This window comes from Poecilia latipinna, unplaced genomic scaffold (genome assembly GCF_001443285.1).
Source record: "Poecilia latipinna isolate Pla-1442-1.1 unplaced genomic scaffold, P_latipinna-1.0 Scaffold159, whole genome shotgun sequence".
In the NCBI taxonomy this organism is placed as follows: domain Eukaryota; kingdom Metazoa; phylum Chordata; class Actinopteri; order Cyprinodontiformes; family Poeciliidae; genus Poecilia; species Poecilia latipinna.
Window position 1 is genome coordinate 386523 of NW_015112775.1, and position 69936 is coordinate 456458.

General features: G+C 37.7%; 7 protein-coding genes across 10 annotated transcripts in view; 3 read left to right on the top strand and 4 right to left on the bottom strand.

Moving 5' to 3' along the window:
* tm9sf5 (transmembrane 9 superfamily protein member 5) overlaps nt 1–10128 on the bottom strand; it is a 12379-nt gene extending 2251 nt beyond the window's left edge. Inside the window, exons 1-17 of one of the 2 annotated variants that reach the window (XM_015029632.1) lie at nt 9834–10128; nt 9373–9440; nt 9192–9285; nt 8921–9048; nt 8682–8811; nt 7893–8020; nt 7157–7271; nt 6968–7047; nt 6766–6871; nt 4767–4817; nt 4298–4430; nt 3123–3242; nt 2835–2892; nt 2542–2701; nt 2284–2435; nt 2087–2198; nt 1825–1996 (exon numbers count right to left, since the gene is read on the bottom strand). In XM_015029632.1, the coding sequence (XP_014885118.1) occupies nt 1825–1996; nt 2087–2198; nt 2284–2435; nt 2542–2701; nt 2835–2892; nt 3123–3242; nt 4298–4430; nt 4767–4817; nt 6766–6871; nt 6968–7047; nt 7157–7271; nt 7893–8020; nt 8682–8811; nt 8921–9048; nt 9192–9285; nt 9373–9440; nt 9834–9959 (1933 nt within the window). In that variant the 5' untranslated portion in view covers nt 9960–10128. The remainder of the gene's footprint in view (nt 1–1824; nt 1997–2086; nt 2199–2283; nt 2436–2541; nt 2702–2834; nt 2893–3122; nt 3243–4297; nt 4431–4766; nt 4818–6765; nt 6872–6967; nt 7048–7156; nt 7272–7892; nt 8021–8681; nt 8812–8920; nt 9049–9191; nt 9286–9372; nt 9441–9833) is intronic. The other variant, XM_015029633.1, reaches the window with a different exon arrangement.
* A 2018-nt stretch (nt 10129–12146) lies between these two features.
* rbmx (RNA binding motif protein X-linked) lies at nt 12147–18842 on the top strand. 2 transcript variants are annotated; one of them, XM_015029637.1, is made up of 10 exons: nt 12147–12272; nt 12350–12449; nt 12554–12663; nt 14017–14123; nt 14212–14365; nt 14546–14683; nt 14782–14893; nt 15088–15213; nt 15955–16046; nt 16787–17404. In XM_015029637.1, the coding sequence occupies exons 3-10, from the start codon at nt 12555–12557 to the stop codon at nt 17098–17100; spliced, it is 1152 nt and encodes a 383-aa protein (XP_014885123.1). In that variant the 5' UTR covers nt 12147–12272; nt 12350–12449; nt 12554; the 3' UTR covers nt 17101–17404. The 2 variants fall into 2 exon arrangements, 1 of the variants encoding a protein (XP_014885123.1); XR_001424630.1 differs by lacking the exon at nt 16787–17404 and adding exons at nt 18265–18355; nt 18704–18842 and having other exon boundaries at nt 12149–12449.
* A 1222-nt stretch (nt 18843–20064) lies between these two features.
* Nucleotides 20065–60702, top strand: arhgef6 (Rac/Cdc42 guanine nucleotide exchange factor (GEF) 6). Of its 2 annotated transcripts, XM_015029638.1 has the most exons (22): nt 20065–20351; nt 22631–22714; nt 26233–26317; nt 29486–29604; nt 31252–31456; nt 31749–31801; nt 32724–32818; nt 34374–34469; nt 35074–35196; nt 44726–44864; nt 45515–45574; nt 46592–46738; nt 48602–48688; nt 49386–49467; nt 49944–50059; nt 50207–50386; nt 54763–54783; nt 56955–57051; nt 57827–57913; nt 58012–58111; nt 58334–58388; nt 60260–60702. In XM_015029638.1, the coding sequence occupies exons 1-22, from the start codon at nt 20187–20189 to the stop codon at nt 60380–60382; spliced, it is 2319 nt and encodes a 772-aa protein (XP_014885124.1). In that variant the 5' UTR covers nt 20065–20186; the 3' UTR covers nt 60383–60702. The 2 variants fall into 2 exon arrangements, with proteins under 2 accessions (XP_014885124.1, XP_014885126.1); XM_015029640.1 differs by lacking the exon at nt 54763–54783.
* LOC106945745 (sodium/potassium-transporting ATPase subunit beta-233-like) lies at nt 36153–37823 on the top strand. The gene has a single exon (XM_015029643.1). It carries the CDS (start codon nt 36375–36377, stop codon nt 37275–37277), a length of 903 nt encoding a protein of 300 aa, XP_014885129.1. The 5' UTR covers nt 36153–36374; the 3' UTR covers nt 37278–37823.
* On the bottom strand, nt 40893–42661 carry LOC106945744 (sodium/potassium-transporting ATPase subunit beta-1-like). Its single transcript, XM_015029642.1, has one exon. The coding sequence runs from the start codon at nt 42427–42429 to the stop codon at nt 41527–41529; it is 903 nt and encodes a 300-aa protein (XP_014885128.1). The 5' UTR covers nt 42430–42661; the 3' UTR covers nt 40893–41526.
* A 1232-nt stretch (nt 60703–61934) lies between the features above and the next one.
* Nucleotides 61935–65887, bottom strand: cd40lg (CD40 ligand). Its single transcript, XM_015029644.1, has 4 exons — nt 65004–65887; nt 64668–64695; nt 64476–64568; nt 61935–64387 (listed from the first exon to the last, which is right to left on the bottom strand). Exons 1-4 carry the CDS (start codon nt 65223–65225, stop codon nt 64017–64019), a joined length of 714 nt encoding a protein of 237 aa, XP_014885130.1. The 5' UTR covers nt 65226–65887; the 3' UTR covers nt 61935–64016.
* Nucleotides 65888–65973: 86 nt separating this feature from the next.
* tmtops3a (teleost multiple tissue opsin 3a) overlaps nt 65974–69936 on the bottom strand; it is a 16353-nt gene continuing 12390 nt past the window's right edge. The window contains exon 4 of the mRNA XM_015029641.1: nt 65974–68196. Within this exon, the coding sequence (XP_014885127.1) occupies nt 67975–68196 (222 nt within the window). The 3' untranslated portion in view covers nt 65974–67974. The remainder of the gene's footprint in view (nt 68197–69936) is intronic.

Genomic DNA, 69936 nt, shown 5'->3' on the forward strand with positions numbered 1-69936 from the left:
AGGAGTATTTAAATCAAAACCCGCAGAAAGGAGGGAAACTAATCATCTTTTTCCTGAACTGCAGAACTACTTTGGAGCGATAATCTTCCGACATCTTGTCCGCTTGCTACTTATAGCTCTGACCCAAGACAGTGTCAACCAGAACAGGCGTGACGAGCGTTGCTATGGACTAAATTTTCATCTTGCCTAATGACAGAATAATACCAGGACATATGTCATCATCAACATCATGGCGAGCCAAATGATCTTGTGCAACACACAGACTGGGTGGGTATGTGCTCATTATTCCCTACTTTATATTATCCTCCTTCTGCTGACAACCTGAATCTCATTTGAGTCGGCAAGAAAGCTCAACAGCGCCACATAGATCTGCAACTGGAAAAATCTAGACTATTAATGTGGCTTGTAAGAAACAGTCCTGCAGGAAAATTAAATCTAAATTTCAAAGTTTTTCAGCAAAAGGAAGCAGGAAGTGCTCTAAAACTTCCTGGTAGATTGTTTTGTGAACTTTGGACTTGATAAAGACCGGCCTGAGATCTGGGTGTAATGATGGACTCAGACCTGAACCTTAAGAGTCACATAAAGGCAGTTACAAAATCAGCCTTCTATCACCTGAAGAACATTTCTAGGATTAAATAACTAATGTCCTAGCAAGATCTAGAAAAACTCATTCATGTGCTTATTGTTAGTCGCATTGATTACAGCAACAGTGTCTTCTTAGGCCTGATTAAAAAAAAAAATATATATATATATATATATACAAAGAGAGAGCTGCATCTGACCCAGAACACTGCTGCTTGCATCCTCACTAAAATCAGGAAGATAACGTTCATCAACCCAGTTGGAAAAATCCTTATACTGGCTGCCTGTAGCTCAGAGAACAGACATTACAATATTTCTATTAGTTTATAAATCACAGAACGACAAACTTCCAGATCACTCAGGTCTTCTGGTTCTGGTTCTGCTCTGTATCCCCAGAACCAGAACCAAACATGGAGAAGCTGCATTCAGCTGCTATGAACCATAAAATCTATAACAAACTTCCAGAAAACTGCAAAATGGCTGAAACACTGAGTTCATTTAAATCGAGACTAAAACCCCACCTGCTTAGAGCTGCTTTGGATTAACACATACAAATAAACTTGATTGATTGATTGAATCATCTCGGGACTGCCATCATACCAATTGGGTATGATTTTTTTTTTACTACATTATTCTTTCCACTCAACTTTACGTTAAGCCAGCCTCTTTATCAACAGTCTTTGATAAAGACCAGATGAAGACGCTGTCGATGACAACTGTCTGTCAGCAGTCTTCCCCATAATTGTGCAGTCCATAGAATAACATTAAATATGATTTTTAATTGGTCTTAAATTATATTTAAATTTTCTGAACTTAATTTTGGATGGTCATTAGATGTAAGCCATTGTCATCTGAATGAACAGAATCAAACACTTTTGAGTGTAACAACTATTAGCTTAAATTTGGCAACTTAAGTATTGAAATGCATTCCTTTTTCATTGCATTACTTTGTAGGTACTTTTTCTTATCTGTGCAAGTACAAAAGGCCACTAAAATGAGAGCAAACAAATGTTGAGGAATTTCCTCATGTCTATTCTTAGAACAGGATCTTGAATGCTCCTCCTACTGGTAACCTGACTGTCCACTGGATTCAAATTACCTTTGAATAGACAGCACAACCCAAGCTCTTCACTGACCTTAAACTGCCATTGAATTTAATGAGACACGGAACAAAGTCATGTCTGCAATACACACCAACAAGGATAAAACAAAACGATTTTCATTAAAAAGTAAAATTCCTACCTGTAAAGAGGAAGAAGATGAGAACCATAATCATAGTGTATCCAAAGTACAGTATAGTGCTTGCCGCGCCAATTATTTGCAGCTTTGAGAAGAAGTAGTGCACAGCATAGATGAAGAGATAGACTGCTGTGAAGCCGCTGGTCAGGAATGAACGCCACCACCAATGGTAGTCCTGGATGAATCAGACAAAAGATGGCGAGTCAGGGTCCGCTAAAACAATTTAAAAAAAAAAATAAAAAATCTATGCTAAACTTTCAGGTACCTCAGCACACAGGTGGAAGTAGCACAGCAGAATTGTGGCCTCAGAGCAGGTGATCAGGAGAATAATGAAAACCAGGAACAAGAACCCAAACATGTAGTACATCTGATGAGACCTAAATCAAAAATCTTAATTCATTCACCCTGTAAACATGTTTAAGCATCTAATATCAGATCTGAAGATTTGTTTCACATTTGTACCAAATGCTGTTGAGGATGAAGAACAGCTGGATGAAGATGCAACCAAAGGGAAGGATGCCACCCATCACTATCCCAGGGATGGGTTTAGTGAAGAAGGACTGCTCAGGAATTTGACGGGGGATTTGATTTGTCCGCACCGGTTGCTCAATTGCCTGCGCCAAACAGAAAAAAAAAAAAGAAAAAAAAGATGAAGACTTACAAGAAGGCAAAGATAAAAACATTTGTATACGTTTTGTGAACTCTGAAGATCTAACTCACAGGTTTCTTGAATCCAAAGTAGGCACCGATGAAGGTGAGAGGAACAGAGATTCCAAACCACATGGCCAAAATGGCCACCAAAGTACCAAACGGGATTGCAGCTGAGGAACCCTCCACCCAAAGGATCAGGTTCATCAGGAAAAAGTCCGCAAATACAATCCTAAAGAAAAAAATAAACAGCGACTCAATACAAAGGTAAATCATATGCTGGATAACATCAGTATGTAAAGCCTCCAGACCTGCTGAAACAGAAGCACATGAAATATGAGCATTTGCTAAGCTAAATAACGAACCCTGGGCACAGGAGAGCTGTCAGCAACACGTTGGTCTTCCACTTTTCACCTCCAAAAGCTGATAAGAAGAAGAGACAAGAATTAATTATTGTGAAAGGAACAATGAGAAAGAAGTTTGGTTACGAGGAAATTATTATCTAAGTTGGTTTAGCTCTGAGATATCCTACATTATCTAAACTGAGAGGGTGACAATCACAAAACAACTTATTTATTTATTTATTTATTTATTTATTTATTTAAAAAAGCTACTTTGTAAAACTGTAACTTTTATACAAAGTGGAGAATTACTTTTGTAAAGACGTGCAGACACGTAGCCAGCAGGAGTTCCCAGCAGGACCCAGAGAACCACAGCGCAGGTCATCAGAGCCCCTCTGTTGGCAGGAGACAGGAATCCAAGACAGGCCAGGACTAAAGTGGACAGAAAGTCATAAATGCATCATTTCAAACATTATGTGTGTAGAATGTAAAAGACAAAACATTTTAACAGACTGCCTGGCTAACTTAAGAATGTAAAATGTGTATGGTATGTGTTACCATATACTGTAATTTAAGTTGAAAGCTCTGTGCTTAGTACAGATTTGGAATATCTGTTTCCATTTAGCTCCCAAAACAATATTTACGATAAAAGTCATGTGATCAGAATTAGGTGTTAACTTAAAGAAGCTTTCTCATTTTATTTTGAACATGGGGAAAGCAGAGAATCATGCTCCAATGTTACTTGAAACCTTGAACACCCTGTATGGGTTGAATTTATTCACAACCATACAAAATAACCTGGACAATGTGGTTGAAAAACTTATGATACAGGTATTTCATATCAGTCGATAGATAATTATTGATTAGTTTTTTTGTTTTAAATATCTGAAATACTGCCAAACTGGTTGCATCCAGTTTTCACTTCACTGTTCATTTTTAAGCAGTTATGAGAGACCTGAACAACTATGTGATTTATCCACCATGTTACTGCTAGGCAACCAGTGAGTTGCTAGGTAACCAAAGAGTAAGTTAGTTGATGCCACACACCTTGCTCAGCTATCAATGAGAGGTTCGGATCAGAGTTCAATTAATATTCTATGTATTGAATATGCTATCAGATGTGTTATCTACTGACATTGATCACATGTCAATCATTTCATATACTGTTATTGATTTATTGTCCAGCCCTATGATAAGCAGATGCTAAATTAAATAGAGTTTCTTTATTTGAATGTAGTACATAAAGCAGATGCAAATGTAGGCATCAAGTATCCAAATAAACTAACTAAGCATGACTGTAGACATGTCGAGCCCCAAGACAGCAGCAAAGTGATTTTTTAAACCATCCTTTACATGTGGAATAGACATCAACCTAGACCAGAGCAGCTGGAGGAGAGTTTGTGTAAACAACCTACAGGAAATTAAGAGCAAAACATCTGGACAAAAGTGAAGCTCTGTGCGTTTGGCAGAAAGTGAGAAATCCTTACAGAGCGTGATGAAGGTCATGATGAAGATCTGGGTGCCCTGTCCAAGGAACACAGACAGCAGCATCCCCTTCCTGGGAGGACGGAAAACGTCGCCATGCACTTGCTTCCATCCCGACTCCTCCTGTGCGTCCTCCTGGGGGACAAAGGTCAACACAAGGGTAAAAGGAGAGACTCGAATTTAAACAGGTTTAAAGTTTAAAAGGTTGCCAACCACCAGACACTCATTCCTGCTAGACAAACACATATATGTGAAGACAGATTTTAAAAAGGTGTAAAATTTGGTGTGAACAAACTAATTTCAAGGAAGAAATGCATTTTTTCCCCCTTTTTCTGACAAATTTAACTCCTAGTTTAAAGATCCACACCACATTTTACATTCCATGTGTTCTCTGTTTGCCAGAATCATACACACCCAAGCACCAAGCACCTGATTTAGTTCAATCTTTAGAGTGGATTTCATTAAGCTTACATAGGGTAGAGAAGATTTTTCCTTGGCCGGTGTAAGCTTTATCAAGTCTCCCTGTGAAATGTAACAGAATATTTGTAATTTTGGATGCAATGCACTCGTGCTGGGTGGTATTTTACACTGCAGATTTAAAGCATAAGCCACACAAATAAGCACAAGCAGGCCAGTGAATGGCGTTACTAAGAAAATAAACTCCAGTCTCCAATGTGTTAGAATAATTTCTTCAGTTAATCCTTTAAGTTCCTCATGAAAATCCTTATGTAGAGTGATATGGATCCACCTGCCCTGCCTTCATTCACGCATACAAGAGGTTTCTATCTGATTAGTCTCAGCAACAAAAGCATTCAAGAATAGACATATTCAATGAATGAGAATAATATTGACAACTTTATTTCATTCATTCAAAAAGTGGCACTCAATATTTTCTAATTGGTCCGTATTGAAATCTGCACTGCAGAACACAAAATCTTACCAGGTATTCTGGTCTAGTTTCTAGTTCAAGTATGTTAGTACACTTGAAACAAGAAAAACTAACTTACGAATAACTTAAGCAAGATTTAGGAACTTGTTCTAAGTCACTAATACCTTGACATCAACAAGAAAGTACTAGTTTTATGGGCAGATTATTTCACTTGTAACATGGGAAAATGTATTATAAGTGAAATAATCTGCCGATGGAACTAGTTTCTGATTCCCAAAACAAGCTCTTATGTCTTGATTAAAAGTTACTTTTAAGTTAGTTTTGTCTTATTTTAAGTGCACCAAGACATTTACACTAAAACTAAACCAAAATTACTTGGTAAGATTTTGTATTTTTGACCTGTATATAATATCTGTTTCCTTTTTTCAGTTAAATTACTCAAATAAATTCACAAAACTTTTGGATGCTGTTCTAAATCATTTAGATACATCTGTAGATAGTACAAGACGACACTTGGCCCACTGTCCTAAGCATGTAAACATCAGACTACCAATTAGTCAGTAAGAAAACCCATCCTTGTTGAATTAATCATTAATTTTATCAGACAGTAATAACAGTCTGTTTGTAATAATTTCCAGAAAGGAAAATGCTGAAACATTTTTTGGTATGAGTGGCATCTGAAAATAAATGGAGATTACTTCTAATATCCTGGTTTCATAACGCCAACAGGAAGTGGACGGGCTTGTCTTGTGTGAGTAAGTGATAGTAAAAATGATTACGCAATCCTGCACTCAAGAACTCATCACCATAAGAAAGCTAGCTGGAGATCAATGGGCTGAGCCAGTAACACATACAGACCTGTTCTACTGAATAAACACTTAATGATAGTTACTGGGAAGTTGTATAGCTTAAGCAAGTCGATCATATATCAGTGTGGCTAAAGATTTGCTTAAATCAGCATTTCCTTGTTATGACAGCGTTTTTAGTGAGAGTTCCTTGTTAAAACATTCATTTAATCAACAGTGCAACAGCATTTCACACAAAAACCAGCAGCATTTGCATAAGATGACTGAAAAGTGATTGATAAACCACCTCATTTGTTTATTCGCCTCTACACTGGATGTGGTTATTAGGGCAAATTCCTAATGCTGCTTCGTCAGGGTAAACTCAATGTACTCCATTCTCTTGTCTCATGTGATGCTGATGGCCTGACGGTCGTGTCCAAGCCCTCAGGCAAATACATTTTTTGCATTTTCTGTGAATGTTTTACTCAAACTAAAATGTTCACTGTTCATGGAAGAAGAAATCATTTGAAAAATTAGAATATCAAGACCAATTTAAGCTCTTTTAATATCGCATGCATGATTCTGAAAAAATTGAAATGTGGTTAAAAAAAATGATGAATGTAAAAGTATGTTTCTTCATAGAACTAAATCTAAAGGAGCTTGCTTCATAGGAGATTTTCCATCAGAAATGCAGCTGCTTTCATTCACAATGTGCAAACATGATGTCCTGCAATGTATTTGTAGTAGGAATTTTTTGTACACATCAGAACAGGAAAGTCAAACAGCGCGCCTTTACCTGATCCACCTGATTGTATCTGGCGATGTCCTTGTGGAGGGTTCTCAGCATGATCATGGCAACCATGCCAGACAGGAAAAGCACAATGACCAAGGAATTCATGATGCTGTTGAACAAACAAGACACACCTTAATGCAAATACCATGAATAATGAGCTTGTGAATACTAGTGGCAGTTTTCTGAAGTGAAAAAGCATTCGGACCTAAACCACTGGATGTTGGTATGAGGCATCGAGACCAGGATGTAGTCCCACCTAGAGGCCCATTTGATGGTATTATTTTCCTGTAAAATAAATTTTCAAAAATGTAATAATCAGGTAACAGTTTTCTCCTTACAGACCATGAGCAGGTAACACATTACTAAAAAGCATAGTCACACATAAAAGGCTTACCTCAAATGTTACAGCATAGGTGTAAACGATTGTTACATCCTCTTTAAACTCCGCTGGTACTTCCATTGGGTTTCCTGATTCACATTTTGGATCGTTTTCATCTACTTGTTTGATGCTGTTTGCACAAAATACAAAAAGTCAACTTATGTTAAAATGTAATTGTTAAGAACAAAAGCCAATTGTCATTTAGATCATAACCTTAACTACGTGCGGAGCGTCTCAGTGCATGACAACCACTGTATGTTTGAACATGTTTTTGTGTACTTTAGGATAAAAACAGGAAAAACAAGCCAGATTTTAACTGCAGCAAAAATGATAGAACATATGGATATTGACAGTTAATAAAGTCAACTATAGCCATTTATTGTTAATTTCATTTTGATATAGTAACAGTTTCCAAATTGTCAGTATGTCAACCAAGCTCATTATTCCTTACTAGAAAAACTTCCAGTCAAATATATCCAGATTGTAAGCAAAGGAAAACCATAGTAGCCTTCCAACCAGCTGACTGGCAGTGAGCAGCAACAGAGACAGACAGTGGAGCACTTTGTTGCACTCTGGTAGCTCTTTAGTCAGTAAAAAGGGTATGAATAAAAATTTTTGCGGTTTTTAAATCTGAAACTATTGAAAACCTCTGCATACATTCATGCTGAAAGGTGACACATGCCTAAATGAGATGCATAAAAAAAATTTAAATAAATAAATAGCAGCTGATTATCCATCCACGTCCAATCACCTCTTTGGTTCAAGAGTGGCAGCAACCAGGCGAGAGCCTTGCCAACCTTCAGGTTCTCCTTTGTGGTAAGTGATCTTTATATCCACATGGTTGAAAACATAAAATGTGTTTTTCTTGTTGAACTCAGACTGAAAAAAGATGAAAATGTATCTGATTAGTCAACATCCATTCCAGCTTTAACTTCACTTGAACATATTAAACTCATGCTATTCTGTGCAACAGGTGAAAGTCATCAGATTTATTTAGTTCTTTCATCCTACTAATGTCTTTCCTTGGTCCTCCAAAATAAGATTAAAAAAAACATGAAAGCACAAGCAAAATTATAAGTACAATCACCAAAAAAAAAAAAACTAAAGTGTTTTTAGGTAAATTAATCAGATCTGAAGGTTCATTCCTTTATTAAAAAAAATTGTATTTAATAGTTACCAACTAAAACATAAACTAAATGAGAGTGCATTTAAAGACAATAAAATCAGTTAGATAAAAATGCATTCTTTTTTGCTGCTGACGTACACTGTCACACTGCTCCAACAGGTATCACTGGTTGGTAAAGCCAAACTGGTTACATTGAGTGTTAGCATAGCTTAATGAAACCAGTTTTACAGTCACTAATGCTGTTCATACAAATTTACTTTAAATACACAATGTCATCTCTGTTGGTATTCCTTCTGAGGAAAAAAAATTACTTTAAAGAAAATAGTTATTAGCTGCTGTTTATTTAATTAACATTTTTATAATAACACCACTTAAAAATCCAGAAATTTAAAAAAACAAGAAACCACAACTCACATTAATTACACAGGCATCTTTCGCTCGACCATCTGATGTGACAAGGCAGCCAATGGGGAAGCCAGGGTTGCAATACTTTTGACCGTCTTCAACGTCATAGCACCATGTCACTGGCATGTTGTCGATAATCCTTAAAATACATTTACACTTATAAAGGTTTGCTTAAATACTTTCCTTTGTTCATTTATTAAATTTCTCTAAATTAGCACTATTTGTTAAGGAGAAACTCTGCCACTAACCAGTGATGCTGGTAATTCAGCTGCATTCCCATCTTGAGAAAATCCAATTTCGGAGCATCATCTTTGTTCGCTGTCTTGTAAGTCTTGGTGCAAACTCTCTTGCATTTTACATCTTCTTTAAACTTGAACTGCAGAAGAAAAAAAAGAAAAGGCAAAAATGTTTGTTTTTTAGTTGCAACATAGATAAAGATTTGGTCGAATGAATGGTGCATCTCTGCAAACATAGAATGAATGAAACAAAAAACGCATTTGCCATCATTCAGGCTCTCACCTTGTAAGGGGAAGACTCAATTCGCTCACCAAATAGCACCTGTCCCAGGTTCTCAGATGGCCTCTTCTCATGGTCATCTTTGCAGAAGTCAAACCTTTAGCAAATATTTAAATGATCATCCACAGAAAAATGATGATACTGGTCAAGAAATTTAGTTAATCTAAAATATCAAATTACTTACATATCATACTCGTAAGGCAGAACAGACTCCACTGAGTCCAAGCGATTAACAAACAGCTCAACCTGCGTCTGTAAAGAAAATACTTTAAAATTTAACTTTTATAGAACATTTTTAAAAAAAAAAACATAAACTAATGAGCCTGAAATTATCGAGTCCCAAATGGAAAAATAATTATCACGCACAGAAACTTTTTTTAATGGCATTAGAGCCAAAACCACGAGACAATGGCTTTAAATCAATTACTAGAGAGACGAAAACAATACAAAGTGCCTAAACATCATCACGATGTGCCAGTATCCTGTTCCAGAAATTAGCCGGGGCCTAGAGGACAAGTGGCTAGCTACTGCTATTTCTCCCAGTTGGAAAAAAAGATGTCAAAAACACACGGAAAAATATAGAAACTCCTACTGGTGAACATGTACAGAACTTATTAAGAATTGCTCCACTGAAAGAAATCATACCTGGCATTCTTCGGTCTCTTTATCACAAAAACTCACGGGAGCTAAACCCGGAAGATAAAAAGCCGAGCATGAACTGAAATATACGACTAGCAAAAAGACCAATCCAACTGACTGTCGCGTCTTCATTTTAACGCGGGCTAAGCTCTCCAACGCTGCGATATCTTGCTGTTAAAGGCGGCGTATCCCCTAGTTTATAAAGGCCTACTGTTCACCGGGTATCTACAACTGGCTAAAAGCCGTCTTGCTAACTACGGACACCGATCCAGGCTGACAACGTCCCACCTCTGTCAAGCTATGCGGATGTCACGGGGTTTCCCCTTCAAAGTAAAGGTACGAAGGATTCGTTCTGCTCCAAACGTTTGATTTCTGTGTTTTAAGATTATGCAAAACTGCGTGTAATACAATTTGTATTCAAATGTTTTTAATATGTTTTACTTATATTATAATGGAATTACATGGAGGCTTAAAATGAGCAGATATATTTGCTACTTGAATTATTTTGACAGGCATCATATTTTGACACCGTGGAACTTTACGTTGCTTGTCAGCCACCATCAACACCCTTGTTTTCCTCGTTTTTATATCTGAACTGACTTACAGGGAAAACATAAAGTACAATTGTGAAAATGTGCTAGAGAAATCTGAATTTTTGTAGAAGAGAGCAGACATCGTTTTAAAAAAATTGAAGAGGGATATTCATTCGTAAATTTGGGAAATAATGTAAATGAAGGATGACTAGAAAAACCTGAATGATACGTAGCGCTTGTAGAAGGAAACGGAAGTCCACAACTTTGCATGGCCTGTGGTGAAAGTTTTTACTGAAATAACTAAAATTTATTTGCTGGTATTATAGTGCTATTCTGTGTCTAAATAATCTGCCTATCACCTCAAATGATATACATTTTTCAACTTTATTTAGTTAAGCTTTAGTTCTGTATCAACAACTGTAACTCAAAATTTAAGTAAACAAAATGTACTCACAATCTGATCCTGGGATATATTGCAAATATTGATCTTGAGAACTGTTCTTTGTAATTTAGCCTAATTTCTAAGGAGTCATTCATAACATAGATAGATAGATAGATAGATAGATAGATAGATAGATAGATAGATAGATAGATAGATAGATAGATAGATAGATAGATAGATAGATAGATAGATAGATAGATAGATAGCTTTTGTAGTTGGTCAGCAGGAGGCAGTTTTCCATCCTCTAGTTACTGAATCCCCTTGATTGCCAAGTCCTAGTACTCCATTCCATTTCATTCCTGATATACGCTGCAATAGAAATATTAGCAGAGTACTTCTGAATGTGGCAGAACTCAGACCTGTCTGTGGTGTCCAGCATAAATAGGAACGAAACCAGAACTGTTCTGTGAAACTCCAGTGTTGCTCTCCACATCACAGAAACACAGTTTCATCTGGAGATAATATGGAATAACAGCAACATTTCAAAACCTGGACATACAATTCAGTCTTTCTCATTTACTGAAAACTAATAATGAAAGTGGCCAAAATGTAGAAAGTTCCTAATTTAGAAATATTTGTTTTTACCCCCAAACCTTCAGGTTTTTGCTCAAAAAGCAGATTAAGAAGACACATCCCAACTGTAGAAACAATCTCAGTGTAATAGTACATTTAAATCAACAAAAGAAAGGCTTTACCTGAAATTAAATTAAGTTTTGGGTTTCCCAGCCAGAGTCCAACTAAATTTACCCATCACCTCTTTTCAGTGCAATGTTCAGTCCCTTTCAGTGGAAAGTTTTATTTATAACTTTTAACACTGATTCGTGACTCCTCGAGGTTCATAAATTGCACAGATGTCACAAAGTGCTTCACAAAATGAGTCACCCACAAAATCCACAGAAAGCTACAGAGCAGAATAGAGAACACAATGCAATCATAAAGGACTAAATCTAATTAACAGCTTCCTTGAATTAAAGTGTATTTATTTGTCTGTAGCAGTGCGGAATGACCCAGTCAAAATCCAGATCCAAATCCTGTAAGCTGATGTCCACAATCGTTCTCCATTCAGTTTAACAGAGCTTGAGCTACTTAGCAAAGATAGACAATTTTTATAACCTCACACATTGTGAAGTGATGTTCATTCAGTCTCTTAAGAGAGTGAAAAAAATGGTATGAGTGGTTGCATGACTAAAATATCAAGGGATTAAAAAAATAGTATTTCATAAGAACCAATAATGAAAACGATGAAACATTAAACCTAAACAGAAAATGAGTGCGATACTAGAGCGGTTGCAGATGTGCAGTGCCTTGGAGTGCCACTAGGGGGCAGGCATATGTATTTCAGCCGGAAGAAGGTAAACAGAGGAAGAAGAGCAACCGTTGTTCACCATCATTGTATCCTCCTAAAGCCTGATCATTTTCGTAGTTCCTCGTTATATCACGTTGTTAGCCTGCATGCTTTGAGTAGACTAGGTCCGTGTTGTTTTAAATATTTCACACTTGGCGCCTTTGTGCTTTTAAACCGCAGTGTTTAAGTGTTTTTTTTCTAGCTCGTGGGGAAAGTCGTCTAACGTGAATAACTGTTTCGCTGATATTGGTGGCGCGTTTATCGCCATTTTGCGCGTTGAGCGACTCGAAACCAGCAAAAAGGTATTCATTTAGCAAATTATTCGTTTTTAAGAGCGGTTTTATCGTTCGTGTGCAATATTTTCCGTGTGATAGTTGACCCGAACGGCATTTTCTTTGTTTTTTAGAATGGCCGAAGCAGACCGACCGGGGAAGCTCTTCATCGGTGGACTCAACACAGAGACCACCGACAAGGCCTTGGAGCAGTACTTCAGCAAATATGGCAGGATCGTCGAAGGTGGGATTGACCCCTCCACAAGTAGAACTCGATTTTAATTTTCTACTGATTTGGCACCGCGTACAAAGCTTATGTGTTGCTGTAATTAATACACACTTGAAATTTTATATTTTTAGTTGTAATATTACAGTTTAAATTGCATCTTTTTCTTTTAACAGTTTTACCAATATTTAAAATAAATACTGCAGACTTTGTATGAACTCGGATTGTTTCATTTTCACTTTCCATAGATATGAGTGTTTTTTGTTTTTGTTTTGTTTGTTTATTTTCAAAATACTTTGAGGGCCCTTTTGAAAAGCTAAATATACTGCTCAAAAAAATAAAGGGAACATTTCACTTTAATTTTGTGTGTGGCTCCAGATCCAGGCCTCCATTGGTTACTAAATTTGATTTCCATTGATGATTTTTGTGTGACTTTGTTGTCAGCACATTCAACTTTGTACAGAACAAAGTATTCAATGAGAATATTTCATTCATTCAGATCTAGGATGTGTTATTTGAGTGTTCCCTTTATTTTTTTGAGCAGTGTAGTTTATGGATGTATAATTAAATGCTGAAATATTAAACTATTTTATTTCCTTTGCCCAATTACATTAAAGATGAGTAGTGTTGAATGCCCGCTAAGCCCCAAAAGTTGCTTAAAATAGGAGCACAGCATCTAGTTATATCAGTAAATTGTTCAAATAAATGACATAATCCAGGCAAAGGATCACATTTGTCACTACATAATCTTTTCAGAATTAGTCATGGGTTAAATATTCTGGCTTGGTTTAATTGACATAGGATGTTTTTATTTGTATTTTTTTAATAAGAGTTTAATCTTGAGATTAAGTCACAATTTGTCCATTTTTTTCTCCCCAAGAGGCTCTGGACATTGCACATACTAAATCGAGGCTAATTGATCAAATATTTTAATTTATTTTTTTAGTACAGGTACTGGAAAATGGCTGATTTAAAAAAGATAATAATAATAATAAAATCCTAATTCAGCCAAACAAATCAAGGTTTTATCAGACCTAAACATTGATAAGTCCTGACTGTGTGAACACGATACTTGGTATTTGGCAACATATAGATTTTGAATGTTATCAATGGTTTTAGTAAGTCATTTCAGCACAAACTACATCTGCAGAATTCCAGATGGTGACACATCAACTCTCAAATTAGTAGTTTATACTAAACTTTCAATCAAAGTGTTTTATTGTTTTTTTAGTTATTATTGCAATTCACAGGATGCAATAAAATATAAAGTAGTAACAAACTGTTATGCCTTAAATCTGAAAGTATTTAAAAAAATTTTTTTATTTTTTTAAGTCCACTTCTGGTCTCACCTTTTTTGTTTTTATGTTTCAGTACTTCTAATGAAGGACCGTGAAACAAACAAATCAAGGGGCTTTGCTTTTGTAACCTTTGAAAGTCCGGCTGATGCAAAAGATGCCGCCCGGGAAATGAATGGAAAGGTGGGTCTTTGTTTTTCTTCAAGATATTATTTTTTTTATAACATTTTGAAGTTCCGATTGTAATTGTAACTTTTTTTTTTTTAACCAGTCTTTGGATGGGAAGCCTATTAAAGTGGAGCAAGCGACAAAGCCTCAGTTTGAGAGTTCTGGCAGACGAGGGCCGCCTCTGCATTCTCGAAGCCGGGGTCCTCCCAGAGGGCCCCGCGGGTCAAGAGGAGGAATGAGGGGGCCCCCATCCAGAGGTAAGATGTTAATCAGAATAAGACGTTTTTTGGCAAAGTTTGCACACAAACTAGGAATTGGACTTTGGTTTCCTCTCGATAACACAGGCATTTTTAAATATAGATACCTATTGGGGAAATTTAAAAAGGTGGGTTTTTAATTAACTTGGATAAATGCTGAAAATATGTCCATCTTTTAAGACTACTATGATTCAGAAGATGGAGATGGCTACTATAGTCGGATGTCATCCAGAGGTCCGCCAATGAAACGAGGTCCACCAGTTCGCAATGGGGGTCCTCCACCCAAGAGATCGGCTCTATCTGGTCCCATGAGCAGACGTGAGAATTTAAAACAGTCTCAGAATATGCATTTCTTTTTTTTTTTTATTGTCTCCCAACGGTTTGAGGATATAACTGTTAACTTATTGTCATTTCAGCTCCCATGTCCAGAGACAGGGATCCCTATGGCCCTCCACCCCGCAGAGACTCCATGTCCAGGAGAGATGATTATCCATCCCCAAGAGATGACCATTACAACCCTAAAGATGGGTAGGAAATATCAGAACCAGGGTCTATTGTGAATTATTTCTGAGCATAAACAGGAAAATTTACATAAGATTAAAAAAAAGATTTACTAAAATATAATATGTTAAAGTTGTTGAATAAACACTCCATAAACACTTTTATTGTACCTTGTTGTTGTGATGAACCTAAATAGATCGGTCCTGTTTAATGGTTTTTAGATACTCCAGCCGGGATTACAGTTCAAGAGACCGGGACTATGGACCTCCTCCCAGAGATTACTCCTACAGAGAATATTCTAGTTCTGGCTCCAGAGACGACTATGGCTCAATGTCAAGAGGATACAGGTATGCCTGTCACTGTAACATATTTTGCTTGACGATAAATTGCCCAGAAATGATTGTGATGAATAATATTGTATTTTTTTGATAAAATTTGAAAGTAATGTAGTGATAAAGAAGTACATCAAAGCTCAAAACTGTAATTTCTAAGTAACGGTTAACACTGGAACTGAAAGAGATTTTAAACATCCAAAAGAACTAAACAAAACAACCAAAAACACTAAATGAAATTAAAATAAAAACCTATACACATCCGAAACCATAAATAAAATAGATTATGAAGTTTCTGTATGTAAAATTGTCCTTCAAAGATATCGATCAGTCTTTGGTCTCATACCAGGAAAACTTCCAGATAGGACCTTTATAAACAAAAGTGCAAACTAACAACAAAAACACTCCATTTGAATAATTCCACTTGTGTTTTCTGGCTTGTGTCCACAATACCCTGTGCCTGGCAAGCAACTGACACCAGAGTTCACTCCTCCTTCAGCTAAGGCAACAAGAAGAGAGGGGGTCAGTCAGGTCAATGCACTGGAGTGAAGCCTTTTGTTATCCAGTCTGGTAGAAACAGAAACAGGAAGAAAACAAATAAGCAAATTAAAATGATTGGGTTTATTTTAATAATTGATGTGCTTAATATGACAGGCGGAGATACAGGTTTGCTTTAGTTCCTAAGGTTTTAAGACATTCTTAAAATCACACCTGCTTGTCTAAACATAATGGGGTTATGTTATGTTTTTTACTAAGCGACCGTGATGGTTATGGAGGTGGCAGAGAGCCGAGGGGCTACATGGATCGTCCCAGTGGTGGCTCCTACCGAGATTCCTATGATGGTTACGGTAAGATACAGCTCCATGAGCTCAACAAATTATTACCGTCACACAGGGAAAAGCTGCAAAAATAAGTCATGGCACAGGCTGCAACAGAAAGCTCAAGTTCACTACCTCCCAACAGAAGAACGTTCACCCTGAACAAACCTCCAACTCGCACATTTGTATGTAATTCAGACATTGGCTTCTAGGCTAAAAGCAGAAATTTGTCTAAAAGCTCAGTCCACACTGTCCAATTCCTATATTTATCAAAAGTGTGACAATTTCAGGCAAAGACACAATTTGATTTGACTTGACGCAGAGTATGCAACTGTAAGGATCCCTCAGAAACCTTGGAAATGTCCATTAAGTGTTGCCTAGCAAAGCACTCGCTCAAGGATTAAACTTCACAAACCTTCAAGACAAGTCAGAAAACCTCGTCTCTTTTCTTCACCTGGACCTCTTAAAGGAAAAATGGCTTCCCGAGTAAATGGCATGCAGAAATGGAGTAACACTACCCACTTATTCAATGTAGAAGATATTAATTTTATATCAACTGCAACTGCTCATCAACTAAAACATCCACATTAAATGTAGAACTCAAACAAATGGAAGATGAAAACAAAAACAAAACAAACAAAAAAACACACAACCCATGAAATTTGTCACAGGATGAGTTCTATTGGCAGAAAGTGCGCACTTAACGCTGCAAGTAATTTATTGAAGTTGAACCATTACCTGAACCATTACCTGAACCATTGACCCTGCAGGTAACTCTCGCAGCGCCCCACCCTCACGGGGCCCCCCACCATCCTATGGTGGAAGCGGTGGAAGCAGTCGTTACGATGACTATGGCAGCAGCTCCAGGGACGGCTATGGCAGTCGTGACAGTTACCCCAGCAGCCGGAGTGACCCGTACCCTCCGAGCCGTGGAGAGAGAATGGGTAGGCAGGAAAGGGGCCCCGCCCCCCCTGGCGAGAGAGGCTACCCTCCTCGTGACTCGTATGGCTCAAGTCGTGGAGGGCCTCGCGGTGGCCGTGGTGGCGGTCGGCCTGATAGAGGAATGGCTCGCAACAGATACTAAAATGGACTTGGAAGTCTCATTAATGCAAACTTTGATCTTCATACATACTTGACACATGTTTTGGAAGAAATCTGGTGAATACAAACAGACAAAATGTGTCTTAAATCTGTGACTTAGGAAGCTTAGCTTTGTATCTTTTACTTTCCCCGTTTAATGTGTATTTTTTTTCCCTTTTTTAATATATAGTATTTCTTTACCTATGTCACAGTGTAGTTAAGTGTTTTTGTCAGTTCAGTGTGAGTTGAATCTGCAATGCCCTAAATATGGCTTTCATACGCTAATAAAGCTTTTAGTTGAAACTCTACATCTGCTCATCGATTTTTCACCTCAAGATTTCTGACAAATGTGGGGAAAAAGTGACGACACCGTCTCCTTTACAAAGTTCTGTAATCATAGGTGAGTCTGTTCGCACATGTGATGGAGTGGAATGAAATATTAAACAAAATGTGCTTCCAACTGGACACTACTGTTTGCCAGATGGGGAAATGTTACTGTCAAAATGTTCCAATGTAGTTCCCCTTGGAAATGGATCCATCACCCTAGAGCAATTTGATGACATGCAACGACAAAACCAAAGGCAACAAGCAAACACAACTCGACCGATAGTCATCAGCTGGTAAGCAAAGCAAACCTTTGTTTCTCACCTGTAAATGAGTTTCTCATTGTCCTGTATTACAATCTTCACTCCAGACAACTTTTGCCTCAGGAAACGCTGCAATAAGGAGGTCAACTGAAATAAGCGCTTTTAATTGTTTTATTTGGTAATTTTTTTAAGAGCAACAAACCATGAGGATTCCTTCCTTTTGATCAACAAGATTGACAATCTGAGCCCTCGAAACAACTTTTTGCTCAACGAGTTGTGCAGTTTCAAAGAATTGGCATCAGTATTTTTTTTTGACATTAAGCGACATCTAGTGAAAAACGTTTTGTCTTAGTAAAAACCAAGCAGGCATAAATTCTGTTCAGTAACCAAACCTCTTCTACAAGCATGCCCAAAAAAACTGGAGACCCGTGGAGAAACGCCATCAACCCAGCAGCCAAACTGGAAAAAAAAAATCATACGGAGAAACTTGAAGTTGGATTGAGAACTACAATATCTTTATATTTTATTTTTCAATACACACTTAAGACAAGGACAATGTTAATTGTTTTTCTGTGTTGCAGGATGAACATCAAAGCAATGGCTGCTGAAATAAACCAGTTATATCCTCCAGTTGTTGGACTGATTTAACCAGATCATCTTTAATCAACCTAGGTATGTCCAGCACATATGACAACAGCTGCTTTGTCAAATATTACATTAGCATGTAAAATTGAAGCATGTAACATGTGGAATATATATATTGGCCAACATTTTTTGCACCCAGTTCTATGCAATCTCAATGTTGTACACTAATATTGAAACAATATGTTGTGCTGCCTTACTCCCTCTTAAGCACAGACTGTAAAGCCAGACCTAAACTAACAACAAGTCCTCCTTTAACTGAGTATAAACTCATTTATACACATTTTAAATTGTTCCTGATTTGTAAGATGAGCTGAAACTTGCTATCATTCTATAGATCTGTCGGCTTGATTTAATTGTTCGTTCATTGCTTTTCAGGTGCCGTTGCAGCCCACCGTTGCAGGGGTTGACTGAAACCATTCGACTGGAAGAACCTGTTGGAAGTGGGAAGAGTGCAGACTGAGGACTTGGTTAAATTTGATATTTGTTGTGTTTTAAATAAAGTCTTTAAAATCAGTTTTCCCTTTTTGTCTCGATACAACAGTGAAACTGGGAAAGATAATTCAGTAAAGCAGTTGTAATATTTCTAAAAGTAGCAAATCAGAATTTTTCTTCTCCCCAGACTTTTTGCAGCGATGCTAACCTTCGACATAGAAATACTTGATGAGATCGATTTAAATATTAGTCTGTGCTCTAAAAGTTTAACCCAGTTACACCAGTGATACCTTGAAAATGTATTCACACTCAAACTTTTCCCTTTTCTGTCACAAACATTAAAGTGCTTTGAGGCTTTGTGTGTTAGACCAACACAAAGTAACATAATTGTGAAGTTGGCGGAAACGTCACCACAACCATGGCCTGCATTTATGTTCAGGAGTCATTTGGAGAATTATCTATCTTTGCGCTTACTGCTGCAGGTTTTTGGGCCTTGTCTGTACCAGATTGGCATGACTAGACTGAATTTTTTGCCCATCCCTGAATTCCAAAGTCTTGACACAAATTCCAAATAAATTTAGGTCTGGACTTTGACTGGACCATTTTATTTTTACTAAATTACTTTCTCAGTCTGCTGTGTTCTGCAGGAGGCTGCTAATAAATATTTTATATAATTAGGTGAAGCTGTAGTTTAATGTTTTAAAGTTATTTTTTTCTTCCACTTTATTATGTTTTGTTTTGCTCTATTCTTGTACTATACAGCACTTTGGTTAAGCAGAGTTTTAAATGTGTTTTTCAGATAAATTGGATTTGGGAATAAACATCGAAAACATAACTGAGAAATTACATGCAGGTGAGATAAATATACAAGTTAGCTTATTCCTGAAAGCAACTGGACTTTATTTAGGCCCATTAGTGTAAAAATTAATCTTCCAATCCAAACTCAAATGATTAAACTTTAAAGAACAGTGAGAGAATGTGAATTTCACATTTGCAAGTTTCCTAAATCAGTTGCAAAACACCCCGTCAGGCTTGTTGCAGACCTGCTGGTTTTTCCCCTTCATGCAAAAATATGCTGATGCCTCTAAGATATCAGTTACTTTCCTTATTTTCTGAGCCTTGGCTCATTTGTACTTGATGAGACCATCTGCTCTCTCTCACAGCATGTGCTGCTTTGCAGGGGGAAATCCAGCACCCTGTGTATTGTTGAGGTGCCTGTTTGCCAGTAGGGGTGATCATCAGTTTTGCATGTAGTAACTGCGTCGTCCAACCCCCCCTCTCTCGCCGCCTCGTTTTTTTTTTTTTTTTTTTTTTTTTTTTTAACTTCTAGCAGAAGTGCGGATGTGAGTTGCATATTGATACGGAACAGGCCGCCACTTTTCTGTTTTAGCAATGCGGGCTTAGGCGATGATCATTTTGTGGAGCTATGAATCCCGAGGAGCAGACGGTAACGTGGTTGATATCGTTAGGAGTGCTCAGCTCGCCCAAAAAGAACATAGCGGACCCGGAGGAGTTTCTGAAAACATCACTCAAGGATGGGGTCGTTCTGTGCAAGCTCACGGAGAGACTCATACCTGGCTTCACGCCCAAGGTAAGCTGCTGATTTATTAAGTAAACAAATGTCAAACGATCGACTGATCTCGGTGAAAAGAAGGGAGGGGTTTGATGAAAGTGATACCGACAGGAACTTCTGTCTGCAGCCCTGGCCTTGCATTCTCTACCCGTGCTGTAAGTTTTGACAGCTGAACGCTTTTCTGTTACTTCTACAGGGAGTGCTGCGTCGGATTAAAGTAGGTTTTCTGCGAGTTTACAGACTACAGATTTCAATAAGTGATTTCCTGTGGGGGAAAAAAAATGTTCCGCATTCTTGATATGACTGAGTAGGTCAGTGTGAACACCTACTAAAACAAGACTAATTTTGCCATAGGAGTGCACCAAATAGTTCACACTTTCAATAGTTATTCCTGGAGAATTCACCAGAGCAAGAACATCTTGACTTTTTAATGCGATTAAAGTGATTTTGTATGTTAAATGTGGAGGTAACAAAGTTGATCATGATAACAGTTGCAAATTCAGGTCGTCACTTCCTCTTGAGCGGCTGCTCTTCCCGGTGTTGCGTCGAGATGCGTTTCCCCACCACTTCTGCCCTTCTGTCAAGCTATTGCGCGTCTTTACTGGGTTTTATGGTGGAGATTTGGCGCGTTCAAGTACACTTTGCACACTAGATTATCTATGGTGAAGAAACTGTGAAATTAAATCTTCAAATCATATTTAAATGTTTACTAACGCCTCCCCTCTCAACACTTAGCATTTTTAAGAAGTTGTACCTTTAAACAATAATTTCATTAAATTATCTCAATAAAGCTGGACTCCTTTGATCTATTAAATGCAATAAAAACTAAAATTCTAAAATTTTAACATGATCTTGATTAAAAACAAGTAAGTCATTTGTTTAAATTGTTAGAATATTTTAATACAGAATATTTAATTAATATAATCTGTAGGGGAATTTCAGAGTAGATTGGAAAACTGCCTATGCTCATTTTGTACAGTAAGGCTCTGGTTGCCTCACTGTATTTATGTATAAGACTATACCTATAGTAATTTTTTTCAGACGCATGCAGGATGCTGTATAAGCCAGTTGTAGCCCTTGAAGTTTGTTTTGATACTGTAATAAAGCATAAAAATCACTTCTATTTTTTCCACATTATATAGTACCTGGAAAAAAAAATAAAGTTTACAATTAAAAACTACAAATAATTATTTGAAGAATAGCTTCTTTTTCATAAAGCTCATTCATTGGAATATCTGGCTTCAACTGTATTCTTCAGTTGCATCAAAAGACATGAATGTTGAGAGTAAATCAAAGTTATAAAGGCATGACAACATCCTCATCTTGGATTCTTCAAATTGTTTAAACCTGTAGTAATCTTGGTGTATTTTTTTTTATTATACTGGCATTTAGCATCTATATAAAATTTTTCATATTAGACACAGAAATATAGTGTACTTGACCAGAATGAAATACCTAACATGCTAAATATGTGAAAGTCATTTGGTTACTTATGTTATTTTTATTCATTTTTTTTAAATATATTCATATGTCCAATAAATAAGCTAATGACTGAAATCATAATATTCTAAAAATGCCTTTGGAGTTTTACTGAAACTTTCAGAAACTGTGAAACTGTCAAAGACGTTATTTATTAAGTGTTTAATAAAACCACTGTGATATTTGAGCTTTAAATAATCATTATCATTATCAGTACCTACATCTTTTATTGCGGTGTTAATACTGTAGCCGACAACTACACCTGAATGCACCATGTCGGCCGTAAAACGCTATTTAAAAGCGTAGCTGGTGGGGGAGCGCAACTCTACGGCTTGATGAAACACTGCTGCGACCTGCTGTACGAAACAAAATGCAACCGGAAGTTGCAGCTTCTCTTTTCTTCCGAGCTATTTTGGTTTATCTTCATGTTATTACTCCTAGATCCACAGCGTTTACGTAATAAGTATGTTCTAGCATTGGTTAAAAGGTGAAAAGCTATGCCTTTCTTTCATACGTACTTTGTACTCGTTGTTAAGACAGACCTTTATTTTGAAAGTCTTCAAAGTGAGCGGATGTTTTGCTTAAATGTGGCTTCTTTGGCGTTTCTGTGGCTTATGACGGCAAGGAGGAGATTCATTAGCCATTCAGTAATGTTTGAAATTATTAGGCGCAACATTTGATTGGGTTTACAATCTTGTGGGGTTTTGTTCCTTCAAAGTGACACTAAAACTAAAGCTCTGACGGGCCAATGTGTGTCATATGCCTGCTTGGATTACTAAACCGAGGTGTGGGTTGATACATTTATTTTTTGTGCTCAGTATTCCCAGGATCCAAGAACAGACGCTGACTGTATCTCCAACATCAAAGAGTTTTTAAGAGGATGCTCGTCGTTGAAAGTGGAGGTAAGTTGCCTCAGTGTCTTTTTATGATCATTTTCTGTCGGCATAGCTTTATTCTGCTGCAGACCAAAGGGAAAGCTTTGATCACACTCTTTCTTGTGTTGTGATCTGCTCATTAGGTTAGACTTCATGTTTACTATGGACTAGGGAAGATGGGAATTTTTTTTATTATTTTTACTCTCACCACCTGATCCATTTACTTCAAATGGCAATAATTCACTTCCTTCTAAGTTTACTTTCTCTTTTACATTCCTATGTAAATTAACAAATAAAAAAAACTTGTTTAATGTTGTCACAGACATCTATTCCAGGATTTTGTTTTAGAGAAAGGGAAGTAATTATGCTCCGTGGTGTAACCTTGACATTATTATTCCATAAATATGAACAAATATATGACATGACCTAAATGTCATGTCATTTAGGTCATGTGGCAGAAAAAGTAATTTTTACTGCCACTAAAATATTTATATTTATTTACTGATTCTTACAGTCATAACAATATTGTTCTATATCTAAAATTATTTTGGTTTAAACAATTAGTTCAGTGGTATTTTTCAATTACAGAAAGAATAACACAAATAGCACCGGATTGCTATGAGATATGTTAGCCTATGATTACAATCTAACAGTCATATCTACTCCTGCTGAAATTGCGTCACTTACTGATTTATAATTATTGAAACAATGTTAGGGATAATATTTAGTGTTTTTTATTATTATTTTTATTTAAAGAGTTCAGCAAATCCCTTGTCAGTTTAATAGTAATTTAAAATAAACATTCTTGTTACAAAGTTGGCGTATAATATACTTATATTAGGTGATTATGTAGGCATGCTATTTGTCCTGTAGGCCATTTTAATGTACAGCTGTAGACTTTAACAGTGTTAAGTTAATAGATTGATTAGTGGTGCTCCTCCAATCTCCACAAAATCACCATGTTTTTCAGAACCAGAAGTATTTTAAAACTGATTTTATTTTTTGGTAAGCAAATAAAAGCATAGTTGTAGTCTTGTTGACTAGAAGTGCTCAGCAACGGGTGGGGGAGGGGAATGGTGCACTACTCTATGCTCCATACAGCGGGTAGAAAAGGTCTCTGAACCTTTTACTTGCTGGATTTAAATCATAAGACCAGTATGATGGACTTTCTTTTTAATTTTGGAGAATAACTTTTTAAAAAGCTCTAATAAACCTTGATAACAGTAACTCACCCATGCTGAAACAGGAATATAGTATGTTGATATTTGCTTATTTATTTCTTGGTTTGTATGTTCAGTTGTAATATGAACCGTTTCATCTTCATAAGAGTGATTTGTGCTGCTACTTTAGTTTCTGTGATCATGACCTTACCATGTTTTATTACAACTGGAAATGTTTTTTTAACAACAACAACAAAAAAATGCATATCAACAAGTGAGGTAGCATTAAACACCAAGACGTGTGTGATGGTAACTTTTAGAAACTTTATTAGACTTTGATGGGACAACTAAGCACAAACCAGCTGGGAATTTTTCCTTTATGCAAGAGAGTCTTTCTCAATTCCAGCCAGTTCTACACCGTACCAGAACAGCGAACATTAATGTCTCTCCCAGTCTGTTATAAATAATCTGTTGTGGTTTTGAAACACATCACTCGCTCTGTTTAAGCAGCGATTTGAGTCAGCAAGCTTGGCTCACTTTAGTGGTTCAGTAGTCCTGCCCAGCTGGCTTGTTATGTCTGGGAGGTCCTCTTTGCTTTTTATCCACCAACTCTGGTTTAGCCCATAATTAGACGTTCTGCGAGCAGCCACTAGGTCACTGGCAGAAGGTTTCTGAGAGGTGCTGTCAAACGTATCAGCCTGGGGATGACTATGTGGCTACTTCTAACCCTGCCCTTCCCTCAGCGATTATGGTATTTTCTTTTTGCCTTTTGCTCTGATAAATAAATAATGCCTGGCTGTCCAGTGCCTATATGAAGAAAGCTGGGTAACTGCTTTCACTTCTGCTTGCAGATGACAAGGAGGAAGAACCGATTACCGTTCATGGCCTGTGATTTTTTTTTAATCACTGTTGTGAAATGTGAAAGATGCATTTGCCCTTTGTTCATACGTTGCAACTGTCATTTAGTGCAACAACTATTGCAACTCAGGTCAACATCTCATAACTAGCACAGTTAAATCCATGTTAAAAATCTACATGACTGACCCATCTACTGCAATAACTCCATCGTTACCAGAAACAAAGCACACAGCCTCTATTGTTGCTTCTTTTCATTTTATTCAAAACAATCATACACAAGTTTTTCTCTCTGTTGATTTCATACCTGAACACGTCACACACACAAAAACGCAACTAAAACACAACTCCTGAATCTGCTGTTACAGTGCTCAGCCTCTATATTTAAGATGTTTTATTTAAAATGTGAAACTTTATCCACTGGAGGAAAGACGATAGCTGTCTGAGTTGGGCTAACCTGGCACTGTGAGTGCAGGGAAGTGGAAAGAGAATTGCAAATGAGTGTTTCTCTGTTTGTTTTGTTGCAAAAAAGGGGGTCAGGTTCAAAATATCTGTTATCTTTGCCTTATAATCACTTTATGTATGCTGCATCGGTATAGGTCTCCTTCTTTTGTTTGTGTTGCATGGAAGAATAAGAGTCTTGTTAGTGTGAATCACGAAAGCAACAAAACTCACTCTTCCCTGTAAAGGAGCTAATTTTGACCTACTCCTTAGCCATGTTTCTGCCACAGAACCTTTTCCAGGAACCTATGGTTGGCTTTCAGGGCCATAATTATCTACCCTCGGTTTCCACCAGATCTACCAGGGGGGTATTACGCAAAACTGACTTCTTAGCACTTTATACCATGATGCATGTTATTCCCTCATCAAACATACCTGGAGTGTTTGTGGTTTGCATGAAACATTCATGCTTGTTTGACAATCCTTGAATCTCCCGTGGCAACCATTAGGCGTTGGGCGCCATCTTTTGTTTCCAGTTCTAGTTAGCCTTCCAATAGTTGGCTTATTGCTACTAATTTTCCTACTTCCATCTGGAAGACATGACACTGAGATGTGACGCCATATCTGGATCTAAACTCTGATTGCAGAGATAAATCAAATGCACTATAAATCTTAATATTTTAAATTTGAATTAGGCCACAGAGTTATAAGGAAATATAAACTGGGAGATAATTGAAACAAAATGCTGGTATTATTCAACCAGTAGATGACGCTTAGCTCCTCCCACCTGAAAACCTCACCTGTGGTCTGGTGTAGATCCAAAGGCACTAACTCTCTCCCTGTTATGGCTGTTTTCTGGGCTAGAGCTCTATGGTAACGTTACAAATTAAAATTCAACTCGACGGAGTTGAATTTTAACTCGTTGCAACACCGTGTTGTGATCCCAGTTGGTAGTAATCTGGAAGCTATGGGTTAACCTGATTGAAACATGCTTTATGCTGAGGTTTAAATGTTCCCAGTTTGTATGAACAGATGGTTTCAGTTTTATTTTTTGTCTGACTGTGTTTTCTCTGTTTCTTTTCCATCCAGGGGTTTGAACCAGAGTGGTTGTACACTGGAGAGAATTTTGGCAAGGTCCTGAATACGCTGCTGGCATTCAACTTTGCCACGCAAGGTAACAGTTCTCATCTTTTTCTCTGCTGCGGTTCAGTTTGCTTGTCCAAGTGAAAGCTCAACACTCTTAGATTTTTGGCTCTAATGGCAGCAAAAAGAGTAACAAAACATTATGCATAGCGACATTTACTTTGTTTTTATCCAATAGCAAATGATTTATTGGACCTTTACTGCACCCAATTGTTTTAAGGAATGAGAAGCTGTTCACACTATTGAATAGCTTCATGTCAGCTGTTTGAATGGGATTCTTCTGTCTGTAAGAGTAATAAAGTCCCTATGGTATTTTTAGATTTATGCTAAGAAGTCTCCATTTCTCTCCAGGAGTAATAGGCTTCCTAATTTTGTCTGTTTTGTCATTAGAGGTCTAGATCACTTTTATTTAATGCACATAAACAAAACTTATTGATACTAATCCTTTAAGGATTCAACATTGTGATTATGACAGTTATGATAATGTTTATTCAGTATATTTATTGTATTTTTGAGACAATGTATGAAAGTCTAAACATAAACTTTCGCTAAATTTAGTTGTTTTCAAGCGCTTAAGCCACTGTTATAATTTTTTTTCGTTGCTCTCTTTACAGAGTAACATTGTCAGTATACCAAGCTCTTGTTTGTTGGTTAATTAGGTGAGCTGTCAGCTAATTTAGGTAGTCAGTCTGTATCTTGGGGTTTCCCTAATGGGAGTGATGGGTTGTCCATGCAGTTCAAGTCTAGATTTTCAAAAACTGAACTTTTATTTATTTTAAAGGAAAAAAACAACAACAATAGAATCCTTCTTTCAGTAATCTGACTGGGAGTGTGCAGAAACAGGTGTGGGAGGGGCAGCGGTGTTTGACTGTGTGTTTGAAAACGGGTCATTCTGATACAAACTCTTCAACAATCTTTGAAACCGTAAATTTTACATACTTCAGCATACCTTGATGCATTAATTAGCCCATGCTTGACATACGTACAACAAATTAAGGAATTATTATTATTATTATTATTATTATTATTATTATTATGATCTGGAAATTGCGAAATAAGATTTTTTTTTGGTCGATGAGCAAAAAAGAACATTAGTAAATGAGTTGACACTACACTGAGGGTTTTGGCTGCATGTCTCTCTGGGTTACAGATGGGCAGCTTGCATGGCAGTGTGTGCTTGTGTCACGCTGTGTGCCATTTTTATTCATGCTTTAATGCACCTCAGACAGTATCCTGTGACCTCATGTGTGTGTAATATTGTAATAAATGTGGTACGAAGGTGAAAATACTGTTGGAATTTGAAACGCCATACAAATCCTGGACTAGCTGCTTCACTGAGGAGTCTTTGTTTGGAGTCTGTCAGATAAAAGTAATACATTAAAGTGATTCAAACACACCACCAACTGTTTAGGTTGTAGATGTTTAGATATCATCAGTTGTTTTTTTTTTTTTTTTTACAATTCATTTCTTAAAAAACTCCAATCATTTTCATTAAATAAATACATCAACCATCCATACAGCATTTCGATTTTTGTAAAAAGTAACTATAATAAAATAATGATTAAGCTTGTAATAACATATGTGTGCAGTATTTTTTAAAGTTGATTCACATGTTGTTTGCCCTTGATGAATTGATGAATTGAATGAAAAAAATGACTGTGCCGCAATGTGAGGAGCTGAAACTTCATTTTACTCTGATCGCTGGGGAATAAAAAGATTTGCAGTCGATTTGCCAGTGTTTGAAGACGGTTGGTCGGGAGGTTTACCAGTCAGACTTTTTCATGTGATATCGATTATTTTTATATATTTTTTTTTAAGTCTGACCAGTTCTGACCAATTCTGGTCATTGTTTTTTCTAAAAATGAAAAGAAGCGTCTGACCCTTAACTTTTTATGTGATTTTTATTGAACTGAAACAAGTGCATTTGTAGACCAAAAATGTTGGTAGCTATACATTTTGATGCAATTAATCAATTGGGGGAAAATAATCAGATATTAAGTGTTTGTGATTAATTCTGAATCAAATCTATGGCTGACTGATTGGTGCATCTTGTGATTGATCAAATATTAATTATTGCAATCTAATGTGAGATCATTGCTATGTAGTATCCTTACATGTTTCTTGCTTTGTTTGTTTCTTGAATCCTCTGTATGTAAAAAAGTGGTGACCACTAAACAGACGGGGTTGTTGGGCTTCGCTGTGCAGACGGGTTCACATATGGGATTTATGAGTTCCACCTGTCACTGCCTTCAGCGTCTGTTTTTAATGATAACAATCATTTTTAAGTATGATGTATGCCGGCATATGGAAAGCAGAGGCTCTCCTGCTTTTTCCCATCTAAATCATATCAGAGTCTCATGAATTCAAAATGATGTGCTGATGAAACAAGATTACACAAAATATTGCTGTTTTACTGTCGGTAAGAGAAAGTTCCCCTGAGGATTATATCCTCGCACCTTTAATGTTTATTTGATCCAATTTTAGGTTTGAAAGGTTAATTGTGCATCACATTCCTTTCTCATCCTTTGTAATTTGAAAAAGCATCAAACAACAAACTTGGGTGGCTTCCAGTTGGCATGAAATGAGTTTCCTTCTGCGAGTGCTTCTGCTTGCTCGCCTGTGTCTGTTTTATTCCAAATAAAGGAAGGTTACTGCTCAGTGCACTGGCAGAACTGCTCTCATACTGCAGGGCAGCTGATATCTACTGACTTTAAATCAAAGATCCTCTGCAGCAGTGGGTGACTTATGACACAGAGCTAGAGCTGACATAAATCTGATTTTGATTTTTTTTTTTTTCCCTCCATTGGCTCTGCCTGTGCAATAAAATTGCTATCAGACAAGAGCAGCTTTGGAGAAAATATGATCCGAGAGCAACATGGATGCTGCACAAGCACAATCTCTGATGTTGTTTATTTGAAGGCTGCTCTTTGTTTAGCTGCTTGTTTATTCCAGCCTTGTAATGTCAGTTTTGGTTAAATCCGATTATCCTGTGAGTAATCATAAATTCGTAGGCTTTGTTTGCTCGCTGCCTTGGAGCGGGGCAGAGCAACAGAGCGTTATTAACATGAAGTATCTTCAGGTTGTCATCCTCCACTGTGGCTGTGCACCTGCATGACGTGTTTGTGAACCTTTTCCAGGTGAGAGCACTGAAATGTAACCTTAATTTGAGGCTTCCTGTTTCGTCCGTGTCTGTGCGTAGATTGTGCTGTGGAGCGATGTCCTCAGTCCGGTTCGTCCTCTCCTAATCAGACGACGTCTTCACACGCGCTGTCCTCCACCAGATCCAAAGGGTCTCTGCGCAGACAATCTAAATCAGTGGTATGATTCCTCTTTATTTTCAGCTATATTTAATATTTTTAAGATGAAACAAGATGAAAGTCTTTCACCAAGGAGCTTGCATGTTCTCCCTATACATATATGGGTTTTCGCCAGGTACTCCTAGCTCCTCTCAAAGTCCAAAAACATGACTGCTGGGTCAATGATTGTAAATTGTCCATGTGTAAGAGTGTGGGAATAAATGACGGATAGGTGGGGTGCTTAAATACGTTTTAGAGGTTTTTCTTAAGCCAATTTGTTGAAAATGCTAAAATATATTCTTAGATGGCTTTGCAATTCCTTTATATGAAGAAATAATTTCCTAAATAAAGTTCTGGGGGAAAGGCAGTAATAAGTAGAAAATGTAGATGAAGTATATATTTTATGTATCAACCAGTATCTGCTTCTTCAGGTTGGTAAGACTAAATAAATGTAACCTACTAACCTTGATGATCATGACTCATTTTATTTTGAGAAATTTTAAATAACAAGTTGAGCTGCCGTAATATCACTTAAATTAATGAAAAGAGTTTTAGTGTTGCATTCAAGACAACTTAGCCTGCTTTATGTTCAATAAACTTACTAACTTTTTGACCTTTCTGTTCCAGTCTGATTCATTTTCTCTGTTTAAGCTTTTAAGTCGGTGTAGTTGCTCTACTGGACGACTTTATTTTTCTCAGATGTTATAGTCAAATCAAGGCATTGTTTGTTGACTGTCTTTAGTCATCACTAATTACTGGATTGGTCTCAACTTGCTTTGATGAACTTTTTAAGCCTCCCTGTCACATGCAAAGCATGTGACAGGGGGGGGGTGACAAGTAGCAGACTGTCGCCTCACAGTGTTTCAGGAAAATCACTAACAAATTCAGAATATTAACACCGTTGATAGATTAAAATGAACCGGAGCTCGGTGTGGATGTGAAGACACCAGAGGAAAACATTTTACCGTCTGACAATCAGCTGTTTAATATATAAGTTCACTAGAAAAATAATAGGTTGTTTAATTTGGGAAGCACATACCTTTATATGTAAAGCTCAAATTCTGCTATAGTGCATGTAATCAAAAAGTAATTGGGACAAAAAAATTAAACTACAGAGAAAGCTCATCAGGAGTGAAGCTTATGTACCTATTTATTTAATTGCACTTAGTTTTTAAACTTTTATTAAGAAAATATGATGATTATTTTATTATTATTTATTTTTTTTTCATTTTCAAACAACGTGGAATTTGTTGTTACATAATTTATGTTTACTGAATGATACTAATCTGAATCACTTTTGAGATTCAGATTAGAAAGTAACCAGTCAGTCCACAAGAGGTCAGAATCTGCAAAGTTTCCTTTGGTATCAACCAGGAAAAACGTGAGCACCGCGTTTCTAGTTTAGATCGCCTAACTAATCGAGGTGGGAAATTATCTGCAATCAGTCTCGACTGGATTCACATCCGTCCAAATAGATTATAGAGGACAGATGTTGGTGAAAGCTCTACATCACTTTTTTTTATCTAGTAAATGTCTAATTGTGAAAATATAGGCATTATTACCGGTAATATCTCACCAGTATGTTACCATGTGCAGACATAAATCTTTACTGAAACTGTGGAAACACTAGTTTTGCTGGTGACTGGACCTGACCCAGCTGTTCAAACAGGAAATGTCTGAAAACGGCGGCGGCGGGCAGGTGATGGTGAAGGCCCGCTTCAACTTCAAGCAGAACAACGAGGACGAGCTGTCCTTCAGCAAAGGTGAAGTGATCATCGTCACGCGGCAGGAGGACGGCGGGTGGTGGGAGGGGACGCTCAACGGCAAGACGGGCTGGTTCCCTAGCAACTACGTTCGAGAGATCAAACCATGCGGTGAGTTTAGTTTCCCTTCTCTGACAATAATCCCGTCTTTCAGCTTTGATAGCATTGGTCTGAAAATGTTGAATTTTATGCATTTAATGGACTCAGTCAATTAAGTGGTCCATTTAATGGACTCCTAGTCCATTAAACTCTCCAATGCAATTGGAGAGTTTTCACTTTTGCTTATAATGCTCATATATAGCTTGACTGAGAATAATTTAATGACATAATTGAAGTTAGAAATGTTGATGATGTAGCTTGTTTGGTAAATATATTCTGTTATTGTCTCTGAATTCCTCCTCAGAAAAACCACTATCTCCTAAAGGAATTCCTCTGACCAAGAACTATTTCAGTGTGGTGAGTTTCCATCAAATGTTATTAAAAATGCACATTCAGGTGTAAAATGGATTATCTATTCCTACTTATATTGGCTAAAATCAAACAAAGGTGTATCAGCCCTGTTTTAAATTCAGACATTTGATTTAGTGTCCTGCTTGCTGTTGAAGGGAGAGTAAACATCATGGTGAAATCAAAACCTGCAAATAGAAGATTGTAGCAGCTTATCCCACTGGTTAAGAACTTAAAGAGGCCTCAGAAGAATTTCAAATCAGTTGTTATGCTGTACAAAAACTAATCTATGAGTGGGAAGCAATCAAAATAACTGCCAACTTGCCCAAATCGGGCCATTCAAGCGAGTTTACCTCGACAGTGGACGGCAAGATGCTAAAAGAAACATCTGAAAACCCTAAAATTTCATTATGGGACCTACAACAAACTGTACATATTTAACTTCCATGAGAGCTGTGCAAGGAGGAACCATAATTTGCTCTTAAAAACATGATGGCCTGACTCAAGTTTGCCCAAGCAAGTGTAGACAAGGACTTGGGCTTCTGGAAAGTTTGTTCTTGGACATATGAGTCTGTAATTCAATTATTTGGACTCTTGAACAAAGTAAATGCAACTTTTTAGAAAAAGAACATTGTGGTAGAAATGTCATGGTTTGGGCCTGGACCTACTGCAGGTGCCCGTAATACATTTCTTAAATTTATTTTTTGTTTAATGAGTAAAACAGGATTAACCTTTGATTTTTAGTGGGGCTGGGAGTTCAGAAAAAACTAATTAATTAAATTAACGTACTAACGAAATAAATGGCACATAAATGGATAAATAATTCTTAATTTGCCACAAGTTGGCCGTTTTTATAAGTTATTTTCAGAACATGGAAGGTTTTTATAAGATCAGATTATTTTAAATATTCTCTCTGTTTTGTTTTTCACAGGTGGTTCAGGACATCTTGGATCATGAGCGGGAGTTTGTTAAAGAGTTACAAACTGTGCTCACTTGTTACCTCCGACCCCTGCAAGCTAGCGACAAGTAAGAACAAAACAATGACATGGGTCCATTACTGGCTCTTACACTAGGAGTCTGAATTTTGACCTATCCTTTTGGGTAATTGAAAAAAATAAAAAAATAATATTGGTAGCAATATATTTATCACAAGTAAAGTCATGGTGAAGGTTTGTACACCATCTTTCACTTTCAGTTTTTAAGTATGAAGATTAGTGAAGTGCAACTTTGGATAAATAACAGATCATTTCTGTTATTTAACTAAGTTGTTGGTTCTGAGGAAATTTAGAGTATAAATAGCAGTCAGGAGCTGCACAATTAAATCTATTTAGCAAGAGTTGGCTCCTCTGTGAAAGCAGAAGTTGTGCCAGTTTTTTGGTCTGAGTTTTGAGGTGTGTTTTAATATATTGCCATGAAACAAAGACCTCAGCTATGACTTTGGAGAAGCAATAAAATATTTTGTTGCCCATCAATCTAAGAAGGAGTGTAAAGCAATATTTGTCAACTAAAATCCATCATCTTATAGTGAGAAAAATTATTTTCAAATGGAAACGTTCTAGTTGGCTCCCAATCTTACAGAAGTGATGTTTCAACTTGAAGTTACGCAGTGCAAGGCTAAGAGGGACTGGAACAAACCCAAAGACCAAAGACTAGACCCTTAAAGACATAAGTTAGAGTTGGTGAACAGCCTCTTTTCTTTAAAATATTAATGGCAACAATGCTCAGTTCTGCTAATTTAGCAAACCAACAGTTTAGCAAAAAAGCTACATTTGATGTTAGTGGGATCGTTGGAGACTTTGTCATGAAAAAACATTTCATTGAGGGAAATTTTATTTATTTGCAATTGATTTCATTGGTTCAATATTCACCAAAAATATCACAAGGCAATGCTTTCCAAATATCTTGCAGCAGCAAACTAAATGTATCCAAATGAAGCATATTTTACTGTCAGGCACAGAGGTGAAAGGCAGAGAAACTGGGTCATGAACCAGGACGATGACCTGAAGCACAAGACAATCTCATGTCAAAAAGGAAAAAAAACAAGACTGAAGATAGAACTTTTTTAACCAATATCAGTCTGATTAAAATACTGTGGTGTGACCTAAATGCATTTGTGTAAAAATAATCTACTGCTCACAGATATGTATAGTGAGCAAAGCTTGTCCATAATGATGTGAGAGGTTACAGAAAAACTGAAGTTGTTGCTCTTAAAGGTGTTTTTATAAGCTGCTGAATCATTGCATGCCATTTTTTCACACACCACTTCTCCATTTTGCTTCAGTAAAAAAATAAAAATAAAAAAACAGGGTATGATATGTTACACGTTGTTATTCCTCTGAGGTTGAATCAATCTAATTTTATTCCCAGAGAAAAACGAGTCTTTTTTTTCTCCACCATGTTCTAAAATATAAAACTTTAGAAGTGATTTAAAAGTTACTACAATGATGGCAAAAGTTACCATAGTTTAGAACAGTCTGGATTAATTTTCACATTGTTTTCTAATATTTAACTTTCATTAATAAGTCACATTTTAGAAAAGGCTGACTGTTGTCCGTGTTCATGCTCACTCCTGCGTGTTCAGGTTAAGTAGTGGAGACAGCGCCACCTTGTGTGGGAACCTGGAGGAGATCCTCACCTTCCAGCAGGGACTGTGTTCAGCTTTGGAGGACTGCACCAAGTAAGTCTAATCACTGATTTATCTCTTCAAACTGTGTTTGTGGAGTTTAATAGACCAGAAGACGACAAATACGTGTGATCATTTCCTTTTATGTACATTTAACACTGTAGAGTTCTGCAAAGCTTCTCACATGTGCATTTTTGCAATCACTTCCTTCCGTCTAGACGCCTCTGGTTGTGCTTCTTTGTACAAGTGCCACCTTGCAAAGTGTGTGAATGTGTAATATCACAGTTACTGTAATGTTAGACAAGTTTATATGAACAATGTGTCAGCTCTTGGAGCATTTATTCACAGCTGAGAAAATTCCCCTTCACTGTTACTTACAAACTGGTGCCAGAATAAGCTCTTAAAGTTTTGCTGTTACATGACAAATGTGTATTTTTAACACAGAATATTTCATTTCTAATTTTTGTGTTAAATATTAATATTTAAATATGAAATGAACATTTAAAAAAACAGTTTAATGTTAAACTTTGAAACGGACGTCATGAATAATGACAAGAGGGAAATTATTTTAAATGTTCACGGCTTTCCAGGTTTACTTCTTGAACCGGTCCTGTGTTTCTTCCTCTTCATATTTTTAACTCTTCCTCTGAATTTCCAGAGTCGCAGAGGGGCAACAGAGAGTGGCAGGATGCTATTTAAATCTCATGAGTCAGATCAAGAGTCTGTACCTGAATTACTGTTCGAGCCATCCATCAGCCGTCTGCATCCTCACTGATCACAGGTCAGCCCCTGCACACAAAAACAGCACAAAAATCAGCAATTTACAATCAAAGCAGAACTTCTGTATGAAGGTTACTATGGTGTCATATGAAAGGTTAAATATGTCCAGATTTTCAATATCAGGCTATAAATTAAGTCAAATGTTTTTTTTTAATTGTTCATGCATGCTACTTTTTTTAAAAAATGTGAAATGTGTTTGCAACAGTTATTTTTTCCACAATTTTTAGCTCTGACTGAGGAGAATAAGTTTTGTTTTGATGTACTTAGGGAAGTATACATGCAATAATCCTAATTTTATCCAAGGCATTCTGCCATCCCCACAAAACTGCAATAAAATCCTACTCCTGCAAATGGCTTGTTGTATATTTCAGCAATAATAACAACCACCTTGTTACATTATTTCTTACCAGTTCATTAGGTTTTCGAAATTAAAGCTTTGTTTAAAACCTTCACTGTTTTTAATTGTTAGTTAAACCTTGGTGTTAGTAAATATTTTTGCAGCTTATTATCTTACAGTAATAGTAGCAGTATAAGCAATAAAATTAGGTCTCCTTGCAGAGGTTGCACTAGATATTCTCATTATCCATCATTTTTACTGACAGCGCCCCAAAATCCCACCATATTATACTTTTACCTGTCACTTTAAAAAAAGATATTAACAATGACGTATTCAGCTGCATTTAATTTTTTCATCCACTTTAATAGTTTAATAATTTTATAGTATGCCACCGACATAAATCTGAATTAACTTCTATATACACATTAAATTGAACTCCACATACTGAAAACCTGAAAAAAAAAAAACTAGTGAAAACATTTACCTCTCATAGAACCTAAAAATCTCCCATAGTGTTCAGATAAACTGGTAAAAAGCTCTATCCATTAACTTGTCAAATATTTTCTAATTTCAGTGGGAAAGAAATATATTTCATTCAAACAGGAAGACGTTTCATTAGACCGGAAGTTGTAATTTTTAAACTGAACTCGTTCTGGTTAGCTTCACGCGAACGCGGATGAATCGGGTATAAAACTGTACGTTCGTGTTTCTGGTGAAGGACACTTAACGGTCTCAGCTTTGAAAACGGTTGGTTAAAAAAACAGAAAAAAACCATCTAGCCTGTTAACGGTCTAACTGTTTTTTAACCGTCAAGCCGGGGACGATATTTCTGTGGAGCTAACATGTCTGGAAAACAGCAGAGTCGCGGCGGATGGAGGAAAACTTTATGGAATCCAGAAACGAGAAAGTTTTTCGGGCGAACAGGGGAGAGTTGGCTTAAAATCTCCGCGTACTATGTGATTTTCTACGCATTCCTCGGTGGGATTTTCATCGGGACCATTCTGGTTTTGCTAATGACGTTAAGTGCGTACAAACCCAAATACCAGGACAGAATTGTTCCCTCAGGTCTGTCATTCTCACCCTACGCCGCCAACTTTGACATCATTTTCAAGAAGGACGACCCGTCTTCATATGAGAAGTATGTCAACAGCTTGAAGAAGTTTATTGAGCAATATAATGATGAGAAGCAGACTGACGACATGAAATTCGAGGATTGTGGAGCCATCCCGAAGTCATACACTGAACGCGGCGAACTGGACAGTAAAGCAGGACAGAGGAAAAGTTGCCGTTTCAGCAGAAGGGAGCTGCAAGACTGCTCCGGGCAAAACGACACCACCTTTGGCTTTAAGGAGGGAAAGCCGTGCCTCATTCTCAAGCTCAACAGGATGATCAATTTCAGACCTACACCTCCTTCCAGCAACGATTCGCTTCCAGATGCTCTGAAAGGCAAATCCTTTGATAACTTAATGCCCGTTCACTGCACGAATAGGTTTGAGGTAGACAAAGGCAAGATCGGAGAGATCAAGTACTTTGGCTTCGCGGGGCGCGGAGGTTTCCCTCTCCAGTACTACCCTTACTACGGCAAAATGCTGCATCCCAATTACCTGCAGCCTCTGGTGGGCGTCAAGTTCACCAACGTCACCATGAACAAGGAGCTCAAGGTCGAGTGCAGAGTGTACGGGGGCGGCTACGAGAAGGGCAGCCTTGATGGATTATTTTACGTTCACCTCACTGTGAAACAGTGACCCCAGACACGACATGGTGGCAAAATAAAAAATAAAAAAAAAAAACGTAGAAAGATATTCAAGAGTTCAGATAACTTATATTTGATTTTTCGTGTTTTCTTACCAGAATTAAAATAGAATCTAAAATACAGGGCGGTAGCAATAGCAAATACTCTTTCTACACTTAATGATTGGGGTGGCGGGGGATGACTGGGATGTTCATCGATTATTGTAAAAACTTGCAGTTTCACTACTGATATGTAGCCAGCTGTGTCTCTGTCGCCATGGTGTTTCATCCTTATGTGGTTTATATATTGAAGTGTCCAGGCTTTGTAGGGTCCTCTGTTTTATTTTTACTTTAGTGCTCCATGCCTGGGCAGCTGTTCATTTATGTGAGTGCGTAGAGGTTTTGTCAGTGTGTTTAGACTCTGTTGTACCTTTAAGGTGTTAAGATGTTTGTGTTATGTTTTGTTTTCATAAATTTTCCTTATTCAAGTTTGCCATAGAAGAATGTTTGTTCACGTTTTGTTCAGCTTCACAATAAAATTGGTTTTGGATAGGATTTTACTTCAATAACATTTGTTCTTTCTACTGGTATAAGTTTCATATCAATAAGACAATAGACAGGGATACATATATTGGCAGGCTATTGATTAGAATAATAATTAATAATACATGTTTTGGCTCCCACTGCTAAATAAAGAGTAAAGAATGAAATAACTTTTTGCACATAACCACACTTCTCTTAACTGCTGGTATGAGTTAGAATAATATTTGGGGAAAATAGATGGGGCATGCAGATATTGGCAGGCACAAAATCCAACACATGCAACCCCTGGCTAACATGGAGAAATAGAGTTAAGAGTGAAATAACCTTTTCTACATAATCGCACTTGTTCTATGAACTGATGGTATGAGTTTCACATCAATAGGATAATATTAGATAGACAGGGGATGCAAATATTGGCAGGCTAATAATTTACTTTGCCAAAAAATGCATCCCCCTGCTAACTTGGAGAAATAATGAGTTAGGAGAGATTTCACTTTTTCTACATAATCATACTTGTTCTCTGAGCTACTGGTATAAGTTTAATATCAGTGGGACAATAGACAGGGGATGCAGATATTGGCAGGGTCATAAAATATGTCCCCTCCTACATTAATAGACAACAGTTAAGGGTGATGTAAAATTTTATACATAATGGGCCTCTGTTTTGTCATGCATTAAATTATTACGGTGTTACAAGAAGAAGCAGGGAATTGCAAACCATTAGCAGAGAACACATTCCTCAGATACTGACTGTAAAACATTCAACTCATATGTCTCAATAAAGGTGTCAAAAGCGTATTTATTTCAATTAATCTTAACACGCATTTTGTAGCAGCAATCTCTGACCCATATTTTCCCAATCAAAATATCGGTGTCTGCTCAGCTACCCGCTGAACGCCTTACATAAGCAGTGGTATTATTGACCAATATTTGGCTTCAACAGGATCAACAACGCTTTCTGTCCACCAGCTTAGCATACCACTGGCAGCTTCAGTCTGCGGTGAAGAGAGCCAACGTTAGCTCCTCTTAAAGATAGCTTCGCGGATACCTGGTGCATTACGATAATAGAGTAGTGGACGACCTTGCAGGTGAAAATAAAAAAAAAAAAAAAAAACTAATGAAGGGAAATGAGGGGCATAACTGTCAGGAGTGAGTACTAATTACAGACCCTCCATCTCCATATACTATATCCAGAATAAATATTTTATTATTTTACTGCAGGGTTTTGGTTAAGGATTCAAAGTTCCTCACAATGCAAATCCAGGATATGCGTTTGTCATTTTCAAAAATGTTTCTCTTCAAAATCCTAAGAGGTGACAGGAAAAACTCTTAACGTTATGTTAAAGGATAATTTCTAGTATAACCAGAATGAATATTTAATAACTGCACTGTAGAATTTTGGAGATAGACGCATAGCATCTCATAATGGCATTCGAGACCATGCATTTTTCCCATTTCATTTTTTTTCTTCTTCCAAATCCTCAGAGGTGACAACAAACTCTCTTTGGATTATATCGAAGGGTTACCAAAATTAGTATTTCATAATTTTACTGTACACTTATTGAGATAGATCCAGGTGTAGACTATCATAATAATTATTCAGACCATGCTCATATAATTTTTCCTATAAGTATAGCTTGTTGTCAAAACAAGATGAAATTATAAACATCTTTCCTCTACACATATTTTTAATGTAAGTACCTTGCAAATGCATTTTCTTTTTTTTTTTTTTACAAGATAAAATAAATGGAAAAACATGACAAAGAAATGATTAACAGCTGTCTAACAAATGCAACTTCTTCACTTCTAAATAATCATGCATCATACTTAAACCTAAACTACTAAATCAGTCTAACATTGACACACCAGGCAGTCCCAGTCCTTTCTCTTTGGGTCTGTCAGTTTAGCTGGATCCATGTGCAGGCCTTGCAAATGTTACGTCTGTTTGCTGCCGTCACATTGAATCTGTAGACTTTCCCCACGTCTAGGTCTATCTCCGAAAGTGTAAAGGAAAATTATGAGATACTGTGACTTAGTGCAGGTGATTCTGTAATAAAATCCAAAGTGAGTTTGTTGTCACCTCTGAGGAAATTGAGAGAAATCAAATCCTGAAAATCACACAGCTGACTTTGGGTGCATCTCCAAAAAATCTTCAATAAAATTATGAATGATGGGGGTGTGTTGTGATGGTGCAGGGGTTGGGCGCGGCCCACATGTCCTCGGTGCGGTCGTCGCAGGTTCGGTTACTAGCCTGGTGGTGCCTTTGCCGCGTGTCTTCCCCTTCTCTCGTGGGTTTCCCGACAGGAAACACACTTTCCTGTCGGTTAACTGCCAAATGAAGGCCACTAGAGCCAATAAAACACAAGAAAAGTAATTACATTATGAATGACTTATTTTGCTTTTAGAATGTGATCCTTTAATGTATTCTAAAGAAAGTTAATCACCTTGTTGGATTTGAAATTAATTCCTGAAAATGAGTTATATTCATATCCCGTATAAGCATTGTGAGGCACTTTGACATGGTATTTCTCCAAAGTCATACAGTAAAATTATGAAATATGTATTCTGGTTTTAGTATAGGCCATCTACCAAAAATAATCCAAAAAGTTTGTTGAAACCTCTTCAAAAAATTTGAGAAATACATTCCTGGAAATGAGACTGTGTATGCTGCATCGGTATTATGAGCTACATTGTATTTCTCCAAAACCGTACAGTTAAATTGTGAATTTTAAGTAAAATTATTCTGATCATAGTAGAGGCGACTCTTTTAGCATAATCTTACCTCTGATTTCTTAGAATTAGTTTCTTTCCCCTCCCCCCTTGTCTTCATGTGCAACTACTTCTCGTAATTCACCATGTATACATGGGATACTACATTGCCTCTGATTTTCTCTAACTTTTATACCAGAGACTTTAGCACTGGATTCATAAACGTCATACGTTGAAAAAAATGCATGACATTTTTCCATTATAAAAATGGATAAATGAAGTTGCATCAAGGAGTGACATCTCCACTAAAACAGATTTTCAGTCTACTTAGCCTGATCATAAGCTTTACAATATGAATTAAGAATGAGCAGATGTTAAGAGTATCAACAATACATTTTATTTATAATGCACTTTACATTTATAAAAATCTAAGTGCTACAATCAATAAGACAAGTAAACATTTTATTGAACAGAATTTCATCTAAAACCTATTTAATTATGAAGCTGAACAAACTATGAACAAAATATTCTTCTACGGCGAACTTGAATAAGAAAATGCATGAAAACAAGACATATAGCACAGTCAACCTAACACCTTAGAGTACCAGGCTAATATTTCAATTTAGTCTGAGCACATTGACAAACACTCTACGAACAAACACACCTGCAGGGACACATTGGACTCTGAAAGCAGACATGAAACAGAATATCATGACACAGCTGGCCTACTAACTCTGGATCCTTCAAAAATATATAGAAACTAGTAAGGATGAAACAAAGACAACTCTATACATCAGTAGTAAAAATGCAGTTTTAAAATAATCAATGAACATCCCAATAACCCCCACCACCACCCTGCCACAATCGACCATTGACTGCAGAAAGAATATTTGCTATTGTGTATTTTACATTCTATTTTAATTCTGGACAGAAAAGAGAGATACAGTCAAAAACGGTATCTGAACTCTTGAATATCTTTGTACGTTTTTTTCCCCACCATCGTGTCTGGGGTCACTGTTTCACAGTGAAGTGAACGTAAAATACTCCATGACGGCTGTCCTTCTCGTAGCCGCCTCCGTACACTCTGCACTCGACCTTGAGCTCCTTGTTCATGGTGAGGTTGGTGAACTTGACGCCCACCAGAGGCTGCAGGTAATTGGGATGCAGCATTTTGCCGTAGTAAGGGTAGTACTGGAGAGGGAAACCTCCGCGCCCCGCGAAGCCAAAGTACTTGATCTCTCCGATCTTGCCTTTGTCTTCCTCCCTCTTATAAGTGCAGAAAACGGGCATTAAGTTAGCAAAGGTTGTGACTTTCAAAGCGTCTGGAAGCGAATTGCTCCTAAAAGGAGGTTGTGGTCTGAAATTGACAATCCTGTTGAGCTTGACAATGAGGCACGGCTTTCCCTCCTTAAAGCCAAAGGTGGTGTCGATTTCCCCGGAGCAGCCTTGAAGCTCGCTTCTGCTGAAACGGCAACTTTTCCTCTGTCCTACATTACTGTCCAGTTCGCCGCGTTCAGTGTATGACTTCGGGATGGCTCCACAATCCTCGAACTTCCTGTCGTCAGTCTGCTTCTCATCATTATATTGCTCAATAAACTTCTTCAAGCTCTCGACGTACGCCTCATATGAAGACGGGTCGTCCTTCTTGAAAATGATGTCAAAGTTGGTGGCGTGGGGTAAGAATGACAGACCTGAGGGAACAATTCTGTCCTGGTATTTGGGTTTGTACGCACTTAACGTCATTAGCAAAACCTGAATGGTCCCGATTAAAATCCCACTCAGGAATGTGTAGAAAATCACATAGAACACGGAGATTTTAAGCCACCTCTCCCTTGTTCGCCCTATAAACTCTCTCGTTTCTGGATCCCATAAAGTTTTCCTCCATCCGCCGTCACTCTCCTGTTTTGCAGACATGTTAGCTCCACAGAAATATCCTCCCCGGTTTACGTTCTGAAACGGTTTGACGGTTGGACCACGGTTCGACCGTTGACAGGCTCTTGTTGTTTTATCTTTATTTTACCAACAGTCTTAAAAGCTTAGACTATTTTAAGTCCTTCACAGGAAACACGAACGGTCAGTTTTGTACCCGACTCCTCCGGGTACTCGTGAAGCTAACCAGAACTAGCTCCGTTTAAAAAGTACCACTTCCGGTCTAACGAAACGTTTTCCCGTTTGACGAAGATTCTTTCCCGTTGAAATGAAACGCCATAATTTTCAGTTGAAACAATCAGAAAATATTTGACTACTTTATATAGAAGGTTTTCAGTAGTTTATATGAAACTTAATCATTAATTTTACAAAAGCTTTTAAACATTTTCACAGTTCTTACCGTCAATCAATCAAGTTTATTTGTATGGCACATTTCAGCTGCAAGGCACTTCAAGGTACTAAAAGCACAAAATTTCAAAGTTATAAAGAAAACGCCTTACAATAATTGATCAAGTAGGTTGGTCAGTATTTCATTTATTATGGCTCAGAAGCAATTCTTAACAGGTGGGTTTTTAGTCTTGATTTACTACTTTGTATGAGAGCTTTTCAGTAGGTTATATGAGAGGTAGGCTACATGTTTTCTCTAGTTTAAATGAGAACTTTTCACTGATCTTTGTGCAAAGTTCCCAGCATAGTATATGGAAGAGCTTAATTTTATATGTGTATCAGTAAGAGTCATTAAATTTTGATGAGTGCCATCACCAAAATCAATACACATCAAATATGTTGGTCAATGTTTCATTTATTGTGGTTCAAAAGAAACTCTAAACAGGTGGATTTATAGTCTTGATTTAAAGGAACTCTGTGTTTCAGTTGTTTTGCAGTTTTCTGGAAGTTTGTTCCAGATTTGTGGTGCTTCTCCATGTTTGGTTCTGGGGATGTAGAGCAGGCCAGAACCAGAAGACCTGACTGGTCTGGAAGGTTGATACAATAACTACAGATCTTTAATGTATTGTGCTGTTAAGCTGTTCAGTTTATACATGGAAGTTCATTCTGATCAGCATTCCAGGTGGTAACCCATAAAGAATGGTGCACTCTGTAAAATATATGACATCATTATGAAAGAACATTATACACCAGTTCTGTCAGAAGAAATGGGCCAGAACTTCAGTAAACTATTATGGGAAACTTGTGGAAGGCCACCCAAAACGTCTGAGCGAAGTCGTACAGTTTCAAAACTAAAACCACCAAATATTAAGGAAATCTGTGTAAACGTCTGAATTTAAAGGGGAAAAAAGCTGATGTGAAAAATAACCATTGTCTTGAAGGTTGAAAAACCTAATAATATTTTTGAAAAATACATGGAATTTAAATGATTACATATATATAATATTTTTCAAATTTCTGGAATTTCGCTTGCTTTTGGTTTGCTGTAGTTCTGCTTTTATCCAGAAGGTGTCAGTCTTTCCATCTTTAAATTCAAATGTCTCTTAAGTTCCTCTGAGACGTTACAAAACAGCTTTCTGTGTAAACGTCTCCTTCTCTTCCCCTCATGGCAAAACGCTGTATTTCGATTTATTGTGTGTATTTCAGTAAATGCCTCATAAAGGCAACGTGTTAAACGAAATATGCTATGGTCCAGCCTTGATGAAATAGTTAACATGGATGTGCCATATGAAGTTCTGCTTTGTGCGCACACGCACACACAAACACTTGCTTACAATATGTTGAGTTACACACAGGAAGTTGACTGTTGACAGGATATATAGAGTTGTGGTTATATTGAAAACCAGGCAGGCAGATTTTTTCACAGTAAACACATTTGCTTTTCCTCTGCAAGTGCCTTCTTGTTCTGTTTTACTCATTGGTTCAAATTGGTAGAGCTGCTGCAGGATTATGTGTGACTCTCTTCTTTGGATCATGGAAACTCATTGAAGTTGTTCCATTTGAAACACATAGGGAAGATTGCAGATCCTATTTACATAAGCCCCATGAAACAAATCCATGTTCTAATTTGCATCATGATTGTTAGTTGTGAGATTCTTTTTTTTTTTTTTTCCACTTGTTTAATGTCATAACAATGAAGCATAGGTGTTATATGGAAGTCTCACTTACAGGGAGAGCTAATTTTAATTTGAGAGGGAAAGAATGTTGCAGCATTTTGCTGAAGTGTTTCATCATTTCAACAGTTTGGATTGTATTTCTTGTTTATTTGTTGTTATTTATCACCACTTTGTAGTTGTTCGCAAACAACAAAATGGTGTTTTTGTGTGTTCAATAGTGATGAACTGGGTAAGTTCATTGAGAGCCAGGGAGCAAGCCCTTCAGGCATCCTGACCCTGACCACCAGCCTCAGTAAGCCCTTCATAAGGCTCGACAAATACCCAACACTGCTGCAGGAGCTGGAGAGACACGTGGAGGTACAGAAGAATGTATATCCAAATTATATGTCCATGTCCAGGATATTGGTGACTGAAAAAGAACCAAAAAATACAACTCGCATCTTGAGTAACACTCTGCATTGGTTTGATGTTCTCTTAAAAGCTAACAGGATCAACCTGCCGTCTCAAAACTTTCTAAATTGCAATCAGTGTTTACTTAATTAGAAATAGTTTTACATATTGGGATTTATGTGAACATAAATTAAAGATAGAACAGTTTAAGCAGTCATTATGAATATACAAAGATTCTGTTTGATATTTCAACACCTTTGTGTGTTAATTTGCTGTTCAGACCAGATAATCTACATTTATGCTTTTTTTCCCCTATGATGACAAAAAAAAAATTCTAACTCCTGTCATTATTTGAAGTGAAATCATTTTCATTAAGATTAAATATAGAAACAGAGAAGAGAAACAGGCCTCTGTCACAGATCCTCCACTGTGCTACACAACAGTGAGTTTCGACTTTTCCACATTGTTGAGTTTTATTTGCAAGTTGTTAAAACCTCAATCCAATTCTCATAATGGTTCCAGTTAATAGGTTGGACTTTTCCTGGATTTCCTCTCAAAGAAATGCTTGCTGAATGACACCTTATGTTTATGCAGATGTTTGTTTCTTTACATCACAGGAAGCTCATCCAGACTATGGGGACATCATAAAAGCAACAGCTGCGTTTAAGAGTCTAGTGGTAAGTCATTGCTTAACCTTTTATTAACCGGCAGGTCTCACTTTCATATATCCACCTCAAACCTCAGGCAGTATCTCATTCTGTCATGGTGTGTTTCATTAATCACAATATTTACCCTCTTTCGATGTTATGCTCTTAGTTCATAACATTGATATTTAGGAACATTTCTTTTGCTTGAAACTGAGCTGAAATAGTGAGACGTGGTTGGATAAATTCTGGTCCAGACATCATTGTGTTTTATATAATCTCAATAATAATAGTAATAATAATAGACTAAATTGCATAACTTCCTCTCAGCCTCCTCCTCCTTTTTTTTTGTCACATTGTGGGACAAATGACAGCAACGCCTCACAATGTAGTCTAGAGGGTAAGATTTTTATGAAAGTGTGTTCCCTCTCTTTTCTACCTTGTGTCGAGTGATTGCGTTGTTCCTACTGTAGGTGTGAATTGAAACGCCTTCATGAAAGAGCTGGATTAGAAACGAACGACCACATTGAACCTCAGTCAACAACGGTTTGAGGCACCGTTTCCCCGGTGCGGCTCTGAGTTCCTTGTAAGAACCGAAGTGACTCACTCGTCTTTTCAACAGAGCTTCACAGGAAATGGGACCAAAAAAAAAAATACATCAGACAACTCTGGCTTGTTTCATTTGCAAGTTTAATTTTTCTTTTGTGTCTTGAATGTGCGGTTGGGTGGGCAGGGACTCAAGAGCATCTATGTAGAGCAACGTTGGCAGAAATGATGGAAAGTCAAAGATGTTGCATTGTCATTTTTTCTGTCTGATGAGGGAGAGTCCCTGTGTAGCACCTGAAAAAGTTAGCTTCTTCATGCAGCTTACACATTTGGCAAATTAATAAAAAAAAAAACCCAGTTGCATTGATCTAAGTGAAATTCAACGTCAAATCACTGCTGCTAATTTCTCAAGAAACTGTTAGTGATTCAATGGAAAATTCTTAGAAAATATCTAATCTTTTAAGAATATTATCACTTTTTTAATGCAGCTGTTTGTGTGTTTAGTCCCAGTGTCAAGACCTAAGGAAGCGCAAGAACCTGGAGCTGCAGATCCTGTCAGAACCAGTGCGGGGCTGGGAGGGAGACAGCATGAAGAGCCTGGGACAAGTGGCCTACACGTCACAGGTCCATGTGAGAAACGGGGCCAGTGAGGTGAGAGCAGAGCTTGGACTGGTGCAGCGCAGAATGGTCACTTGGATATTTTTTGCAAGAACTTTGTAATTTCTTTCATGCTCTTCTACTGTTGATATAAAATTTCTGTTCTATGTTAAAAGATGAAACTCCAGAAATGTATAACATGCATCCTGTAAAATTAACCTGGGAAAAGCAGATATGTTCAGTTAAAAATATAAATATATATAAATTAAAAAGGTTCCTTGATGCTGATGTGTGCACACCAACTATTTGTTAGCAAACCTTAAAATCCTACCCTATATTCCTTTCTTTGGTAGTACTCTATCAGCTATCTGTCACCTAACATTTGTATACCAAGTCTCAAGAGCTATCAGAGTGTGAGGACAAACATTTTTAAACCACTTAAAAACTTATATTTTCCTCTCATAAAGTCAACCTTTATTGACTTTGGTATGCACCCCTAAAGAGACATTGGAAAAAGAAAGAGAGAGAGAAAAAAAAACTGTTCTTGTCCACACCGGAAATCAGAGTGCAGCAGATAGTATCTGGTGTGTTAGGGATAAGAAAGTTCATCTTTTGGCATCATTTTGTTTAGATCCACTTTATATTATATCTCTATCCAGATCCAGGAGATATTCACCAAAAGTGAATATTGCTGCCTCAGCAGGTTAATCTGTCTCCAGTGTCTGTGGATGCGATGCACGAAATGTGGTCCCCCTTTTGCTGCAACAGTAATTTATCCCACAAGTATCGCATAGAAACCTAAACAGGCCACGTGCAGAGGGTAAGGCAAGTGGTGCTTTCTTGTGGGGTTTCTGTGTAGGGTCGACATCCACGCCGTGGTTGGAAGGCAGCCCAATGTACACATTTAGTTTCAGCCTCTTTTAGTCATGCCCAACCACTTTCCAACCACATTTGCTGTCATTAATTGTTTTTGTTTTTTTGTACTTTACTCATCATGGTCGATTTCCCAAATGAGCAGCATTTAACCATTCTGCCAATCATGTACACGCTAACAGAGAATAAGGTTTGCTAATTTGAGCAAAAGTTGTGGTTTTGCATTGGCAGATGCAGCCTAAGTGTGCATGGCTCTGCCAAGCAGCACACTAAGCTCGTTAGACGTTTCCTATATGGTTCCGGGAAAGTCTGGAATAGTATTTGACCAATTTCCTGGTAAAAATTATGAATAACCAAAAACTTAATTGAACTGTTTCTAGTGTTTGTTTATAATGAAATTACAGTCTTAATCTTGGATTTGACCTTGATTGTGAAGTTTTGGTTTTTGATTTGCTGGTTGAATGTGTCAGACTCATCCAAGATTCACAAAAGAAAACTAGAGTTTTGTTGCTTTTTGAACTTTAGACAACTTCAAATTCAGATTGATTAGATCTGTGGTCAATAAACTGAATCTGGTTATAATACTGAACAATGCAGATAAAGATTTCATAAAAAATGAAAAAAGAAAACACTTTAAAAGTATTGTTTTGTTTAGAAATGTTTACAGATGAAATAAAGGTGCCAATGTTCAAGGGTTTAGCATTTAATAAGTAACTTTGAAATCTAAATAAAGCAAATGCAGAAACATCTGTAAAATGATGTCGGTCACCTTCTGAAAACTGGAAGCCAGTTTCTGACTGTGCTGGCTGGTGTTTTCTGGAACATACAAATAAAACTGCTTATAAAGCAGTTCAATGAAATTTGATTTTCTTATAAATGTCCAAAATTCTACAACTGGAGTAACACAGAAGCTTTGAGTTAAAAAAAGACTTGTAGAAAAGCTGTAGTTACATTTGAGACACTCTTGTCTCGGCAACAAGGAAAAAAACCAGCAGTTTTTCTTTCCTGCGTGACGTCAGTACGTCTTGTTTGTCTTCCTTTCAGGAAAAAGAGGAGCGCTACCTTATGCTTTTCCCAAACGTCCTACTTATGCTGTCTGCTAGTCCCCGGATGAGTGGCTTTATTTATCAGGTGAGACATAATGTACTTTGTATGTACTTTTATACCTATATTGAAAAAAGTCTAGCAATATTTGTAATAGAAATCAGAAAGCATTTTTTTAAATGGAGTGTTTTGGATTTAGTTACACATACTTTATCCGCCCACTGCTCTGAGAAGGGATCTCTTTAGGCAAGCTGGTGGTTTATTATACATATTTATGCATGTAGGTGCATTTTAATGCCATATTAATATACATATGAGGTTTGATGGGCAATTTATTGAAAGTGTACTTTTTTTCTCTCTCTGAGTTAGAAAACCTGCTAATCTCCCGTTAAATGATGCCATATTTGTATGAAAATGCACTTGTAGGCTGAACAGCAGAGTTAAGTACGTAAGTGTGGTGCATGTATTAAAAGTTTTGCCTTTTCTGCAAATGCCTATTGGCTGTGAGTGGAGGCAGTGTGATGGTGTGGGCGGACATCTTACCCACTGACAAAAAACATTGCTTGTCATTACTGACGGCCATCTCAATGCAGAAACCAATCAACTGAAATTCTATAACTAGTAGAAATCCCAAATTTCCACAGTCTGGGAATGAATTAGAAACAAATAACCTAACAACATAAAATGTATTTCCAAGAAGTATTCTAACAATCACAACTTTTCTTACTTTTGATGCAAAGTTCATATTTGTTTCCTTTTTCTCTGTGGCTTTTGTCCAATTCAGGGAAAGCTGTCGCTAACAGGCACCACGGTAACGAGACAAGTAGAAGATGGAGAAAACGCTCCTTATGCATTTGACATCACAGGTTTGCATCTGACATACTGGGGAAAAATTTCTTCCTACCATTCAGCTTCCAGCAACTAGTTGGACAAATATGGAGTTGTTCTTATGACCAGATTTAAATCCCACGCTAACGCTAAGCTAAATGGTGTCTGTGCTGTATTAGGAGCACAAAACAAAGCTTGCAAATGTGCAAATGTGCTTACTTTATCTGTAACCTTGCAGAGATCATGGACTCCTCAACAGTTTGCAGCACTTTTTTCTTTTTTTTGTTGCAAGATTTGACTTTGATGTTTAATTTTGAGACTGATAATGTAATTAGTTAGGAGGAAAAAATCCAAGCGAAAGAGAGATTTACTCCTACACTTCCTAAATCCTCAATTTCTTTTTTCGGTTGTGGTTGATTTTATCTGTCGGCCTAATTACTTGTTTGTGTCACCTCACACTGCCTCTGAAAGAACTCTGTTTTACATGCTGCTTTCTTTTGGGGTTTTGTTGTAGGAGGCATGGTTGATCGCTTTTCAGTGTTCTGCAGCAGTCCTCAAGAGTTGCAAGAGTGGCTGGAGCACCTGCAGCCTTACACCAAATCAGGAAGTCCTACAGGCATCATTTCAAAGGTCAGGACACCCACTCGCACCGGCAGACACATACACTGTATAAAGTCAAACAATACTCAGAATGAACCTTGCACCTTGCTAAAAGTGTGAAACGCCCAGAGTTATTCCAAAGATGACGAGCACCAGACCACTTTGATACTTCTGCAGACTGTAGACGGGAAGCCGCTGAGCTCAGTCGGGACTCCCACACACCTTCCCCACCTGGGTGGTCCGAGCGCCGTCAGCCGGGGTCCCCTGGAGCCGCCAAAGACCAGCAAGCCGTGGACCCTCAGCTGCCTGCGTCCCGCTCCGCCTCTTAAGCCTTCTGCTGCGCTGGGCTACAAAGAGGTAGGAACCTGCAGAACTGCACAAACAAACCCACACCAGTTTCTCATAATCAGTCATGCAATACTGTAGTAGTCAGAACCTGTAAGAAGTCCCCCTCCTCTACATGACCACCTTTCCAGCTTTTAAGTCGTCTCACATTTATTCACACTGTGGGGGTCCTGGGCTTTTTTATTGCTTTTACATTTCCAGCAAATGCACAATTAATCCCCACCTTTAATGAGTTTTTAACTGGTATCTAGACGATTTCAGTCAAGAAAAGGGTTGAACTTTTGAGGCAGTCCGTCATCCAGACCTAGATGTTCAGTCTATTTGTCACTGCGTAAATGGAAAAGCTTCGAAGCAAACATAGGTATCACTGAAATGTGGTAGAAGGTGATGCTCATTCCAGTAACGTCTGCCTGGTCATCAAAAGCGTGACTGGCATTCGAGAGCATTGAGTTCACTAGTGGTTATGAATTACTTGGTTTTTGATGTGAGATGATGCTTGATTTGTGGTCCACGTGGGCGGTGGAAGCTTTCATAGTCAGCACTTTCTGCTAAAACTTTCAGTTGTTACACATTCCTACCACAGAGTCAGACACTGAGCAGACAGCCTTCTGTTCCCTTATGTGTCTTTTTTTTCCCAAGAGTGTCCCCAACTTTTAAAATGCAAATTCTTTGTACTTCTGCACCTCCTCAACTTTTTTTGTTTTGTTTTGGAGTCGAAGCAAGCAGAAGCCTCAGTGTGTGTTTTTTTTTCTCTCCCACAAAGATTGTATCTGCAGTCTTCTGAATTCATATGACTTTTCACTTCCCATTTATATTCTCTGAATGCAGCTTCCACCACAACAAGTTAACGCTGTGCATAATATATCTAAAAGAAAAAGACAAACATTTGCAAATTGTTTAAACCGGTGTGTTTATAAAATAATGCTGGTTAATTAATCAGATTTACTGCTGATGTCCTAATTAAAACATTTGGATAAGAGCAGCTAATGACTTGGGAAGTTTGGTCTAACACTGATCTTTTAATTATATTGATGGAAAGACAATGGTAAAAAAAAAAGTGAAGTTTGCTTTTATTTAACTTCAGTCAGTGAGAAAAAATCTTTACACACACATTTGATATATGTAAGCTTCTGGTTTCAAATGTGGCTTATAACTAATGAAAACCCCAAATTAAGGTTCTCAGAATATTGCCTGACCCTCCAGACTCCAAATTATATCAATAAGTCCCTCCACTTTTTCCCAAATCTGCAAAATTTACACAGAATTCACACAAAATCAACAGTTCCCCTAATTTTTGTTATTTTACTGACATTTTCTCTGAAAATTGGCCAAAAACATTGGGCTTAAGTGACTGATGTCAAGTTAAATCTGTGATTAATATAAAGTCACATTTAACATAATACATTAGCTCAAATATTCTTGAAAAGTCCTTACAAATATTTCTAAATTAGAGCCACAAAATATGTGACTTTGAATTCATAAAAACACTAAAACAATCACAAACTCCTGGAGGGATTGATCAGTGTGTGAAAAGATGTTCAATGTTATTTAATTTATTGGATGCTGAAACAGCTTTTTATTGATATCTTAGCAATTTAATGGGTTTTATCAATGCATTCTGGCACTTTAAGAACATTCAGGTTTTTGATAAGGCCCAAAATGAGGAAGACGAGTTGCTGTCAAGCTTTATGGAGGTGCAGATTTTATTTGCCTGGAGGAAAATAACGATGCAGACAAACTGAGGGCTGAGCCACAGGATGATCATTTTAGTTCCTGCTACGTTAATACTGTCAATCTTGCAAAAGGAGCCCTGACCAAGTACTGTGTACTTTACAGTACATGGACACATTTTAGAATTCGCCAACATTTCTGCAGTGTAAGTTATGTTTTTTTTAAGATGATTGCTGCTTAGCTGTAAGCAGCAATCATCAAAATTAGCAGAAATAAACAGCTGATATATATTACTTTATGCATATTGATTATGTGTGATGTAATGGGTTTCACCTTTTGAAGTAAGTTACTCAAACTTTCATATGAACTCCTGACTTACTGTGCCAAAATAGCTGGCTCCATAAATGCATGCATTACTCTTATTTTTGTAAAACTGAGGTACTGTAAGTTTTGTGTGTCCAGATGAATACCAGCACAAGAATTTCTAGGGCACTTTGTGGTTCGGCCATCGTTTGAGGTCAACTAGAGCTAAATAGCAAAAGCACAGAAGACTCTGAGAGGATTGTTTCTGCACAGTCATCACTTTGTTGCTGCTGGTGTTTTCCGACATCAACCATCTACTGTGGAGGTCTCTTCTGTGCAGTCGTAACTCTTTGCGTCTTTTGCTTTTGCATTGACGGTAATTTTTAACTGAGAAGCCGCAGCAATTTGGACAGAGCAAACGCTCATCTGACAGCAAACACATCGAGTGTAGGAAGCGTGGGACTCACAGATGTGCTTGCACCAATTATGAAGCAGAAGAGGGGGGTTGGAAGTGCACTGATCAAAACCAAAAGCTTAATCTTATCTATGATTATCAAATGTGTTTCATGTTTACAAATTATATGCATCACAAATATCTCACTGTTAGCCACATAATCTGTCTTTTGGAGCCTTTAATGAACAGCAAAGACTTAACTATGAGTAATCAATACAAACTCCAATCATGCTATCACTACCTTCTCCCAGTGCTGCCAATGCTAACTAGAAGCAACCAATCAGAGCCAAGAGAAGGATCTCCTTGGTCGCTGCATCTGGCTGAACCTGTCACGAATGCTAAGGCGAGTTATAACGGCAGATAGACATTTTTTCTGTAACCGAGTTGTTTCTCTGCCATTAGCCCATTTAGCAGCGAGTACATGGGGATGATTGACAGCGCTAAGATCCTCCTCCGGGCTGTGATTGGTTGTTTTTGGCCGGGAGCGGTGCAATTCTTCAGCTCAGGGAGAAAGTGGAGGAGATCGATCTTTTCACAGATTATCTGTCTCATAACAAACTGTCATGACATGCCGACAGTTTTAGTAAATATAAAAAAAAATAAAAATACTCTTTATAAAAGTTACATACTGCGACTTTAAACAACATTTTAATTCATTTTTACTCACTAACAAATCAAATCGTGTAAACCTACTTATGCTCTTGACAAGCATTAGCACTTTTACTGAGGATGAGTTTGAAAACCTTTAAATAAATGGTTGCTATGGATACTTAGTGACCCTAAGCACTTTGTATTGCCGTGTTGCTGAAAATGTGCTATATAAATAAAATTATCTTTACCTTTTACCCAACATGCCACCCTGTAAGGTGCTTATGAAGCATTAAGCTTTTTTTTTCTATGGATGGTGGCAAGATAAACTTGGGTTTCCGTTCAACGTCTTTTATCACAGTTTCAGATGTTTTAGACGTTTTAAATATTGCTGTGACTGTAAATAGGTGGTAGTTTGGGTAAAGAGTAACATTTCCTGTAGCTGTATTTTTTTATCTACTGGAAAATATGCCTTGATTGAATGTCGTATTCGTTATAAGGAAAAATGACCTCATGCCATTTCAATTCTCCTAGGGAAACAGGAAAGTATTGATCTGTATTCAATAGTTGCTGACGAAGTTAGAAAACTTAAAAATAAATGCTTTTTCATAATTTTAGTTGGTTATTACTTTTGTTACAGGTTTCGTAAATAATTTGAGGCCAGTCGTCATTTCCTGACTTATAAAAATCCTCCCACATCTGCTTTACTTTTACTCATTTTGAGGAGTTGTGAATGAGACCAAGAAAAACTGAAAGTCGTTAATAAAGTTAATCACATCATGTGGGATCTATCAGCTACTAAAGATAAAAAAAAAAAGTGTACATTTTATTTCACAGGAACTGTTGGGGAGTGTGACCTAACTGTGACCTCGGTACATTTGTTTTACATAAATGTTTCCTAATGTTCTTTTTTCAGGATTAAAGCAGATTTTATATTTGAGTGCATTAATTCACTGAATAAATGTGATTAAAGGTCAGATTTGTTTATGGTGAGATTATGTTGCTGTGCTTGGCCTCATTATTACTGTTACCTTATGTTGCTTTTCTCAGCCTCTTCTGTTTTTATGCTATCTAATTGAATTGTTTCCCTTGTTGTGTATGAAAAGTGCTTTATAAATAAAAACTGACTTCAAAATACCTTGTTTTTAATAATATTCAGGTAAACATAGATAATTATTTTCTTTTTGCATTTTTTCTTTCGTCTTTACTCAAATGTTAAGTTTTTCATCCTGTTCTGCAAAGACAAACAGTAGGTTTGATCCATTAAGGGTGTTTTGAAATGTTCTCTCTCGTCGCACCCTTCACTCATTGTAACGTTTCATGCACATTTTTTCCCCTTTTTTCTCTTTTTTTTCCGTTCTGCCTTCTTTAGAGGATGTCTTATATCATGAAGGTAAGGTTAGACGTGTCTCTGTTTCTGTGTGTGTGTGCTTGTGGGTAAAAATGTGGGCAGGGGGAGGTGGGATGGGGGTTGCCTGTATGCGAGTGTGTAGAGCTGACATGCCATTGCTCTGTTTTGCTTCACTTCTTCTCTTTCATTGTCTCATCGTGTTGGTTTCCTGTTGTCTGTGGCCCCTGCAAGTTTTTTCTTCCCTCCATTCCCTGCAAGAAGTCAGCCAGCCACTAAGATACCTTTTTTTTTCCCTTCATCTTTTGAAATCAATTTCTGACGCACAGGAGCAATAAAATTCCACCTGAGAAGCTTCTTTTCTGGAAAGCTCAGTCGGGTCTGTCCCTCAGCAATGATTTCTTTTTTGACACAGGCAAATAAGTGCAATACCTATGTTGACATCATAGAATAAAGGATGAACATTTAGGTGGCTTTTGAAAGAAAGGAAAGAAAAAGCGGGAGCTGAGTTTTCCGTGTGCCATCTACACGCCATAATCATTCAAATCACTTACCAAGCAGCCTGAGGCACAATTTGTTAGACATATTAGTCATATTTTCTGCTTAAAGGTGACAAATGGGGTCATTTTTGCCCTTTTCGGCATCTTTAAGCTGCTCTTTACAAGAAGAAGAGTTGGGAAAGCACAAGAATGCTGTAGTTTTTAATTACATGTAGTTAAAACACATTATTCAGCTTAACTAGTTTTAACCCTCTGACTTCAATCACGATGAGTCTTCATGGCAAGACTGAAATCTCTGTGCATCTCAATATATTAAATTCCCCTAAATATGTTAATGTTTTCAGTAATTCAATTCAAAACTCACATGATATAGATTCAGTAGAAACAAGTGATATATTCCAGTTCTGTTTATTTTGATGATTATTCCTTTCAGCAAATTGAAACCTGAGATTCAGTATCTTAGAAAATTAGAATATTACAGAAAACCAACAAAACACAATTATTTTTAGGAAAAGTCATCATACAAATTAAATGAATGACATTCTTCACAAGGAAGATAAACCCAAAAACGAAGAGCTGCACCCAAACATTTTTATGGAAAGTTAAGTGTAAGGAAAAAATGCAGAAGAATTGTGGATAAATGCATCTTTTAGTTGGTATGAATTGAGTTCATCTGAAAGTCTGAGGGAGATTGAGTTGAGTTCTTAAAGAGACATCACTTACTGATGTATTCAGGACGTGTTACCAATTATTGGATTCCTCGTCTTAAGAAGCTCCTGAGCTAAGAGCATCAGAAGGAAAAGCCACATTATTAAAAATCTTTTCATCAACTTATCCTGTTGTGTTATCGTTTTTGTACAGCACTTTGGTTTTAACCAACCACACCACATAAGTATATAAGTAACTTTGACATTGACAAAGCCGCAAGTCAAAAGCATCACATTCAGTGAAAATAAAAGTTTGTTGCAGATCAGTCTGCGTTCAACGAATGTAAAACAGTGTCACGTTTTGAATCGAATTACTGAAATCACATTCTAAGAATTGCTGTCCAGTTTGAGGTGTTTCTAAATAATGGGGCATGCCGTTACAGCATGGAGCAAATTACTAAATGTAAAGAGCTGTGACAGTAGGGTGAAGGTCTGCACTACTCTCCACTACTCACGAAGGAACAACACATCACACAATGACTAAACAGGTTGTCTGGTGAATTACTTCACACCTCTGGTGTTCATATGTTTCACAGAGGAAACTATTTTTATGAATGATTTCAAATTAAATGAAAGCTAATTAGAAAAGCAAAACCCTCATTCATGAAACCACATGTTTGTGGTCAGATTTTTTAAAATAAAAACACTGAATCTTAAGTTTTTACTTGAAATACTTTGGTAGTCAAGTTGCCTTCATTTTTCTGCAACTATATTTTTGAACGCACACGATGTAAGCTATAGAAATGATTAGCTCTTGTTTGAAACCCTTTCAAGCAGGCTGCATTTTACGTCAGAGACGTTTTCCTGCCAGTTTGGTCTCGGTTAGCTCGTGCTTGCTGCCTTGTTTGTTGATGGTTCTTTTGTTTCTTCACTGTTTGTACATTCGGGATGCAAATCCCCAAAAAGCTTGCATTGTGTTTTGAGCTGAAGCCTCATGTTTCAGCTGTGTGTAGAGCCGAGACGTTTGTGTTCCCAAAGATTCATCGAGTTTGTTGTTGTGCTCCTGCAGGACTCCAGTAAGAGCCCAAGGCCGATAAAAAAGTTCCTGCCAGGCAACAGGAAGAAAGACCGCAAGCCCTCTGATGACGAGTTTCAGATAAGGAAAAGTAAGAGTTTCACCCTGAACAAGATCTACCTCCAAATTTCACATAACTCATGTTTACGTTTCACTGCCTAAACTTTCTTGCACTGAATTCATCGTGAAGTTAAGTTATGGAGTAAAAAAATCTTTAAAAACTTAAAAATCGTAATGTCACGTAGCATTTTCAATCAGACTTTTTTGTTTTAGTTCTGAGAAAAGTAACATTTGTCTTAAATTGTTTTATAAAATTTCCACATCCGTTTAATCCCAATTTTTTCCTTGCAAAATAAGTGCATGCATTTCAAACCTTAGACCTCCCTACCATGTAATATTAGTCATATTTTTTAGTTACCTAGCAACTCACTCACTCTGGTTGCCTAGCAACCAGAATGAGTCTGTTGAGCAACTTGAGCAGCAGCAGTTTAAGGTTCTGCCACAATAACTGCTTAAAAATAAAAGCAATGTCATGAAAACTGTGTGGTGTATAAAACAGAAAAAGGTCACACCACCAGTTTGGCAGAGTTTCAGATTTTTAGAACAAACAACAACAAAAAACGGTAATTATTGATATCGACTGATATGAAAAGCTTATATCGTGATGCGTTTTTCAGCCATATCGTCCAGCCCTGCTTCAGCTGTTGGATTGGCTATATTTTTGGTTAACAATACAGTGAAACCTTTCCTTACACGGTAAACTCGTGCCATGCACCCTGCTGATCAGCATTCTCTTTCTTGTTTTAAATTCACCAAAAGGCATCGCGCGTCTCTTTGATTGCTAAATAACAGTCATATTTCGACAGGCACAGCTGCTCTGGAGGAAGACGCTCAGATACTTCGAGTGATTGAGGCTTATTGCACCGGAGCCAGCCTGCACCAAACCACCACAGGTGTGTGTTGCCGCATCACAGACAGATGCATTAAAATGATTTTTGTGTCTTAAAGGGATCAGCATCGCTCATGTGTTCATTTGTGTGTACATGCACAGCGGTACGGAAAGAGTGTGTCCCTCAGGTTCTCCTGCCTGAAGAAGAGAAAATAATCGTGGAGGAAATTAAGAGCAACGGACAGACAGTCACTGAGGAAAAGTAAGCATGCTGTTGCTTCTGAAGAATAAGCTTTGAGAATATTTCAGCATAAATCTTTGCTTGTATTTGGATTCGCCAATCAAATATGGATCCGTTACAGACAAAATCACCTTCATGTCCAAATAAACAGAATGAAATGTTTGGCTTGCTAAAACAAGATGTAAAATAGCACCTACTTCTTCTGGCATGAAATAAATGCTGCTTTTATATTTTAACTTGCAGGAGCCTGGTTGACGCAGTTTATGCTTTAAAGGACGAGGTGCATGAGTTAAAAAAGGTAAGTTAGAATACTTGTAATAAAATGCTAAATTATTTATTACAGGAACATGCTGAGTGGTAACTACCTGAAAGTTGCCAAAAACGCCAAACATATAAACTGTTAATAGAAATGATCACTTTAAACACTTCCTCAGTTTAATATACTTGTTTTGTTTTGGGTTTTTTTAGATCTGTACAGTAACCAAATTATCAAAAACTGAGTTCATGGAAGTTTGCAAATGTTAGCCAAGAAAGTACATCAGGTTTAGTTTTCACCCCTCTGCTTGGTGGGAGGGGCTTTAATGCAAAAACCTGTCAATGATAGAAAGTTTTTGAATTTTCACAATAATAAAAAAACATTTAAGCCAACTTTCTGCCACTTAATGAGGCAGCTGACAAGTTCCCTTATTAGCAGACTAGAAATAATACAGAAATAGATTTACTGTTTCTGTAATGCATAAATAGAAATGTATTACAAAACAGTCAAATGGTCAAAATGGTTTTCTCTCATCATTGTTGGCATCTATTTTACTACATCATGTCATAAATTTATTTTAAATCTGTCACATAAATGATATTATGTTATCAAATCATGTTTTTTTAAAAAATGATAATCATGTTTTGGGAATCTCATTCCAATCCATGCCTAGTTTAACTATGACATTAAATCTATTTTAAAATGGCTGAAATGTCCATTTTTTGTTGTCTCCGCTAAAGACAGTTATTTGGTACAGGTAAGATGTTTACCGGTCGTACGTTCTCAACAGAACCCCCATACAAACATTTGAGCTGTGGAGCTGAACGAAAAGTGAATGAAAATGATTCTTCTTGGTTTTAATTCTTTGCTGCTTTTCTTTTTTCACACACAATAATTTGCTTCATCTGAACTGTTTCAACATTGGAAATACCTCCACTATTACTACTAAATTTAACCGCCCATCACTTGTATTTGTTAACGCCTAACCAGAAGGAAGAAGACGGACAGTGAGCTCATTTCCCACTGTTTTGACTCCATACCAGTTTCGACCACCAGCTTCTCGGTAGTGTAGCCAACATGTTGGCAGTCGAAACAGCTGGTGGTAAACTGAGCTCCGACTCCAAACCAGCAATGAAACCACTTTTGTGGAAACCCCCCTGTGTGAAGACAACAGGATGCTGGTCGATCTCACATGTGTTTGGTCTCCCCTGTACAGAAAACGCTTTAAAGGTTTAAATGGAAATCAGACCTGTCAGTCGCTGAGGTCTGATTTAGGGAACCCTGGGTTCCCACAATGCAACATGGCAGCAACAGGGAATTCAGATCTCCACAGCCAATAAGAAAAATTTCTGAATCCAATAATTATGTTTTCATTTTGTTTAGTTTTTTTAGTCAAATTAGGTCAAAAGATCCAGCTTTTAAAGAGCATTTCACGTTTTTCTGTAGCATTTTATTTGAAGGATTGTGCATAAGACTGACCCTTATAATGGACTTTTAATGCAGCTTTTAGCACAACCTTGCATCTAAAGTGTCATTATTTACCGACGTTTTCCTGCAACGTCTGGGTGCAACTCTTCTCCAGCACAGAAATAAGGAGCCATGTTGTGATGGCTTCCTAAAGGCAGAGTCCCAAAAACAGCAGGAGTTTTTAACACACAGGCCCAGCTTTAAGGCGTTAAATTAAAGTTTCATTTCTTTTAAGTCGTATTTGATATCTACATCGTTTTTATGACAATTGAAAGTAACACAGTTACCTGATTATGCTGTGACATGACACCTTGTGCTTGGGAAATGCACCTTTAAAGAGGCGTGAATACCTTCGCCTCAGCATTATAAATGACCCAAATCAGCTACTGACTAGCATTAAAGAGCCTCCACTCTTTAATGCTGTTATTCCCCCCTATGTTTCACAGGAGAACAAGTGGATGAAGCAGTTTCTGGAGGAGGAGCAGAAGTCTCGCAAGGAGCTGGAAAGATTGGTGAGAAAGCTGAGCAAGCAGAAGAACGACTGCGGCTGGGAGGACAGCAGCCATTAGGACAGTGGACCGTCCTCACAGCTCACCTCTTCGGCCCGGAAGCTCCCGTTTGCAGGAGCGGACTCGCAGCGGGGCAGGTTTCTGTGTGCTTATGCGTTTATTTTTCTATGCGTGTCTTCCGTCTTCACATTTCAGTCGCACATAAACGTGGAGCTCAGTCGCCCGGAGCTTGGTTTGACAGCTCGACGGAGTCGGATCCGTCTCATCGGAAGACCCAAACGAGCATGCTTACTGCCGAACCGCTCGGCTAATCCTCTGTGTTTCAAGCAATCTCCCCCATTTGGACTGTAAGATCCGACCTGCTAGTGGAAGAATTTTGGGGGGGAAAAAAGAAACAAGCTCTCTGTAGCTTCTTCTGCTGTTGTTGGAATAGAAAAGGAGTAAAAAGCCATCGAGTTCTTCTGCTTCCCCTGTCTGAACTTCTTTTAAAACCGGACTGATGATGATCTCTCCAAATCATGACTTTGTCACTGTTGTATTTTATTACCATAGGGCTCCTTGTTGGAAAAGTCTTCCTGTTGTGCTTTCATGATACACAGCATTTTTCAACATGACGAAGATTCAACCTAATTCATGTTCAGGGGGTTTTATAGGCATTTTAGCAAGTCACACAGGTGACTTTAACAAGCTCAATCTCCAAATGCAGCTGTATACCGTTTATTTAAAAACTGCATGGATGTACAGTGTTTCTACACTATAAATTCTGCATCAGAAATGCGATAATCAATATATATCCAGACATATATACTCCAAAGCAATGCATCTGCATAACGGAATAGGAAAGACTTAACTCTGTTCTATTTGCTATTATAAAAGTAGACAAAGAGGTAACCCTTACTAAAACATATATGGGAATCATTTTAACATGTTGAGTAGATAACCTTTCTTTGTTTTGAGTTTATAAGGATAGTCCGTATTTATTGCTAGCCCAGGCATTTAAAATGTGGTGTAAGCCTTACGGAGAACGTTTTGCAAGGAAAACCCTGTTTTATATTGCTAAAGAGGAAAAGGAGAAACTCGTTTTGCTTTGAGAATTTACAGACTTCTGTCTGGGAACAGAGGAAATGAACAGATGTTGGTGTTAAACATATTTAAGTGCCTCCCGAAGGGGTCCGAAAACCAAAAGAGAGTTCGAGACCGACTGGGACTAAACATGAAATATATTCAAAGTGTCAAGCTTAGTTTAATGATGTTATTATGTATGTTGGGTCTGAAAACAAACAGCGCTTTGCTTCCTATTTATGGTCGTGGCCTCTTTCTGAAGACCAACCGCGGTACATTTCCTCATGGGGACGAGCGCACGCACTGTCAACGCTGTTATGTGGCGCACTGCACACAAACGGTGAATGTAGCTGAAATGCAATAAGTGACTGCTTTCCTGACAGACCTCTGGGTAAAAACCAGCAGCCATCAGTCAGATTCAAACAACCTGCAATATTAAGGACTGAATTTAATTCATTAACAAAAAAAAAAATCCCTCCAGATGCTTTTTATTCGCCTTTCACTCAGTGAAGTTTCCTGATCAGGAACAATGAGGTCCTTTTTTTTTTTGTCATCCACAAATGATCCAGATCGTTGAATTTGTGACACAGTTGCTGTGTGGGAAGTGTGTTATTTTTCTTTTGTAGTTTTTGCACGCACCTCTGTTCAGAAACTTCTCAGCGCTGTGTAGCGTTCGATGCAGCTGGTTCGTCTGCTAAGGTGCAAATTTCAGGCTCAAAGGCACAACTTGTCTCACCAGACGAGGTGATCTAATAATGTTGCGGAGACGCATCCTCCCCTCAAAACGACTGTTTCCATTAAGCACCACACACTGTAATTCGAATTTCCCAAGAGCTTCTGTGAGCACTTACTAGTGGGAAGAAGTTCATCTGATTTCCACGCCACTGTGTTTTTGTTTTTTTTTGTGTTTTTTTTAAAGCTTGTTCTATGCAATTATTGTTGCAAGTATTTTACCCTTTTTTTCTAGACATTCTGTACTGTATGTTTGGTTTGATTGTTCTTTTATTAAAAGTTTAATATAACAAGTGGAGTTTTGGATTGAAAATCAGTTTGTAACCATGACAGAAATGGAAATAGGTTTTTCTACATTCTTGCTGGAAATCCACAGATGGCAGGCAGGCTTTTCCGCCCCATGTTCATCTCATGTGCAGCGCAGGAATTTGTAGGTTGCTCAGCTTCGCTCTCAGGAAACCCTTTGCACGGTGGAAGGAGTGACATGCTGTGCGAGTAGGCTGCATCTGCACACCTCCATAGAGATTCACACTTTCCATACTGTTACACTCCATGTAAAAAAGCACATTTTATTTGCCAACCTATACGCTTGAATTACTCATCGAGTACTGCAGGTGTACTTACGAACTAAAAAGGAAACATTACAGTCATGAAGAAGCAGAGTGAAGCTATTTTAAGAAGACAAAAAGGCCCAAGCGAGCCTGGTATGAGTGTCACGGCTCAAGATGGATGGCATAGAGTTTTTTTTTTTTCTCCCTGGGCGAACCTGAAAAATTTTACGAGCTTTTGTGTGTTTTCACATGCAAGAATAGAAGAGCTTTTAAAAAAAATCTCTGCGCAGTGTAGAAAAAAATCAGTCCAGAAATAAATTCATTCTCCAGTTTGTTTTTTTTTAAATACAGTGAAAAATCTCTTTACTGCACCTTGCCAAATCGACATGGGAAAAAAGCAATAAAAACACGTTTCAAGCACTGATTGCATAACTTAAAAAAACTAAAAATAGATGTCAGATGCTCAGGTTTTCCCCAAAATCTGGGCCACCCTACCCAGAAAGCCCTGTGTTAAAAAAAGAAAGAAAAAACACCGCTCTGAGTAAGAGGTTAAACCTTTCAGGGTAACGATGCAACAAGGCAGCCCTGCAGAGGAAGGTGAGGGGAGCTGAAAGGGTCATTGGATTTGTCCAGTGATCCTCTGCTTCAGGCTCCTCACATCCTCCAACTGCTGCCATCTAGCAACCTGTAGCGCAACATAAAAAGCAAAAGCCATCAGCTTTTTTTTATATCTTCCATCAGAAATGGGCTTTTGTTCCATTCTGTGCTATTTTTGAATTCTGAAATGAGATAAATTGATTTCCGAAAAGGATAACTGTGACGAGAGAAAAGGTTGACCTCATCAGATTTCTAAAGATAATTTACAGGTCGAGTTGCCTGTCTTTGTCACCGTGAGAAGGTGCATCTCTAGTTGCTGCTGCGTGCCCTAGAAAATTAAAACCACTGGTTCAGAGCAGTTTCTGTTCTTTATCACATTTAAAAAAGTGCTGTTTTTCTGAACTTTTGAGTTTTTTTTGTCAAATAATACCCACAAAAAGTTGCTGGATAATAAAAATGTAAGTGCTAATTCTTAAAATGTGTAATTCAGCTCGCCCAAAAAACAAAAAAAACCCAGATCATTCAGATTAAATATAAACGTTACTTTACAGATAGTCCAATTTATATAAATAAATACAAAGCAATCACTGACAATAACAAAGAAAAAGACAATGTTATTTAATAAATTATAGTTTGGAAATGTCTCTCAATTCCACAAGAGTTTGTTGATTAACTCCTGCAGAGTCTTCTTAGTATCGATATTCCATCCACAGTTGCAGATCCCTGTTTTGGAGTCCCAGTCCACGCGGCTCCTACAGCTTATACATCCCAAAACTCGTCGATTGCTTTCCGTAGTCCACAAGCGAGAGGTTTTCCACCCAGACGGAGAGCTGGTTCCCCCTGCTCAGCGTGATCACGTCCTGCAGCGTAACTGTGCACAGCTGAGGGTTCAGGCCGTCCTTGTCGCTCAGGCTGCAGTGGGCCTTGGCCACCTCCTTCTCCGCTCCCGTCTCCATGTTCTTCAGCTTGATGCAGCCGGTCAGCGGGGCGATGCTGTGCTTGGAGAAGGTCACCCTGGAGTAGACGAGGTAGTCACCGGGCTCCAGGACCGTCAGCCAGCTTTTGCCATAGTAATTGATGTTCTTGCGGACTGAGAGGTCCATTCTCCACTCAAGGTAACCAGCTAGAAAAAGCAGTAAAAGTTGTTATTTTATCTTTTAATTATAACTGAATTTCTGTGAAAAGAGAAAACAGATTTTCTTTTTTCTTACATTTTTTCTCGATTGTAGCATTTGGCTTTCCAATTAACATGCGTGCAAAGGCTCTGTAGGTTGTGTCTTGCTTTTCTACGGGGGGAAAACCAACTAAAAGGGGAAAAAAACACAAATGCATGTCAGGTTTCTTTATCTGATTGACTTTTCTCTCTAAACTCAGAACAGCAATAATCAGTAAAATCAGTTTACCTCTTCCTTGTGGTGAGGAGTAGGTTGCCTGCAAGAACAAGAGAAAGTTAAACATCAGCAGAAGAATAGACAAATAATTATTCTCTGCGCTGTATTAGATCTACTTTAGCAACATGCTAAATGAGGCCCAAAAAAAGCATGCGAGGTGTGACATGTTTGTTGCATTTACAGAGGAGGATTTCCTGTGCATCTCGCCCTGAATTCTAGTGAGACTTTAGATGGTGCAAAACCTGTGAATCTGCATCAGTCTCTGCCTCACCAGTGTGAGAAAACTCAAGTTTCCAGCTTTAGATTTAAAACAAAACGACTGTTGTTACAAACCACGGCGCTACTTACATGTGCAATTTGTCTTTCATTGTAGTACAGGTATAGAAAACCTCCGACAGACAGAAACAAGTGCAGCGTCACCACGCAGACCAGAAATCGCAGAAGTGGCTTGCTGTAGCCCGCCGATGGGAGCTGGGTCGGGATGAGGATGGGCTCGGGCCTGCCGAGCCGCGGCGGCACCGGCGGAGGCACCTGCGGCAGCGCCATGCTGGTCTGGTAGGTGTTGATCATGATGCAGTGGAGCGGCCTGTCGCCCGTGGCATCCCATGCGCTTCTGAGCAGACGCTCCCCAAAGCAGATGAGTTTTTCTGCGTTTACTTCCTGGAAGCTTTGAGCCCTTCAGATCTGTGAGAGACGTGACCTTTGTGGAGGACGTAAGTGTGTCGTGTGAAATACATCATGCCGTCTCTTCCTTCCTATATGGCAGGTATGTTTCACTTGGTTCCATTTGTTGCAGTGTTTCTCTGCACCACTACGTAAAACCCAACACTTAAAAAGAAGCTCGTAAATAGATGGTGACGTGGTTTCTGGTGCAGACGGCACACTCAAACTGGATTCTTAAATTGTATTTAAGAGCTCAGGGTCTTTTTATGTACCCTAAGCTACATAAAAAGCTTAGGGTACATAAAAAGTGGAAGACTTTTTAAAGTCTTCTACTTTGAACACTAAAAAACTATGACCTCCAGCATCCTCTGCATCACACTAACTCTCACAATATGTTTAATCAACAAAGACATATGTGTCAAATCCAACACCTGGTTTGCATTTATGACACTGTTTCTGTTTGCAATTTAGTTTTTAATGTTAGACTGCTTGTTGTTTATTCTCTACAGAGCAAATATATGAACAAGCAGAAGATTTTTCAGATTTTCATAGTATTACTTGAGTTTTCCTAAAAATATTTCTTTTGTTACTTTGGTAAAAAGTAAAGAAAAAATATTTTGTTCTTGAAGTTATGTTTTATAGTCATATCAGATTGTTTTTAATGCGTCAGAGTTAAACATCACCTCCCACAGAGTAACTCCTGGAATAGTGAACATCCAACCCTGAACATTAAGAAAGAATAGCTAATGGATTCACAGTGAGTCAAAATCTAAATCATTTCATCGTCAACCCAGATTTTGGGTTTTAAAAAAGAGCTCTTCCAAATTTTTCTGAAATGCTTAAATAAAGTAAAAATAATGATTCGAGCACACAGCCCTGTGGTGCTCCATGCTGACTTGTGGTTTTGATTTATCTGTTTCAACAACAAACAGGCCCACAGCATGACATATCCTCCAACATACTCATTAACATTTGTTAATCAAGACGGATGAGGTGAGACAACTCACAGAGATTCATGAAGAAGGCTTCTTATTTTAGATTCCCATACGCAGCAGGGTTATCCATCTGAAGGAGTTTCACTACTTCACCACAGCACTTTGGTTGTGGTAGCAAAAGTTGAGCTAAAGTGAAACATTTTAATGTAACACGGTTTCACAGCTGAATGCACGGAGAGCTGCATTCTCAGTTCGTGCAGCTGCGGTGTTGCTGCAGGATGATTCAGTTTGACTGGAGCTGCTGAGCTGGAGCTCCGTCTTTTCTTTTCGCCATAAAACTCTCTCCATATTACTAAAGCAAATTTAAGGATAATATTTCTCTCCGTTCTGACTTTGAAATGTATAAACAGTTTGAATAAGTTTGGTTGTAACATCTAAGCAGCAATTCTTTTTCAAAAATAAAATTAACTGCAATGTACTCTTGCCATTTTCTACATTTACATAGCAATATATACACTTCTTTGTATTGTAGTGAGATTCAATCACCTAACTGTCGTCAATTATTTTTAATACCCTGTTTTTTGCAATAACAGCTGCATAAAATGTCTTCGTCACAGAAAGCAAGCTGTGCGATAAACCTGCATCTCTGATCACATATAAAGTCAGTGTTAAAGTGAAAAAAGGAAACAAATGCGTATGGAAACGTTTGCACTCCAAGTTTTCTGCATGTGTTTAATTATAGCAACACATGAACCTTCGGCAGGTAGCTGCTGCTGAAGTCAGTGCTGACGAGTTTCACAGCTTCCCCTGGTGGTTCGAAGCGTTCTTAACTCCAGCTTTACACCTGCAGAGAACAAACTAAATATGTGTCAAACTGGAGGCCTGGGGGCCAGATCTGGCCCGCCACAGCTTTTTATAAGGCCCCATCGGGATGCATAAATATAGGCTTTAAGTTGTGTAAATATCATTTCTATCAATCAAAGCAAAGCTGTTTTCATCTGCACTCTGCTAAATTACATCAATGTGAAACAATTTATTAATATTTTAACAATTTGTTAATGAGTTTTATCAATCACAACCAGCCATTTGAGAACATGAGTTTGACACCCGACTTCATTAATCAACATTTATTCATTTATTTTTACCTTGTTTTTGTGAACCAGGATCATTTTGGTCCCTCTAACTTTGATACTTTGCAAAATCAGCTGAAGACACATTTATTCAGATTGGCTTTTAATTAGTTTTATTTTGTTTTATGCTCCATGTATTCTGTTTTATCTCTCCTTCTGTGTTTTTATGTCTCATATTTTGTAAAGCACTTTGTGGTTTCTGACCTGTAAAGTGTTCCATATAAATAACATTTAGTTATTTACTTTCTTGAACAAACATCAAGACAAACTACAAAAGGGATTAAACTGCCCTCTCTTCATTTGGGGGAAGACTTATGTGAAGCAAAATATATTTATGTAAAGTAAAATAAATATCTTTTTTAAAATAAGAAGCCAAAGTTTAATAGAAGGAAAGTTTGGAAAAATGAATTTATATCTTCAGTTTCTTATAAGAGCTTCTCATGTAGCAGAATCGCGGCGAAGCCTTTTGTTCAAGAGAATCGTCAATGTAATAATTACCAGAAAATACATAAAATATTAATAAATGTCTAAAAACAACAAAAATGAAAACCCAAAAGGAAGCGCCCAGTGACGGATGTGATGATGAAGCTTTCATGGTGTGTAATGGACAAACAGGATGTTTCTGCCGCTGCGGCAGCTGCAGGGAGCGGCGGCTCTGCTGCACAGGAGCTGAGGCTGCGAAGGGCTGGAGGAGGCTGGTTTCCGACCATCAAAGGCGGCCGACTGATGGTTTCTTGGAGCTGGTTGTTCCTCTCCTTGAACAGAGTGTGGCTCCCCGCTGCACTTTACCAAGGCCACGACGCACCTGTAAAACTGTTTGAAATACAGAATGAGCCTCAAACGCCTAAACTGGAACTTTTACCTCACAGATGCTTTTCTTTTGCTTATTAACTAGATTTTGATATAAAGCAATATGCTAATTTATACAGTTTAAACCAGCACTTTATTGTTCGTCTTTAGGCAGCCAGACTTTACACTGAAATCATGCAAAGTGGTCTTAATGAACAGTTTTTCAGCCTTTCTGCAGTTTTCTTTTTCACTCATTTTCTGCACTAAAACTTGAAAGATTTGAAAGATGCATAATTCAGTTGGTCAGATTTTTCAGAAAAAAGTTTTGTAAAATACAATTATCACTCAAATCTATTGATATTTTTTACTGATTCAGTCAAATTACTTAATCAACTTAATTTGATTTTTAAAAAGGCTTTTGCTAAGTTTTCTGTTATGTATCAACACAGCACTTAAGTTTAGGAGCCTTTTAATCCCTACACGATAATATAGTTAATAAACAGCAAATATTCCAGTGGAAATTATCAAGAACTTGACATCTCCAGTGAAGGTAGCTTTATTTATTTTGAATGACTTTAATTTTCTGAGCAGATGGAAAAATTAAAAAGTAAGCTGATATATTCTGGTATTTTTGGTAAAATAACCATGTTTTTTTTTTTTAGACCTTTTCCACATTTCATCATATTAGAATCGGAGGAAAATTATACATAATTTATGATTATTTTATACAAAAAAATGGTATATTTAAGGCATGTAGTCAGCATGCACTTAAATGTTTACCCTACAAATGCTACATGTAAAAATAACTATCCACCTCAACACACCTAATCAATCTCAGTCTGTTCTCTGATCAGAGCAAACTGAAAGATGGGCAGATCTTAACTCAGGATAAACTTGGAAGAAAATATTTTACAGACTGAAAAAAGACCGGGACGAAGGTTTAGTGGGATAACAACCCTGAACGTTGTAACGCTTGGGTTTACAGCTGTTGCAACGTACAGCCAGAGCTACAACATAATGGTTCAGTCAAAGTCCAGACCTAAACCCAATTCAGATTCTGCAGCAAGACGTGAACACGGATGGTCAGGATTGCTCTCCATCCAAACGATCCTCAGTGAGTAAAGCTGTCAGCATGCGGAGGTGCTGGTAGAAACCAAAAACCTGTGGCTGTGATTTCAGCTAAAGGTAAATGGTTTGTTAGAATCTCACGCAGCTTGTTCTAAAATAATTTCCTTCTGGTTAACGACTACGTACAACTTTGCTTTGGTCGATCATAAAGTCCCAATAAAATGCAATAACTCGTGTTTGTAGCTCTACAAAATCTGAAAAGGAGCTTAAACATTAAACTATTGTATCTTTTTCTCTCTTTAAGCTTTTGTCATAAACCTGGTGATAATTTTTGTTTTCTGTCTTGAAGTCAGGTGAGTTATCTTATTGTTTTAAAGGAGCGGTATCATGTAAAATCAACTTATTTTATCCTTAAGTCACGTTATAATGTTATTCCCTCACTAAAAACATAACTTGGATGTTGCTTTGATTCATTCATGCATGTTTGAGAAATCATGTAATCTCCATGGCAACCATTCAGGTATTCAAACCTCCTGGGTGGACCTAGCCCCGCCTTCAAGGCGCAGCTCCTCCTCAGCCCTGAGGTTTCTGAGCTGCTGCCTCCCTCACAAGTCCCCCACTCAGCTCCTTCAGACTAGCCAGCAGCAATTAGCAAACATCTGGTGGAAATGCGCATCTCCAGAGCTCATTATGTGA

What these genes read in the sequence shown, in the direction of transcription:
- rbmx (XM_015029637.1), top strand. Translation starts at nt 12,555, where the DNA reads ATGGCCGAAGCAGACCGACCGGGGAAGCTCTTCATCGGTGGACTCAAC. An exon ending in GAGGGGGCCCCCATCCAGAG is followed by an intron (nt 14,366 to 14,545) that starts GTAAGATGTTAA and finishes CCATCTTTTAAG; the next exon opens with ACTACTATGATTCAGAAGAT. An exon ending in TCAATGTCAAGAGGATACAG is followed by an intron (nt 15,214 to 15,954) that starts GTATGCCTGTCA and finishes TTTTTTACTAAG; the next exon opens with CGACCGTGATGGTTATGGAG.
- LOC106945745 (XM_015029643.1), top strand. Translation starts at nt 36,375, where the DNA reads ATGTCTGGAAAACAGCAGAGTCGCGGCGGATGGAGGAAAACTTTATGG.
- LOC106945744 (XM_015029642.1), bottom strand. Translation starts at nt 42,429, where the DNA reads ATGTCTGCAAAACAGGAGAGTGACGGCGGATGGAGGAAAACTTTATGG.
- cd40lg (XM_015029644.1), bottom strand. Translation starts at nt 65,225, where the DNA reads ATGATCAACACCTACCAGACCAGCATGGCGCTGCCGCAGGTGCCTCCG. An exon ending in CTCCTCACCACAAGGAAGAG is followed by an intron (nt 64,569 to 64,667) that starts GTAAACTGATTT and finishes TTCCCCTTTTAG; the next exon opens with TTGGTTTTCCCCCCGTAGAA. An exon ending in TGCTACAATCGAGAAAAAAT is followed by an intron (nt 64,388 to 64,475) that starts GTAAGAAAAAAG and finishes TGCTTTTTCTAG; the next exon opens with CTGGTTACCTTGAGTGGAGA.
- arhgef6 (XM_015029638.1), top strand. Translation starts at nt 20,187, where the DNA reads ATGAATCCCGAGGAGCAGACGGTAACGTGGTTGATATCGTTAGGAGTG. An exon ending in GCAGACAATCTAAATCAGTG is followed by an intron (nt 29,605 to 31,251) that starts GTATGATTCCTC and finishes CTGTTCAAACAG; the next exon opens with GAAATGTCTGAAAACGGCGG. An exon ending in CGAGTTTCAGATAAGGAAAA is followed by an intron (nt 57,052 to 57,826) that starts GTAAGAGTTTCA and finishes ATATTTCGACAG; the next exon opens with GCACAGCTGCTCTGGAGGAA.